This window comes from Fukomys damarensis, unplaced genomic scaffold, assembly GCF_012274545.1.
Source record: "Fukomys damarensis isolate Sample0158 unplaced genomic scaffold, DMR_v1.0_HiC HiC_scaffold_1, whole genome shotgun sequence".
Taxonomy (NCBI): Eukaryota; Metazoa; Chordata; class Mammalia; order Rodentia; family Bathyergidae; genus Fukomys; species Fukomys damarensis.
This window is the reverse complement of record NW_022900913.1, coordinates 63,216,020-63,288,108: the sequence shown is the minus strand read 5'-3', so window position 1 is coordinate 63,288,108 and position 72,089 is coordinate 63,216,020.

Below are 72,089 nucleotides of genomic sequence, written 5' to 3'. Positions count from 1 at the left end.
GACCAACCATTTCACTTTTTGATGAAACACCGCAAAACCCAATGTGAATCCTGGCTTCTTTAGCTGCTGTGGAAAGCTGCATAGTGCAACTCTGGTTTAACATATAAATAGGAGTCCTGTACAGATTTATCTGAGGGTTAGTTAGCTTCCTGTGTGTGAACCCCAACAGTGGGAAACACCAGATGGAAGGAAGTAGGTAGATAAACTTCTTTTCATTTTCTCCTTCACGGTCTGCTCCAAGAGGTGGTTGTTCTGTGGAAATGTTCTAACAAATTCCACAAAGGGAATAAAGAATAGGAAAGAATGCAGCATAAAGGAGAGCAGTGAGAAGAATAGCTGTAATCCCAATCTGTGTACTAGGAAAATACTACATTGAAACCCAATATTTTGCAAAATTAATAGGCACTAACAAAAACATATTATGAAAGAAGCCCCACATAGAGGTGTGAGCACTCTTCATAGGAGTCAGCTGTGACTTTGTGGCAGGTGTTGAGAATCTAGGTATTCAGGGTAGTGATCTGCAGCCTCATTTTGCTGCACACCTTTCCTGGCTTCATGCCTCTCTTTTTCCACAATCCTGATGCCCTGAGTTGTCACGTTCCAATAGAGTATATTTCAGTCACTTTTCTGTCACTGGGACAAAATATGTGACACCTATAAAGAAAGAGAGGTTTATTTGACTACCATTTCAGAGGGTTCAGTCACGATATACTGACTCTGAGACAGAAATGGCATAATGGAACAGGCTGGCAGAGGGAGGTTGCTTAACCCATGGCAACTAGAAAACACTGAGAGAGAAGGGGCCAGAGGAAGAGCCGTACTCTCCAAAGGAAAGCCGTTAGTGACCAACCTCCTTCAGCCAGGCCCCACCTCCTCACTGCTCCTTCACCTAGGAACTCGTCAATGATCAGTATAGCACCCCATGATCCAGTCACCTCCCAAAAGCCTTGAGGGGCATTTTACCACTAAACCATAGCAAAGTATTACACATTCATCTTTGACTAGACTGCTCTCTGAAGGGTCAGTGTTAATACATAACCAAGCTAAAGTCATTTTATTTCTACAGTGAGAGATTTCCAAATCACAATCATTATGCCCTCAACCTAACCCAAACATGTATATGTGGAGCAACCTTACTCAAAATTACAACTACTTCCCAGATCCGGGTGATGAGTTAATGTGGGGTAGAAAAGCCTGATATAGCAGCATCTCTAGGCAACCATACTAGTACTGGAAGGCTCAAGTTGAGCCAAACTATGCCTAACACTGGTACTCAAATGCACCCATGAGTGAAATCTTGCTCATACTCTATGGAAGATGTAAAAGAGATGAGTATCTCTGGTTTGAATGCTCTTTGTGTAGCGTACGTGGTGACAAATTCAACAAGCACGTTTTGAAGTAAAGGCTGTAGTGGACATTATTTTTGTGGCTTACCTGGCACTGACTAGACCAGAGTTTCTCAACCTCAGCACTATTGCCATTTGTGGCCAGATAATTCTTTCTTGTGGCAATTGTCCTGTGAATTATAGGACATTAGCAGAATCTCTGTCCTTTAATCACTACACGTCACAGCACCATCTATCCAGTTGTGACAAAATGCCTCTAGACATTCTACATATTCTCTAAGAGGTAAAGCATCCTTAAATGAAAATCACTGGGTTTGACTAACAATAATAAGTAAGACTAACTCCAGATTCTTGTTGCTGACAATAATACCTGTATTTTTGATGTTTCTGCTATTTAACTTTGCATAAATACATGCCACCATCTAGTGACAAGTGTAGACAGTTTTGTCCATTCCAGCTGCCACGTTTCCCAGGCTTGAACTTGGGAAACTAAGTCTGTCATTTGAATGATTTTTCCCCACTTGAAATGAGACAAGAGAAGTTAAACCTGTAGCTTTTGCTAGGAGCAGTAGTGTGCTGGTGCCATCTCACACCTACTCCTAAGAGCTAATGTTGGGCTCTCTTTCCAACTCCATGTTCAGAGTTGATTACTTGATACCACATTGATAGCTTGTAATCAGCTAGAGTGAGAGCATTTACTCCATGGAAATTGGCAAATTCTATTAATGAGGGATTGTTGTTGGTGTGTTTCATCTGGTATCCATCCTAGAGAGCCAGTTGTTAAACATTTACTAATGCATCACTGCCTAGGAGTGAAGCGTTACAGAGCCAGAAGATGAGAACTATGGAAAAGAGCAGCAGCTGGATACTAAGGAGATTTGCAAGCATGAAAGCCTGTAGGAAGAGTTCCTCAAGAAGGATGGCTATGTCACAGACTAATGATTACAGAGATGATATTAAATAAGTTTTAATCAATAGCTTTATAGCTGAGTCTCAAAAGCCCTATGTATCCCCTGTCATGGATAGGCAGAAAATATAAAGCAAAATTAGAATGGATGTGAATCATCCTAGGCAGATAATTATACCAAGGTAAATCAATATGCTACCACTGGAATGTAGGCCGCCTGGTGGTTTATGAAGGGAATCAATCATTTCAAAATTAGATGTAAGGACTGCATACCTTCAGACACTCATGCAAGGGGAGGAAGGGAAGATACTTGCCATAGGGTCAATCAAACAGGTCGCCTCAGGGTATGAATAGAGTTCCAGCACTTGGGAGGGGAGGAAGAGCAAAGAATCAGAATTTGTATTTAAATTGACAGTTCAAAAATAGTTTTCATGATATAAAAGAATATTTGAACAATGATTTTGAAAGAGTAACTAGAAACACCGATCCAGAGTGATAACTCTAGGATATACCAAAGTAGAATTATTTTAACCTTTTAAAATAAAGAGAATATTCTAGGATTAAGCCAAAGATTATCCTCCAAAATACAAAGTTTTCACTAAATTCATTAAAAGTCACAAGTACAGCATTATAATTCTTTTCTGAGGAAGACATAGCACCACCTGCCTTTTGATTAAAGAGGTTGGATTATATCTGTGAACTGATACAATGCTTAGAATACTTTCTGATCAGTGTCCCTCAGCTGGTACTCTCACCCCAAAATCCCTTTATATTACACATTCAGCAAGTCTATAAGACTTAAGGTAGCCACGGAAACTCTGAGGAGTTAAAAACTCATCTCATTGTCTCTTCAGAGCTTGTCAATTACCAAAACTTCAGGTTTTATTCAAAGCTGTAGTTCTTAGTAAATTAAATTATAAATATTTCTGAGGGACATGTATATGAAGTTCCCTTTTCAAGTGAGGACTGCTAGCATCTCTCATCTATGTGCTTATCACTAAATATTAAAGCAAAAAGCAAAACTGAGTATGAATATCACAGCATCCTTACCTGAAGCCATTGACAGGGTTGGAGACACTCTTCTGTGAGCCCAGCCTTGTATCACAAAGATAATGGTTTTGAATGAGTACCCTCACTTTCGAGGAAGTAAGCAGGTATTAGTCAAGATCGTCTACAGGAACAGAACCAATAGAATGTATTATAATTATTCAAGGAAATTTGTCAAATTAGCTTATACAATCCAAAGCTAGATTGTCCCACAATGACCATTTGCACACTGGAGAGCTGGGAACACCAGCAGCTGCTCAATCCAACATCATGGCAGCCTCAGTGCAAGAGGAACCAATGATACAGCCACAACTCCAAGCTGAAAGTCTGGATGCTCCCTGGTGAGTCACTGGTGTAAGTCCGTGAAAAGTGAAGAAGCTGGAGTCTGATGTCTGTAGTGATGGCAGCAGCAAAATACAAACCTGTTCAAGGAAAAATGAGCTTGTACCCAGTGAGCTTCTTCTCTCTTCCACTTTTGTTCTAGCCAAGCCCCCAGTCTATTGCACAATGCCACCCCCACTTAGGTTCGGTTTCCCCACTCAGCCCACTAACCCACACACCAATCAACTCTAGAAACACAACCTTAGACACACCCAGGATTGTGCTTTATCAACTTTCTAGCCATCTCTCAGTCCTATCAGATTGATAGCCAAGATTAGTCATCACAAGAGGTGACGGTTTTCTCTTCAATACTTCATTTTGACCTTCTTGAATGTGACTCAAAGAAAATAAACAACTCATATTCAAAGTCAAGTGAACTTATAAAACAATTTTAGAGTATCTCTCAAGTTTATGTTTTCAAATTTGAAATGATGATTTTGAAATATGTAGAGTCTAGAAATGAAGTTTCACTCAATTAAATTACCTAATCCGTAACTATGCAAAGCAACGTTTATGAGAATTAACTTGATTGTGGTAATCATTTCACAATGTATAGCAAATCATCATGTTGCACACTTTAAATGTATACAATTTTCATTTGTCAATAATATTTCAAGAAAGCTAGACAAAGTAAAAGATAATTATCCAATCAAATGAACAGTAATCTCTTTTCCAAATATACTTAGATACATATATAATAAACATGTACACACAATACACACACACATATATATAACACATGTATTTCAAGGGTTATAAATATGTCATAACATCTCATTACAGGGCCAGGGATTTAGCACAGCGGCATTGCTGCCGGCCTCACAAGCGCAAGGCCCTTAGTTTGATTCCTGATACCACAAAAATAAATAAATGAAATTAAAATAAAACAAAAAAGGTCTGGGGACATAATTCAGTAGGAAGGCCCTGGGCTCAATCCCCAGTAAAAAACAAAACAAAACAACAACAACAACAACAACAACAAAAATCTCATTACAGAGACTGCATGCCCATAAAGTAAAACTTTGTAAGTTTTTGGTATTAAAACACATTAAATAAAAAAACTGCTATTTTTCTGCTATTTAAAAAAACAGTAGACCCAATACCAAATAACTCAAAAATCGATTTTCCCCAGGTGCCCTTCATAATGAACTAACAACTCCTTTTGTATTTCACACTGGGAGATTCTCTGCTACATGCCATTAGCTAAGCTACTTATTCTCCTTTGAGGTTCGACATAAACATTAGTATAGTTATTATTGCAACCATGATACATACGTGATTTATCTGCTTTTTATCTTTCAAAAAGAACTACACTCTCTTGACTAACATGATATTTGGATGTGTTTTGAATTTTAATCATATATATCTGGAGAGGAGCCATATTTAAATAATCTGTGATGCAGAAACTGGATCTGTGAGTTTAGCATGGGAAATCAGAGCTAAATTCCATCCACATGACTCTGCAAAGTGGAAGCAGACGGCACATCTATCTCTTCAGGAGGCTCCCAAGACAGCACAGCTGTGGCTCTCCAGTTTCCTTTGCAGACAGCACCTGGGAAGAGACAAGCAAAACCTTTTCTCTGTGATAAAGGTCAAGAATTATGTGCAAGTTCATCCTCATCAGCAGGACTGAGAAGGGCTATGCCTAAAGAAGAAAGAGTTCCAAAGGGCAGAATAACAGACTTGAAAGAGAAGAGATGATAATGCAGAATCCACTCAGTAATAGCTCACCCATTGGCTATTACTGGTAGGTAACTATATTTAGGGCAGAATTTAATTGCAGAATGCAGTAAAGCAGAAATTATGAAAACTATTCATTTGTAGAAGAAAAATATCATTGTTCAGAGACCGGGTATGCTGGGCCAAAGACTGCAATAGCTGATGCTTCCCTGCATGGCTTTGTCCTATCCTCCCTACTCTGCGGCACCCACTGACATCCCTCAGACAGCTATATCCTTGATCCATGCCCTGCATTCCTCACCTTGGTAGGCACTGAGAGAATGCTAGTTCTACCTAGATTATATCTCAGTCTCTGGTTGTTGAAAATTATTCTTGTTCTTACACCGATTACATAAAGTCCCCTTGGAAGGGTGAAACTACACAGTCCTATCTAGTGTAACTTCCTTTTGCTCTTTCCCACCATGACTAAAGCACCTGCTTTATTCTTACCATGGTTTCCAGACATGATTCTGATGTTCCTGAATGCCACCCCTTGTCTGGGCTCTGCCTCCCCCTACCAAACTTCTCCATCATTGAACAACAATCACAAAACCACTGACCTCCTGCCCTGGGCTCTCCATCATGTTAGTTCTCAACTTTTCCACTGCAGTTGGGTCTTCCCTACCTCATCCCCTTACAAATTACCTTTTATAGCATGGTGGACATGCTTAATATTGGGGTTACAGAATCAACTCAGCTCTTTGCTCCAATACCAGGTAATCCTTGACCCAAGCATTGTGCCCCAAATGTATACATAACATCTCACATAACTCTCTGCAGGACTTAGTAAGATGTATGTATTACTCCAGTTTCAAGTATTGGAAAGTGGGGCTTATTGACTGTAACATGCTCAAAGTCTTATTGCCAACCTTGGCCAGCTCACTAAACCTAACCACTATTCCACACTGCAGGCAAAAGGACAAACTTGGGTCCTCTCCAGACAAAACCATATTGTCCAGACACCAATCTTCTGCTATGATTTCTTCTTCTCAACCAACATGGTGTTTTCAGATGGGGGAATTCCTCCTTTGTGTCTGCATTATAAAATCTTGTTCAAAATATCTATAACAAAATGTTAGAAGCAAGGTGAGTGGCAAAGCTGACAGCTGGAAAGTGTCAGAAGTATGTGCCTTTTATAATGCCTTGGGGTTTTGCTTGAGGGCTGCAGTTTTGAATTGGCAGCTGTTTCATCTTAATGTGGAAATATCAATTATAAACAGGAGACCCATATCTCAACATGTACCAATGGTATTCTGGTATTCAGAGCAGATCTTTTCCTTGGGCAAATATAGATTTGCAAGTAGTCACTGACCCAGGGAAAAATGATAAGTCACTAAGATAAAAAAAAATGAGAAGCTTCATAGTTTAGTTAAAGACAATGCACTAGATAATTTTTTTCCTGTCTCTCTTCAAAATAAAATATTCAGTCTCCTGCAAGCTTCAGTTCATCACTTATAAAATGAATGATGTATTTCCTCCTGCCAAGTGTTTATAGGAAACAAAGGCAGAAATGGTTGTAGATTCTAAAACAAACTGTATAATAAAGAAAATTGCTGTACAAAAATGCACAATCATATCTTCTGTGTAAGGTTGTTGTGTTTCAGCAACAAATATCCAATAGGGGAAGATATTAATAGAGTCCCATTGGGTAGAAAACCATCCTTTCTTCACTGTGAGCTTTACTTACAGCAAAGATGAGAGGTACAAGTTACCAACCTCCTCCTGTGTGCAGTTTACCATGCTAGGTTGATTTTTTAAGGAACCCCAAGGCCTTCACCATGTTAGGAAAGCAGAATTCCTCTCATTATGTCTCTGAAATGCCATGCACTGAATGGTCATCTGAAACCTCCATTTAATAGAACAAATGATTCCCAGATATCAGGAAATAATACTAAGGTAAATGTATTTTTAAAAGAATGTAAATTAATGAAACTATTTTCAATTCCTAGATCCCAAGCCAACATTCAGGGAGGTCCCCTTATTCTTTCTGCCATACTCTTGTTTCCCATTGGGTTTCAATTTGAATCATTTTTCTTATCCTGTCTACAAAGTTCTATGGGACAGAGTAGAGTGCAGGGAGATGTAGAGATTAAGTCATCTTGGTTATTAATTGAGCAGAATTGGGCTTTCTGGTTACTAGGCTATCATCAGTGCTTCACAGATGCCAATTTCTCTGGACACAGGGTGGTGGTGCTGCTGCTGCTGCTGCTGCACAATTAGGGGTTTGCTGTCAGGGCTCCCAATTCCTCTGCTGGTTGAAGGTGCTGGTATCTCCTGAACCCTTACTATGCCAGGGGTATTTCTTTGTGCTCCTGCTCACCCTGACCTACTTGTGTGCTGTGCAGATCCAGTCTTCCTTTCTGTCCCTGCCATGGTAGCCCACACCTGCTGGTTACCTGAGGCTGGGATGTTGATGGGGACTGGATGTTTGACCTGGTCCAGCCTCAGACTCAGGCTGATTCTGTACCTCAACCTCACAGTGGGGTGCTGTCCTCCTCTCTAGAGGGAGCATCAGACTCTTGCTTCCTGGGAGAGAAGTGGGAAGACATGAAGATTGTAAGCTCCTGCCTAGCACTATCTTTCCATGAACAGAGCTGCTCAGTGACAGCTGAAATCCCTGTGACTAAGATTCCCAGAATTTCTAAACAGCCACACTGGTACATATGTCATTTTAAAGCTTCATGTTTAAGTATTTTCTTTTCATGCAGTTTAGTGGTTACAGCCTCTTCCTACCATATGCTTCTCAAATTCAAAGAGTTCATGTCCATCTTTGCTCAGAAGTAATTGTCTCTTTCATTTGGGTCCACCTGGCTGTCGTGGACCCTCAACAACTGGATGGCTCAGGAATAGCTAGAACCTTAAGGGTGAGATGTATATGATCTTGCTAATTTCTACATTCTATTGGTAAATATAACTCCTGTCTTGTTTCACACAGATCTTAAGTAACTGTTTTTCCAATACATTAAAAATACTTTTCTTTCAGAATCGGGTCTTTATATTGGGGGGACTGATTGTTTTGAGTTCTTTATATATTCTAGATAATAGTCCTTTGTCTGAGGAGCAGCTGGTAAAAATTTTTTCCTACATTTTAGGTTGTCTCTTGGTTCTCTTGATGGTTTCTTTTGCAGTGCAGAAGCTTTTCAATAATATTAGATCCCAGTTGTTGATTCTTTCTGCTAGTTCCCATTCTACTGAGGTTTGATCATAAAGTCTTTTCCTATGCCAATGTTTTCAAGAGCTCTGCCTAGCTTATCTTCCAGCAAGTTTAGTGTTTCTGTTTTAATATTTAGATCTTTCATCCACTTGTATTTTAGTTTAGTGCATGGTGAAAGATAAGGGTCCAGTTTTAATCTTTGGCAGGTTGAGATCCAGTTTTTCCAACACCATTTATTAAATAAGCTATCTTTCCTCCACTGAGGATGGTTTGCTTCTTTCTCAAAGATGACATAGCTGAGTACATCTGGAATTGTTTTTGTGTCTTTCAATCTGTTTCACTGATCCTCAGATCTGTTTCTTTGCCAATACCGTGCTGTTTTTATCACAGTGGCTTTGTAGTGTAGTTTCAAATTGGGAATTGTTATACCTGCTACCATGTCTCTGTTGCCTAGGATGCCTTTTGCTATTCTAGGTCTCATGGTTTCAAATAAATTTTTGGATGCTTTTTTCTAGTCCTGTGAAATATAGTGTTGGGATTTCAATTGGCATTGCATTGAATGTGTTTAGCAGTTTTGGTAGTATGGCCATTTTCACTAAGGTGATTCTTCCTACCCAGGAGCAGGGGATATTTTTCCATTTTCTTATACCCTCTTTGCTCTCTTTCTACAGAGTTCTGTAGTTTTCAGTGTAAAGGTCTTTTGCTTCTTTGGTTAGATTGATTTCTAGATATTTCATTTTTTTTGGATGCTATTGTGAAAGGAAGTGTTTCCCTGATTTCTCTCTCAGTGACTCTGTTATTTGTATACAAGTAGGCTATTGATTTTTGGGTGTTTACCTTGTATCCAGCTACTCTGATAAAAGGGTCAATTAAGACAAGAAGTCTTTTGGTGGAGTTTTTTGGGTCTTCAATGTAGAGTATCGTATAATCAGCAAATAATGACAGTTTAACTTCTTCCTTTACTATCTTTATTGCTTTAATTTCTTTCTCTTGTATAATTGCTGTGGCTAATGTTTCCAGAACTATATCAAAGAGGAGTGGTGATAGTGGGCATCCTTGTTTTATTCCTGATTTAACGTGAAAGTTTTCAGTTTTTGGCCATTGTTATGATAAATGGCTGTTGGTTTTTCATAGATAGACTTTATTCAGTTCAGATAGAGACCATCCATTCCAGTTTTTTGCATGGCTTTTGTCATGAATGGGTGTTGAATTTTGTCAAATGCTTTTTTTGCATCTATTGAAAGGATCATGTGGTTTTAGTCATTGACTTTGTTAATATAGTGTATTACATTTATTGAGTTACATATGTTGAACCATCCTTACATCCCTGGAATAAATCTGACTTGGTCAGGGCGTATGATCTTCTTGGTGATCCTCTGTATTCTGTTTTCTAGTATCTTATTAAGGATTTTTGCATCTATATTCATTAAGGAGATTGGCCTGTACTTCTTATTCTCAGACAATGATGTAAAAGCAGCAAGTATATATATGAAAAAATCTTCCACATCACTGGTCATTTGAGAGATGCAGATAAAAACAACACTGAGATTCCACCTCACCCCACAAATAATGACTGATATCAAGAAATCAAACAATAACAAATGTTGGCAGGGTTTTGGGGAGAAAGGAACCCTTCTCCATTGTTGGTGGGAGTGCAGACTGGTGCAACCACTATGGAAATCAATATGGAGATACCTCAAAGAGTTGGGACTAGAGGTTCAATTTGACCCAGCCATCCCTCTTCTGGGTATCTTTCCTAAAGAATTAAAAGAATCATGTCACAGAGATACATGCACCCCTATCTTTATAGTGGCATAGTTTGTAATAGACAAAACTTGGAAACAGCCCATTTGCCCATCAGTTGTAAACTGGATAAAGAAGATGTGGTTTTTCTATAAAATGGAATATTAGCCTTAAAGAATGAGAAATTAGATTCATTCATAGGAAAATGCATAAATATTGAGGATATACTCCTAAGAGAAGTAAATAAGTCATACATGTGTAAATTCTGAATAGTTTCTTTGGTGTGAATAAACTATAATAGTACATAAGATCTGAATGATATAATGGACAATATGAAATAGGAAGAAAGGGACTAAAGGTGTAGGGAAAGTGGAAAGGTTAGGGAAAAGCTAACAAGGGAAAAGAAAAAATATGAGAAAATGAAAAAATAGAAATGAAGTGCTTGTAAATGGGGAGGGGAGGAGGGGGTGAAGGGAGGGCAAGCATAAGGGGAAAAAATGAGAACCTGTCCTGTAAAGGTACAAGATCCCAATAATGAATGTAACTGTACTGTATACCTAAAATGTACCAATAAGCTCAATGAGGAAAAGAAGTAAAACTATTTAAAAAATACTTTTCTTCTTCCAAGAGCAGAACTTCCTCTAGATAGGAAGATCCATGAGTTTGTTCCATAAGCCAGAGTCGTATGGTCTTTGAGTACTTTCCTTTGTATAATTTTCAAAGCCACAACTGTAGGTAATGGTTGAAAATTTGTTAAAAGAGAAGCATTTTCCATAGTGTGCTGTACAGAATTTTGCTTCTTATAGATTGTTATGGGTTTTATTTTTTATAGGGAATGCAGTGATAATTCAATACATGAATGCAACTTGTAATGTCCAAATCAGAGTAATTAGCATTTTCATATCCTTATAACTTCTTTATGCTTAGAACCTTTGAACTCCTCTCCTCTAGTTCTTCATAAAACACACACTAAGTTGGGAACTATAGTCATTTTACTGTGCTGTAGATCCCTAGAAAACTCTTCCTAACTAATTGGATTTTGAATTCATGTTACTCTTAAAGCAGAATTTAATGGCCATGTTTAATAAATGCTAGTTTTTTTTGTTTTAAGTGTAAAAAGTTTCATTACTCATATTCTGCATCTAGGTCTTTGTAGGTAAAAACTGCAGCAGCATTTTGTGTAGAACTTTATGCTTGTACCTAGCACATCAGTACATCAAGAGAGTCCTGATGAGATCTTGAACATTAATAGCATGCACCTTTTCAAATTTTTAGTTTACAATAACCCTTTGCATTCCAATAAAAATCATACCAGTTTATCTCTATAAATAGTGCATTAAAATTCTTATTTTCTCATAAATTGTCAATAACCCTGCATATTAACTAATATTCTTTTAATATTTTCCTGTCTTATAGCAAAATGATATTGTTTCATGATTTTCATTTGAAAACTGGAAATTCCTATATGATTTTGTTTCAGAAGCATTAAGTCCTTACTTGTTTTTCTATTGGTTTAATCTATTTGGAAAATTTGTTTATATTTTTAAAAAGTTGAATATTCTATGAACAACAATTTTCTGACTTTTTTGCCATTGGTGTTCTAACATTATTCATGAGGTTTTTTCTTGTTTATAGACTTTAATATGAATGTAGTCAAACTTAGCAATCATTCTTTTATGCTTTGCTAAGTCTTAGGCTATGCTTTAAAATATCGTATTCCATGCTAAATTACATTTCAAATTCACTAAACTGGTATATGTTGTAGAAGTAAATTCTATGCAACTGTCAAAAACAGTAAGATAAATTTATGCACACTGTCAAAGAAGTAAATTGCTAATATGTTAAGTTGAAGAAATTCTTACTTGTTATATCTCATTAAATTCTCACAATACATCACAAGGTGGACATTATCATTTTCCTGATTTTTGCTTATAGGGAAACTGAGATACACAGAAGTTAAATATCTTTGAACTTACCTGAATCTAGCACCTAGGAGAAGCACAAGGGTTTGCTTCAGTCTGGCTGATTCCAAAGCCTATGCTATTAACCGAGGTACATGATTTTACATTCATTTATTTTTTCATTGTTATAACAAAATGCCTGAGGGCCAGAATTTAGCTCAGTGGTTCCACTGACTGCCTCACAAGCACAAGGTCCTGAGTTCAATCCCAGGTACCAAAACAAACAAAACAAAAAACAAAATGCCTGAGTCAGGCTAACTTTAAAAAGAAAAGATATTTATTTAAGCACAGCTTTGGAGGCTGAGAGTCAAGCAGCACATCACTGATTCTGGTGAGGGACCAGGACAGATGGTGGGCTGTGGGAAGATGAAATCATATCTTGAACAGGAAGTCAGAGAACTACGTAGGGCCAGACTTGGGTTTTTATAACAACCCTGACTTCAAAGAGACTATTTAGGCCCATGAAAATGACCTTAAACCTTCTAGGGCAGTGCCCTCACCTGACCTGAGGACCTTCCAGCATACCCTGCTCCTCAATGGTTCCACATCAATGCCTAAGACCATCACCCTGGATACCAAGCCTGCAACATGCCACCTTCAGAGAGGAAAAACACCATCAAAGAATCTCAGGATATCTATGTGGAAAACAAAGAATCTGTCATGGGTCTTCTCAGTTGTTTTCTATTCTTACACAGAATTTGGTGACTGGGGAGAAATTGAGGCCTTAAAAAGATGTCTTTGGAAGACACTCCCTTGTCAGTTGATTTGTTGGCATCTTTTGTACCCCAGAGTTAGGTCTTAGAGGAATATTCATGTGTTTCTCTGAGAGGTAGTTTAGTAGTAAATAGTCTCCAAACTTATTTGAGCTTGATAGTTTTGGAGAACATTTTGAAGAACTGGTGTTCTTTAAAGAATAATTCGGGGGCCATAGTAAGGGGTGAGGAAGAGTTTGGAAAGGTTGATCAAACTACTAAGTTATAGTTAGAAAAGAGAAATAAATTCTGATGTTCTATTGCATAGTAAGATAACTGCACATAATGATAATGTACTATTTTTAAAGAAAAAAAAGCTAACTGGATTTTGAATTTTTTCACCCCAAAGAATGATAAAGGTATGAAAAGATAGAAATATTTACTGACTTCAACATAATATATATGGAAAAATCATCATACTCCAAAAATAAGTACAATTTTTATGCATTGATTATTTTAAGGTAAATAAAAAGAATTTGGGGAAAAGGTCTATAACAATAGTTTTCTTTCCCAGTTTCTTTCTATTTTCTAGCTTCTGTAGTGCCAGCCCCATTTCCTCAGTAAATAAAGCTGACTTTATTATTCAGTGAGGATAGAATGTATGTTTTAATTAGTATTTTAACCTTGCCCCTTTTCAGTTCCTTGCACAAAGCAAAAGGCTCTGTTATTGATGTAATTTAGCTTTGTAAAATGAATTAAATGATTATCTGGCTATTCCTAAAATTTCTAATTAAGCAGATAAAACTGCCCACATTTCATTACCAAGCCCTGAGTTAGGTGAGTTGCACAGGGGCCCGTCTCCCCTTTCCTGTCATTCTGCATCTGTTGTTAATGTACTTCACTGTAGGGGGGGACTTTCTCTTCTCCCACATATCCCTGATCAGCACCCCCTTCCCCCAAAAAAATATCATATAAATTAACTGCTATGGAAGTGAAAATCCAGAGCACCAATTAATTATTGGAGGAAGTCCCTTTCCCTGAGCAATCTGATCATCATTTGTTAAAAATCCTTATGACAGTTCATGGGAGCACTGGGTTTTTATATTTTATAAAATGCTTATCCATCTTCACTGATTAAACACCACATAATTAGACACAGTTCAAAGTCACTATGTACAACGATATGTTTCTGCAGAAACATTCTCATATCTTAATCTACCATCCATTTTATTGCTTTTTTTCTTTCCCTTTTTTAATATTTCAAATGCACAATTGTTGCATGCTCACTGGATTAGGGACAATTCATAGCAGTGTCAGTGATCCCAAGAATAAGCACTGTTTAAGAATCCACAACAACTCATTCCTTCATCAAATAATTATTAAGAACCTAACATGTCTTAAAAATTTTGCAAAATAATAACTCATAATCTCCACCCAAAACAGGTTTTAAAGCCACAAGGGGACCCAAAGGCCCTAAAACACATTGCAGGTTGTTTCCCTTATCCAGAATGCTTATGTATAGAAGTTTTCCAGATGTTGGACTTAGTTGGTTTGGGAAATATTTACATACATAATGAGATATCTTGGGCATAGGACCCAAGTTTAAGCACAAAGTTCATTTATTTTTTTATTATACCTTATACACATAGCTGGAAGGCAATTTATAAAATATTTTTACTGCATCTGGGTTTTGACTGCAGCTTGTCACATGACATTAGGCATGGCAATTTCTACTTGTTGTGTTATGTCAGTACTGAAAATGTTTTGGATTTTGGAGCAAGTAATTATGGATTTTTGGATTAAGGATGCTTCTGTATTGCAATGTTGGGCAACTGTGGCTCTGATGGAAGTGTAACCCGAAATCCATGGAACCCCAAGAATGTAAGGGAGTCTGGGTAACTGTTTTCACATGAACTCCTTACTCCATGATCAGGAACTTACAAAAACATCTTTGCCTCCACAGGCAAGCTTGTATACAAGGGTGTCCCCCTCCACAATTTCAGTTTTCTCTATTCTCTCAGATTCAGAGTCAGTTTTCACTGTGTTTGAGTGGCAAGTCCTGCTCTGAATACACAGAACTGCATATTTCACATTGTTTAAACCTTAGAACTTTGCAGTAAGTTCCATTCTAATTTCATATATGAAATTTCATACTTACAGGATTAGTTTCCTCAACCCCATGTAGTTGGCAAGAAGTGAGATTACAACTTACAGTTAATAGTTTGACCATGATTGTGCCTACAGTGCTACTTTAGCATCTTTTATAGGAGCAACCCTAACTGTCAGCCTGGAAAGCGTAGAAGTCATAGCCCAAAGCCACAAGGCCTGGTTTCCTCTTTATCCCAGACTCCCAATACACATGTAACTCCATATTTCCTTTTACTTATTTGTAGATAAGATTCTTTGACTGTTTGCTTATAAGCCAATTTCCAAAATGATAATAAAAGTGCAATTACTTGTTGAAATATAAATCAATGGGTGCTTCATGGTCAAAATTGCAGTTTTTCGTGTACCACTTTCAAATACGACCTCTTTGGGGGGAACTAAACCTCAGAACATATAACAAGAGACAACGAGAAAACCTAAACTTTGCATTAAATGTTCTTCTGCTTTCTATTGCATTCATCATATTTTTTTAACTTTAAAACTGACAACCTTATTTGTCTTGCTTATTAAGTGGTGTAGCCAGGAATTTAGCTCAGCGGTTCGGTGGCCTGCCTTGCAAGTGCAAGGACCCAAGTTCAATCCCCTGTACCAAACAAACAAACATAAGTGGTGTAGCCAGTATTCCAATAACTATATTAATGTGCCACAAGATAAAGGAAGCTAATGAAAATCACTTCTGCATACTGAAAAACAAATTAGCCACTTAGGAAAATGGCCCACACTAAAATAGCTTAATAGGTACCCCTGATTATCTTGGCACTTCCCTCATATCAAAACAAGGCAAAAAGAAATTAGAATTTAATATAATTGATTAGACAGCAAAAACAATAATTTCCATGACTTATTGCAAACCTTTATATACTGTATTAGTTGTCTATTGCCACATAACAGATTATGGCACTATGTGGCAGCTTTGAACAGCAAAGAGCTGTTACCAGTTTACACAGTTTCTGTAGATAAGAAGTTTGGGTACAGTTTAGCTGGGTTGTTCTGACTCAGGGTCTCTCAGGAGGTTGATCAGGGCCACAGTCACCAGAAAGCTTAATTGGCATGGGCAGCACCATTCTCAGATAAGGCGCAGACATGGATCTTGATGGGAGACTTCTGGGCTCTCCACAAGGGTTTTTGAGTGACCTCTACCTTTCTCCCAAGAGATTCAAGAAAAAAAGATAGAAGACACAGTGCCTTTCATGATGGAACCTCAAGAAATCATACCCTGCCAAATTTACAGAACCACAGTTTAACCCTATCAGCTGTACTGATCATGTGAGAGCACACAGAAGGACAAGAACACCAGCAGGTGTGTCTCCTTGGACAGCCCAGCACACACATACTTAGCACCTCACAGGAACTATTTTGTCAACTCTATCATAGCCCCATGCAATAACAATTACTACTATCATATCCAGTTATGGATGTGGAAATTAAGACTTACAAAGGTTATGACAAACCCAAAGCCAGAAGACAGCATGTGTTGGAATAGATTAATCAAGTGTCCTTGTCTGAGCACTTATCTATGGACTTTTAACCTCATAGAACACAAACCTAGAAAGACATTAATGGTTTCACTGATTAAAAGCTGCAAGCTATTCTTTGGGCTTGCAGAATGATTGTGGGATCAGTACATAACTGAAAGTGGATGAGAAAGAGCTGCTAGGGAAGTTGAATGATGAATCTTCTATGCAGGTGGGAAGGAGGACACAAACTCCCTGTCAGGGGAAGAGGATCCTCTGGCTTTCCCTATTTCCTGCAAGAGTGACCCCGTCCTTTCACTTGGAATCCAGTTCATCAGCCTCTACGTACTACCCCTTCCCTAGGTGAAGATACATTCCAGAACAATGAGGGAAACTGTTCTAGAATCCACAGAGAGAATCCCACTGAAAGTTAATTTATCAAGACCAGTTTACAGATCCCTCTCCTACCCCTTTCCTTTCCTCCTCCCCTTCCCTTCCCTCCTTCTTCTCCTTTCCTCTCCTCTCTCTCTCTCTCTCTCTCTCTCTCTCTCTTTCTCTCTCTACTACTCTCCTCTCTCTCTCCTTCTCTGACCTCTTCCTCTCTCCTCTCTCAGAGTGGACAACCCTGAAAGGTACAATTCTAAGGACAATCTTGATTATAGTCCTCTACTCTAACTCAGCCAGCCAGATTTTAAAAGTCCCACTTCAACTTTAATAAAAACAGACAGCTGTAGAAACTTAGTCATTTGGTAACTATACCTTCAAAGTGATTCTTCTGACTTCACCAAGCAATAATATCCAAAGACAGGAGAATAACACTGTCATCAGGGACTGAGCAATAAGAATGTGCTGTCCTCAGACCAGTCAGCATCCTCCAAAGAGCAATTCCTATTTATATGGGATTATTAAAGAAATTATATTTTGAAAAGTAGTTATAACATCCAGCAACAAGTCCAACTAGAATCTGAAACCTAATCTCTGCCATTTTATAAACAATAACCAAATGAGTGATATAAATGCAAATGAGCCTGCAGGGAGAGACTGGTGGCTGGAAGGAGGAAGTCCTTAGAGAACTGATTTGTCTCCTCAGTAATGAAGATGACAGACTGGTGTGCAGATTAGCCTGTTCTCGCCTAAGCTACAGGGAAGAACACAATGAGGAGCCAGAGTGCAGCTGTGGAATGCATACTGAACCCCATCCAGTTGAGCTTCCAAGGTTGTCCCCAAGCTTTCTCACAATAATGTTTGATTACTCCAGTAACTGATGACTGCCTTTGTTTGTATTTCCCACAATGTGCTGCAGAGTGCTTCCTCAGCTTGGACTGCTGAAAATCTTAAATGTGTAACTGTTATTTTCCATAAGAATGAAGCTAAAGTTCCAGGGGTCCAGGGCTAGAAATGAAGGTTTTCAAAAGCAATCCGATATTTTCACAAGTGGCCTCCCTGTGCAGTTTTTTTTTTTTAACACCATAGGAAAATAGTTCTGAAGTTCATCATATGGAATTAGAGCATAAGCTATTCTGTGTGTGTCACAAAGGTCACAGAAGCAGCCAGGATGCAGGTGCATTCTCACATACACATAATTTGATAGAGAGAGAACACAAGCCCTCTGGACATGTCAAAGTCCTAGTCATGGCCAAACTGAGCTTCCTGTATGTCCATAAGCTCAGATACGCAAAGGTCAGTAATAAAATTGTATACTTAACACTCTCTGCTCCCTTACAAAAGAAATTTTCTTAAGTAAGGAGTATACAGTAGATCATTTTCTCAGGATATCAGAAAGAAAACAATTAACATTAATGGAGGTCAACTACATGTGACAGAAACTACTGCCCGTGGAAAGGAAAGTGCCTAGACCATTCCCACTCGCCTGCACCTGAGTCCTCACTCTGATTGTTTTGATTTGGAATGGTCAGGGATGAAAGGGTGTCCATTCCCTCTTCCCTTTCCCCAATCTAGGTGACCTTTTAGAGAATATTTGCAAATCAAAATTCCTGAGGTCTTGAGTATCCCAAAATTATCATGTTTGCTCACTCTGATTATTTAACAGCATGTACAACACTGATGTTTTTCCTCAGCAGCTATTCTTTTGTTTCTAATATCACTGGCAAGAAATCGGATGTCCTACAGGGCTCAACAGATTAATTAGGTGGGTGCTCAGAACCTCCCTTCTCTCTCTGCTTCCTGGCTGCCCTAGGTTGAGCACTTCTTTGTCTAATATGTCCTTCTGCCATCCTATTCTTACCTTGGAGCTGGCCAACCATGGACTGAAACCATGAGCCAAAACAAACTTCTCTTCCTTTGAGTTGTGGGTGTATTTTTGTCCCAGGGACTGAGCAATCATTAAGATAATTACAAAAAAAATGAAGCAAAAAATTTAATGGGAATATTGCTATTGTTTTATATTTTTATAATTTTCTGAAATGTTTTGCCTCATAAAAATAAAAAAACAGCTATTTCTGCACTATCTAGCAAAATCACTTGTCATGTACCCCTGTGAGAAATCCCACTGAACACTCACTAAATAAATGACAGTGAAAAGGCAAATACTACTTCAGGTTAATAATCATGAAAATATTTTTGACTCTACACACTCCCTGAATAGTCCTGAGGAACTCAGGGCTCCCTGGATTATATTTTGACAACTACTGGTATATAGGTTCTAAAACTAGAGAAGAAATGGTATCTTTAATTACAACAATGAAATTAACAGATTCTTCGCAGAAAAAGAAAAGCGCTCATTGATGTATAAATTGATACTCAAACTGGTTTATGTTAAACAAAACACAAATTAAAATTATTCCAAAACAATATTATTAAAAAAACTCTCAAAAATTTGACTATCATTTTTATTAGCAAAATTGTGGGGAAACCCAGTAAATAGAAAATCTTAGCACTCAGGGATGGGGATTTAGCTCAGAGGTTCTCCCACTTGCCTTACAAGTGCAAGGTCCCAAGTTCAATCTCTGGTACAAAAAAAAAAAAAATCTTGGAACTCAGTTTATGGATTCCAAGCACCATTTCCCTCTGAAGGAAACCAAGAATCCTCAAAAAATAGCTGATTTCTAGTCTGCAGCAAAAATGCACAGGATGAGCCCAGGATATGTTGTCGTATTTGACCATAAGGACTATCAAAGTCTGCTAGAATCACACACACAGGTTTCCAGATCCAAGTTAATGAACCTTCCACTTACCAAATATGGTGCAATTTCAACATAAAGAAGAATAATTACTATAGTAGATTAAAATACTATAGGAATGCTGAAGAAGTACTCTAATCATATGTAATGTTTCATATTATAATAGTAATAATAAAAGGTCAGCATTGAATGGTAATAGCAAGACAACTCATGAATTGACAGTTAACACAGAGTCAACTAGAGCATTTATCCTGCTTTTCCTTTAAGAGATATACCAATGGGTCACCAAGTATCAGATGTATAGAAACTTCTCTTTATGGAGGAATTACAGCTGAAGAAAGAAGAAATGATAGAATACCAAAACTGTGCAATGCTGAACATATTAGTCAATCGAGGTATTAATTATCAAAAATTGCTAATAAAAATTTGTTAATAACAAAAACAAAAAAGAGACAGATACTATGTTTTAGAGAAGATGACAAGCTTACCTATTAAATACAGTGGATCCTCAAGTTTTATGATTGGCCTGACATATGAACAAATTGGGTTACAACCAGAATTTTAATTTTAACTTACTAAAAATTATGACCCAGTGCTTGTGCTTCCAGATGGTCTCAGATATAGATTTAACCCTTAAAGAGTTCTGGAAGGAATATTACAATGTCCTTTTCTGTGTTAGTTGAAAACTCCGTGGCCAATGTCTCTCGAAGGACACTGAGATCTGCCTGTTTACAGAAGAGAGACTTTGAAGGCTATGTAGAGGAGTCTGAGCCTTCAATCAACTAACCTGACTTACAACCAGCCCTTATGAATGAATTGAGTTTGTAAATCAAGGGTCCACTCTATTCTTGAAAGAAAAACAAATAAACTGAATCAGAGAAAGCTTCTAAATTTGATTACCTATTTATCAAGTTGTCTGGAAATGCTTGTTTAACTCATAGAGTCTGAGATTGACATAGCTCTGTGACATTTTCCCAGGAGTTATACCCCATAAATCCATAAATCTCAGTTTTGCTTACCATAAACAATCCTAGACAGCCAAGCGTCCTGATAAATTCTCTCACTAAAAATTACTTTTAGTTGTTTATCAGGAGATCTGTTACCCACATACTTGCAAGATGTGACTGAGTTGTCTGTCTGCTTTTTCCCTTTAGAAGAGACAGGATTATAGACCTGGTGCTTCACCATTTACTCTCTCCATGTCCTTCAAGACAAGAAGGTATAACAAAAGGCCATGAATAAGTGGTGATATATTGAAAGGTCACAAATATGAAAGATACAAATGGAACAAAATGAAAAAGCCAGATATTACCTACAAGTAATGATCAAAAAATGCCATGAATGTTTGTTAAAATTTTTTATTATAGTAAAAGACATGCCACCATTAACCCCCCTAAAAATATTCCCACTCACTTCAAACATACTTATCTTATCCTCTTTCCACTTACGAAAGCAGTTCTGCAAGTTCTCTTTTGTGAGTGTCTTCATAAGATATGATCAAAAATATGATAAATGCTTCTGGCCAAGTGCCATCCAATGGAAAGGCAACCTCATAAAAACATGACAATGTTTTCTCATCCACTTTGTTCACCAGATCTGGCACTGTGTAACTTCTGGCTCTTTTCCAAAGGCAAAATGGTCATGAGAGGTAAGTGTTTTAAATCAGTTATAGACACCAAGGGCAGCCAGGATTACGCAATCTGAGTAACAAAAGAGAACTTCCAGAATTATTTCAGAAAGTGCAAGAATGATGGAGTAAGAGTGTTCAAAGTGAAGAAAATTATTTTGAGGAGAATTAATAGCAAAATGTCTTTCACTGTAATAATTTTTTAAATTTAACATTCACTGTTTTGTGTGTGTGTGTGTGTGTGTAACAAGGATTGAATTTAGGACCTTGTGCTTATGAGGCAGGCAGTGGAAACACTGAGCTAAATCCCTGGCCCTTTTCACTGTATTTGGGGGGGTCCCAGAATTTTATTTTTACAGATGAGGCATCTTTGTTACAGAAATGTGAAGTGCAATGTATGATCTAGTTCCTGTCTCAGATTTTACATACCCTCTTCCAGTGTCTCATCTGTCAGGTATCTTTTCCTTACTTCCAGTTTGCTCATCATACCCTTTAGGACTCTGGTTAATATTTAATAAGGTCTCTGGCTGACATGGTTTCTGACCAATTTTTATTAATATTTTACCTTCTCTATTGCTCATACAGTTTCTGAAATTTTTGTTTTCTTCTTTGTTACCTTCTTTCACTAGAAGATAAGCAAGGAAATATCTTAATCATTGCTGTACCCCTAGAATTTTTTTATTTTTTATTTTTTTGGAGACAAGGTCTCACTATGTAGCCCAGGCTGATTTCAAACTTGTAGTGATCATTCTGCCTCAGTCTCCCAAGTATCACTGTATTTTTATCATACCATATGCACAAGTTTTTCATGTATTTGGGGAATAACTAAATATTCAATGGAAAAGCAACAATTTATTAATAGTGTTGAGAAAATACTCATTGTGTTAGCTACACTTGCAACTTTGTGAGAAACTCTGAGACAGAATTCTCTAGATAAACTGCTTTCCAATTCCTGTCCTAATAATGCAAGACATTAATTGTTTGTCTTAACCAACTAAAATTTGCGATAATTTTTTTCTGCAACAGTAAAAAACAGGTAGTTTGGTACCAAAATGGCATATGCTATAACTAAAACCTAAAATGTAGACAAGGAACTAGGCAGAGACCAGATGGATGAAGGATTTTATTTATTTATTTACTTAATTACTTTTGGCAGTACCAGGGATCAAACTCAGAACCTTGAACTTGCCAGGCAGGTGGCAGCACCAATGAGCTAAATCCCTAGCCCTGATGAAGGACTTTAAAGAGAACATGAGGGGGGACTAAATTTCCCTGATCAGATAATTTATAGAATTTTATACTTTAAGGAGGCTGTCAAGGGGGACTGAAAAGAAAATGAAACAAATCTTATTGATTTTTTCTCATTGATTATTGAATCAGTCACCAAAAGCAATGTTGAAGGTAGAAAATATACCTAGTGACCTAGGGGATGACCTAACTGAAGAGATTTCTAGCCATATTATTGAAAATGCTATATAAATACTATTTATAGTGAAATACAAGAACAAAGTGCTTGGATAAGAAAAAAACGTTAAACAAAAGAATCAGAACTTCTAAGTTTTGAAAATTTCCATTCTCTTCAAGTACTAAGCAATACTCAAAAAAAGTTATGAACAAAGATCAAATCTAAAACATTCCAAAGAAAGTATGGTTTAAATATGAAACAGTGTGACCATAAAATTCTCTATTAAAACCTCAGAAAAAAAACAAAAGTTGTCATTATTGTTTATATCTAAAATGTCACCTCAAAGTCTCACTTTTTTATATGTGCTACTGAAGTGAGCACAAAGTCCCATGTTTGGAGCATAATAGATCATAGCTGGGCTACAATCATCAGTGGATAAATACATCAATGAGTTTGGTAGCTAAAGGTGTTTCTAAAGATCTAGCTGGTTGGATGTGGGACACTAGGGGATGACCTGGAGGAAGGTCTTATTGTTCTTGGCTTCTCTTGTGTGTCTCTCTCTCTGCTTCCTCACTGCCATGAGATGAGCAGTTTTCCTCCGCCATACCTTTCCACCATTCCTTTTCTACCTTGGAGCCAAGTATGAAATGAATCCTCTGAAAATTGAGCCAAAATAAATCTCTCCTCCTTTAACTTGTGCATGTTGGGTACTGCATGGGAAAGCTAATTCAGTGGTATCTTAGGGTATCATTCAGTCAGTTTTTTTATAGAAGCTCTTTTAGTGTTTTAAGAGAGTGACTCTCAGAACCTTCAAATCAAGTAGTAGAACTTATAAGATTAAGAGTGTGGTCCATCAATAGGAGCCCAAAGTAGATGAGAGACTCTCACACCTATGCATTTGTCTAATGGAGTGAACTGTACAAATGCATAGGAAAACCACCATGTTGGGTTTTTGTTGTTGTTTTGTTTTGTTTTTGTTTTTTATGGTGCATTTCTTTGGGTGGTTTTTTTGTTTGTTTGTTTTTATTTTTATACTGGGGATTGAACTCAGGACCTTGAGCTTAATGAGTCAGGTGGCAGAACCACTGAACTAATTTTCCAGTCCCACAACCATGTTTTTAAGAAAATTAAGTGTGCAGAAATATTACCAAGTTGTACTAAAGCAGACATAAATGGTGCAAAATGTAAAGGATATTTAGGATTTCAAAAATCTACAAACAAGAAAAAAACTGAGAAAATTATTCTGCTGTAAGTTTTCTGTCACTATAAAAAAATACCAGTTACAGACAACTTACAAAAAGAAAAGCATTACTTTGGCCTACAGTTTTGAAGATTCCAATCCATGGTCTATTGGCCTGTTGCACATCAGGACAGGAGCAGTTGTTGGAGCAAATCCACTGACTTCATGGCCAGGGAACAAAAGAAAGGAAGGGGGAAAAGAGCAGGGTCTCACAATTCCTCATATTAGAAGATATGTTTCTGATAACCTTATGGCCTCCTACTAGTCCTCACCACCTAAAGGTTCCACTATCTCCCAGTAGCACCATGGGCTTTTGGGAGAAATTTGAAATTCAGAATTATAGGACCTGCAAATGTTTATAGTATAATAAAAATACAGTAAATGTTTATCACTTTAAAATTTTATTTGGGGAAAAAATACAGTGTAATTAACTCACCCCCTTGTGACTTCAAACACACTTACCCCATCTCACTTACACTTTCTAAAGCAGTTCTGGAAGTTCTCCTTTGTAAGTGTCTTTAGTTACACTGTTGTGGCTGCCTTAACATCCTGAACTGATTCTAAACATTTTCCTTTTGTGGTCATTTTGACTTTGGGGAAGAGCCCGAAGTCACCCAGGTCCAGAACCAGTGAAGAAAGTGGATGAGGATGCACTGCAATATTTTTATGAATCTTCTCTTTTTTTGGAAGCAGTTGGCAGCAGCTGTCACTGTATTTTTTATCATGGCTCATAAAGACACTCATGAGAGAGGACTTCCAAACTGCCTCAGGAGAAAGTAGAAAGAATAATGGGACAAGTGCATTCAAAGAAACTGGGGCCAGAGATTCAGCTCAATAGTTTTGCCTCCTGCCTCAGAAGGACCCGAGTTTGATCCCTGGTACCAAAAAAAATGTGGGTTATTGGGGTTTTGGGGGTGGTAATGTGCCTTTTCCTACAATAAAGGGGTTTTTTGTTTGTTTGTTTGTTAGTTACCAGGGATCAGACTCAGGACCTTGGGCTTGCGAGACAGGCAGCAGAACCACTGAGCAAAATACCTGGCCAAAAAGTTTTTTAATTTAAGCTTAAACTACATATTTGTAGTGAAAGCTTTTTTGTATAGGGGACCTTTTATAAAAAGTGAAAGGTTACTCAAAGAGTGAAACCAAGTACTCAGAAAATGTTTCCAGGAGGCATGGAAATTAAACTGGCAGAAGCAAGGGTGAGTCCTAATGAAAAAGCTTCCAACATTTGCTCACTTGCATTTCACAATTCCTGTGTTCCACCGACTCTTGATGCCTTCCATTTCCCCTTTTGTGAACAAAAATGTCTGCAAGTGTCATCCTATGTCCCCCTGACTGCTGCATATGTGAGAGATGAATAGCCTGTGTCTTCAATTTCACAGATCAAGTGGAATTGTACTCCAGAGCATTACTGAAAGAACTACACTCAAGGAGCCTCATACTTTTATGGGCGTGACTCACATGGTAAGATTTCTGAACTTTCAACTGATGATCAGCCATAGCAAGAATGTAGATTAAGAACCTTCTATACTTGTGCTGAAGGAGATAATTTTGAGTGCAAAATGCCAAAATTTGGTAAAATTTAAGGTGGTGATACCCTACAACTATAAGCAGTCCACTCCATCATAGAGAAGTTCTTACATAGGAACATAAAAAGTCATGCATAAGGATGTTCATGAAAATAATGGTTATGATACTAACATTACAATTTATATAACATCTCCAGCATAATGAATAATTGAAATGTAGCATACACAACTGATAGGACAAGATGGAATTTAAGTGTCAGAAAAAGCTAGATTTACAAGGAACATCATTAAATCTTTTTTTTTAATGAGACAAAAGGACTCCTGTAATAGTTGTTAATTTATACAAATTAAAAAGACACATTTGCCAGTTAGACCTTTGCTTTTCACTGACAGTGGTGAGATTATAGAAATTAAATATTCTATATTAGGTGCCTATAATAGATAATAAAATGGGACTAGAGATTTGGTGCTTCCATGCTTGCCTAGAATGTTCAAGGCCTTGGTTTGATCCTTAACACTGAAAATGTTTGAGTCCTTGAGTTTGAGTACCAGAACTGTATTTAAATATAGGTAACAAAGAAGGAAAAGATAAAATAATGCATGCAAATGAATGATAAATTGAGGAAGGCAATCACCTTAACTGCCATGTCTGAAATCCACAAAAAAGGAAAATAGGTGAAATAGAAAGGAAAAAAAAAGTGAACCAAAAGGAGGACAGAAAGAGGAAGAAAAAAGACAGAAAAGACAAAGAGAAAGGAAACTGGTTAAGAAATATGTGATTACTCTCCAGCTGCCTGCTAGGGCCCACCTGGCAGGTGTGCGACCTCCCCGACTGCACACCACCAGATCCAGTAAGGAAGCAAGGACCCTGGAGGAGGTCTCTCTAGCCACCTGCTCGGGCCCACCCAGTGGGTCCCCGACCTCCCCGACTGCATGCCACCAGATCCAGTAAGGAAGGTAGCTGCAAGGGTGCCCTTGAAACACCCCCAAGACCTCCCTCCCCCACCCCCCATTCTCAAACCTCCTGGTAGGGACAGTCCTTGAATCCACTCTACAGAGGCATAGTTGTTCATGAAGGGTAGATTTCTGAGCTCCCAACTTTGAACATCTTTAAAGAAAGGGCAGGGGAAACCTGCAATAGAACTGAATGGAGTTCAACGCTGCAGGTTGGGAAACTCAATTTAGGCCTTGTGGACTGAGGTCAGTCTGAGTCGTAGGGACCTGCCATTGGCTAGCTGAGATCAGGGGATTCGGTTCTACACATGGCTGTACACATGGTATAATATGACAGCAGAGACATAGTCTGAAAGAGGCCCTTCAAATTCTTTTTTTTTCTTTTCATCATTCCACCCTAAAATTTCTTTCTTTTTTCTGTCCTCTCTCTCCAACTCAGTATCTTGCTCCAGTATATTATTCCTAATCTCCCTTTTTATTCCTGTTCCTGCCCTAACTCAGATTTCTTCTTTTCTTCTTTTTCCTTTTCTTCTTTATGTTCTTTTCTAATGTCATTTAACCTCACTAATGGCTCCATAGCTTCAAGGGAAAGTGAGCCCCTGTTACTGTTAAGGGGTTTTTTTCTTGTCCTTATTCCTGCACTCTGTTTATCCCCTTTGAAGTGAATAGTTTCGTAAAGATAGTATGGTCAATCTACATCCCCTGGCTTCACTTCAAACCTTCTCCAATTCTTTCACTTATCTACTCCTCTCATCCTAACTCAGTCTAACCCCCCCCATCCTAAATGGTAAAGATGCTATATTGAAAAGTGTATTCACTGCAAACATATTTTGGGCCACTTCTTTATATTGATTTAATTCATATGGTTTAAAGGTGATAGTTTAATGACTGCCACAAGTGCTCAATTTGCAAGCTGTGCTTGATCCTATTGGGCTACTGAATGTATCAATTGGGATAAAGGATTGTGATTGATTTAATGAGTTGTTTTCTCTGATATTATGAAAATAAGGATATCTATGAGTCATTAGAGACTCAAAAGATAAAATGCAACTATATCAGGGAGATTTAAGTAATAACCCAGAAATTAAATCAAGGACAACCCAACAACAAAAATAAAAATGAGAAAACACTTAAGCAAGACACAAAGACAGACTTCCAGTTCACCAATGGCAAAAAATAGGGCAAATGAGGATGAAAAGTCTGATAGTGAACCAGCAGGACACCCTGGACACATAGCACAGGAGGTAACAAAACAGATCAATCGGGCTCTAGAAAAATTCAAATCAGAAATAATTTCCCAGTTAACCATAGAGATGATGAGTAAAATGGAAGTCATGATTTGAAACTCTAGAACAGAAACTGACAAAAAAAATAGATGAGCTCAAGACCATGATAGAAGCAATGAAGATTCAGCACAAGAAAGAAAAGGAAAGACCGAATGCCCAACATAGGAAGGAAATGGAATCCATAAAACAGATTCAAACAGATATCCAGGAAATTAAAATCTCTATTGAAAGTGTATGCAACAGAAAAAAAGATTGCAAAGATAGAATCTCAGATATAGAAGATAGGATCACAATCAGTGACTGTAAAAAAAGAGGTCTCTCAAAAAGAGTAAGGGATCATGAAAAATCGATCCAACAACTCCTAGAAGATGCAAAGAAGAATAACATAAGACTAATAGGAATCCATGAAATAGCAGGAGAAAACACAAATGACTGAAAAAAGCTCTTCACAGAATTAATTACAGAAAACTTCCCAAACAGAAGGGAAAAATTAGACATATAGATAAGTGAGGCATATAGAACTCCAACTAGCCATGATCAAAAAAAATCTACACCTAGACATACAATAATCAAGATCCCAGAAATCCAACAGAAGAGCAAAATACTACAAGCAGCAAGAGAAAAGAAACAAATCACATGCAAAGTGAAGCCCATCTGAATCACAGCAGACTTTTCAACACAAACCCTCAGGTCAAGGAGAGCCTGGAGTGAGGTATTTCAAGTCCTAAAAGAAAACAACCTCCAACCCAGACTGATGTATCCTGCAAAACTCTCTTTCAAAATAGATGGGGAAATAAGATACTTCCACAAAAAAGAACACTTGAGAAACTTTATGAACACCAAACCATCACTACAATGAATTCTAAACAATATCCTAGAAAAGGACAGTGAAGGTCACAATACCATGAGGCCCAACAGACCAAATCAAATAGGCAATGCAAGAATCTAAAAGGAGAGGGGAGAAAAAATAAAAAGACTCAACAAAAGGACAATAACATGGCAATAATAAGTCAGAACATATCAGTTATAACCATCAATGTTAATGGCCTCAATTCACCTGATGGACTCACTGCTGAATTTTACAAGACATTTAGACAAGAACTACTGCCATAACTCTTCAAGCTTTTCAATTAAATTGAAAGGGAAGTTATACTTCCAAATTCATTCCTGGAAGCAAGTATCACTTTGATTCCTAAACCAGGGAAAGATGCAACTAAAAAAGAAAACTACAGACCGATCTCCTTAATGAATATAGATGCAAAAATCCTTAATAAGATACTAGCAAACAGAATACAGAAGATTATCATGAAGATCATACATCCTGACCAAGTTGGATTTATCCCAGGGATGCAACCATGGTTCAACATGCATAAGTAAATAAATATAATACATTATATTTACAAAGTCAAGGACAAAAACCATATGATCCTCTCAGTACATGCAGAAAAAGCATTTAATAAAATTCGACTCCCTTTCATGATAAAAACCCTGCAAAAAATTAGAATAGATGGTCTATAGCTCAATTTAATAAAGGCTATCTATGAAAAAATCAACATCCAACATCATAAATAGATGTCCAAAAACTGAAAACCTTCATGTTAAAATCAGGAACAAGACAAGGATGCCCACTATCAACACTCCTCTTTGATATAGTTCTGGAAACATTAGCCATAGCAATTGGACAAGAGAAAGAAATTAAAGCAATAAAGATAGGAAAGGAAGAAGTTAATCTGTCATTATTTGCTGATGATATGATACTCTACATGGAAGACTCAAAAATCTCCACCAAAAGGCTTCTAGACTTAATTGACAGATTTAGTAGAGTAGCTAGATACAAGGTGAACACCCAAAAATCAATAGACTTCTTATACACAAATAACAGACTCACTGAGAGAGATATAAAGGAAAAAATACCTTTTACAATAGTATCCAAAAAAATGAAGTATCTAGGAATAAATCTAACAAAAGAAGCAAAAGACCTCTACACTGAAAACTATAGCATCCTGAAAAAAGAATTGAAGAGGATATACAAAAATGGAAAGATATCCCCTGCTCCTGTGTAGGAAGAATCAACATAGTGAAAATGGCCATACTCCCAAAACTGCTATACACATTCAATGCAATGACAATTGAAATTCCAACACTATATTTCACAGAACTAGAAAAAAGAATCCAAAAATTCATTTGGAACCAGAAGAGACCTAGAATAGCAAAATCCATCCTAGGCCACAGACACATGGCAGCGGGTATAACAATTCCCAATTTGAAACTATACTATAGAGCCACTGTTATAAAAACAGCATGTACTGGCAAAGAAACAGGCCTGAGGATCAGTGGAACAGACTGGAAGACACAAAAACAACTCCAGATGTACTCAGCTACCTCATCTTTGACAAAGGAGCTGACCATCCTCAGTGGAGGAAAGACAGCCTCTTTAATAAATGGTGTTGGAAAAACTGGATTTCAACCTGCCACAGATTAAAACTGGACCCTTATCTTTCACCATGCACTACATTAAAATTCAAGTGGTTTAAAAATCTAAATATTAAAACATAAACATTAAACTTGCTGGAAGGTAAGTTAGGCAGAACTCTAGAAGACATTGGCATAGGAAAATATTTTATGAACAAACCCTCAGTAGCATGGGAACTAGCAGAAAGTATCAACAACTTGGATCTCGTCTTATTAAAAAGCTTCTGTACTGCAAAAGAAACCATTAAGAGAACTAAGAGACAACCTACAATGTGGGAAAAAAATTTTACCAGCTTCTCCTCAGGCAAAGGACTATTATCTAGACTATATAAAGAACTCAAAACAATCAACCCCACCAAATATAAAGACCTGATTCAGAAATGGGCATCTGAAATGAACAGACATTTATCAGACAAAGAAGTAAAAGCAGCAAATAAATATATGAAGAAATGTTTCACATCATTGGTCATTCGAGAGATGCAGATGAAAACAATGCTGAGATTCCACCTCACCCCACAAGGAATGGCTACTATCAAGAAATCACGTAATAACAAATGTTGGTGGGGTTGTGGGGAGAAAGGAACCCTTCTCCATTGTTGGTGGGAGTGCAGACTAGTGGAACCACTGTGGAAATCAATATGGAGATACCTCAAAGAGCTTGGACTGGAGGTTCCATTTGACCCAGCTATCCCTCTGCTGAGTATCTTTACAAAAGAATTAAAAGAAACATATCACAATGATGTATGCACACCCATGTTTATAGCGACACAGTTAGTAATTGCTAAAACTTGGAAACAGCCCATTTGCCTATCCATTGGAAACTGGATAACGAAGATGTGGTTTTTCTATAAAATGGAATATTACTCAGCCATAAAGAATGAGAAAAGAGATTCATTCGTAGGAAAATGGATACATATTGAAAATATACTCCTAAGTGAAATAAATAAGTCACAAATGTGTAAATACCGAATAGTTTCTCTGGCGTGAATAAACTGCAATAATACATAAGATCCTAATAAGATTACTGAGAATGTGAAATGGGAAGAAAAGGGCTAAAGGTGTAGGGAAGGTGGGATGGATAGGGGAAGGGCAATAAGGGAAAAGAAAGAAATGTGAGATAAAGAAAAGATGGAAATAAAGTGTTTGTAGATGCGGAGGTGAGGAGGGGGTGAAGGGAGGGAAGAAGGGACAAGGGAAAAAAATGAGAACCAAGACCTGACATGAAGAGGTGCAAGATCCTAACAATGAATGTAACTGTGCTATATGCCTAAGATGTACCAATAAACTCAATTAAAGCTGAAAAAATTTTTAAACAAGAAGTATGTGATTCATTTTTGGTAAATAACTTGAGGATCCTTTGGAGAACCTGCAGACTCTAGCAAATGTCTCCCCTTTGTAACGCAGTACATTGACTCTTTTTCCTACTTTATGATTTGCTATAGCAGGAGGAAAGTGTCTAGAATGATTATGCTCTCAGGCTGAAGAAAGGGTCTAACATGGTGGTGTTTTTTGGTTCCATGGTGGAGCATGGGTGGAAGAGAATGGTGATAAGGAGTCTAAGCTGCTACTCTAATTGGGGGAAAATCTTTGAAATGTTTCATGTTCTATCAAATTTCCTGGAGTAGGAGTGTCTTGAACCTCCTGGGAAATTGAGCAATTTGGGGTCTCTAGCTTCTGATCCCAATGTCTGGGGCATCCAATTCCCTTTGAAAACAGATCTGAGGGCATTTCAAAAGCTACTAATTAGGTAAGATTCATGTCATATTCTGAAATTGCGTTTCATTGATGCAATATAAAAATGCTGCTATTAGCCACACTTATGTCTCATTAACAGTATAAAAGCATTAAGGTGATCTGCTTGGGCAGACCACAGTACTGCTAGCTTCGTTGGCCATATTAATTATGAAGCTATCCTTGAAAGGGCAGCTTGATAAGGTTGGCTGAAGATGAATGGAAATGTGAGACTAGGTTTTTCTTTTTCTCTCAGTCCATTCTCTGCTTAAACCTCAATGGTGCTGTGTAAATGATATTCAAGAGTCACCATTTCTAAGACCCTTAATGAAACCACTGAAACCAGGTAGAGAGAAACCGTTGTGTGTTACAAAAAGCAGACCAGAAAACATGGCTCATATCCTGTGAAAATTCACATACCACTTGCTTGCTCATGAACCCAGAGGTGAGGAAGGAACTCAGTGTCCATCTGGATACATGAACCCTAAAATAATATGAAGGGTGAAATCTATAGAATGGAAATGAAAAGGACAGCAATAGATACTAAGCTGGGGAGAGAAGGAGGATCTGACTGACTGTCCCAGTCTATGAATAATAGAAAAGTCATCTAGTGGAAATGTCAGAAGAGACTGAAGGCAGTCACTCAGGGCTGCACTGTCTCATGAGCTAATTGGGCTGATTTTTATTGTTCATGAAACTTTTCCATTAGTGCATACCAGAAATAGAAGGTTTGGGGTATTGACCATTTAGGGATTGCACTTTTAGGTATAAAAAGGGACAGATCACACATTTTGAAGGAATGCTCACAAAACTGAGCAGAGATTATCTTGATAAGTTTTCTAAGAAGGAAAGCATCTATTTGCAGAGTAGATAATAAGGCACATTCATCTAAGTTCTATTATTCAAAGTGAAAGTCGATCATCATAAAAAGCCAACTCTTTGGTTGAAGATACAATTACGTCTTTCTAATTTATCTATTCATCCAAAAATGCTGAGCTTCTTAGAGGCTAGAGGGAGGACCAGAGTGAGATTTCTTACCTGCACTTTTTTGGACTGGAATTTAAATGTCTGTGCCTTTTTATGATAAGTAAATTCAAAGAAACATGATATCACAAAAAGCACAAATAATAAAACTGTTCTTTAAAAAACCAAAGTTGCATTATAGTGGAAAACACAGCTTTAGTCCTTCCTGCAAGAATTGCAATTTCACAGCCATCTATGTAAAGGAGAATCAGAAATCGTGAGAGAAAATGAGATGGGTAAAAGTAGAAGCATCAGTCCAGGAAACTGAATGTAAAGAGGTCACTGAAGGATACTCCATGATCATGGACAGATGGCAGACTTTCCTCACTGCCAGAAGAGGCAGACGTCATTAAAAATCCTCCGGTGAATTCACTGCCTCAGAGTTTACCAAGAGCAAGAGGGTGGACAGATGCTGTAACAATATGCCTTCCCTATGGGTGCCAGAGACAAAATACTCAAGGAGTCAGAATTATGCCACCAGAGGTGATTAAGATGTTTATATAAGGAAGTGGATGAAAAAAGATGGTAAAGGGTTAGGAAGCAGATTTCATAGATATAAGGAAGAAGACTACCATGTTGATACCTTGATCCCACATGCACCTAGTTGCTCAAAGGAGGTGTATTTAGTCCTTAATGACCTATGAGACCTTTAGGAGACAGTCACTAGCACAGTGCGAGGTATGAGCTTTGGGTGCTTAAACCTAAATTATTTGAATTATTTTTATGCAGTTTCCTTAATTTATGAAAACTTCAGCTTTCTCCTCTGCAGAGTAAGAATAATGAAATGATAAATGTTTGAGGTGCTAAACGGTAAAGTAGAACAAACTTAATCCAGAACCTAATACATAATGCGACCGGCATGAACTGTGTCTAATTTTATTGCTATTATTTTCATTATCAGTCATTGGTACTCACGTATTGATATTTCTATACATGCTGGACAGAGCTTTCAGAAGTCACTGTTCGGGATCAATGGTCACATTTCTGGGACTTCTGATTTGAATACTATCCTCTTTTTCAGAGAAAATTTCATAATATGTGGAAAAGACTATTTATATTTGGGAATAATATCACTAGTATTTGAGATGACCTTAACAAGAGAAGAGATAATATCAAAATCCGGTAAAAGGGAAAAGAACATCTGAAAAATATATTTAGAGAAAGAAGAATGAGCTGTGACAATAACTGACATAGCCCAAATTTCCAAAATTAACCTATGGTCTAGTGAGTAACTACAGAATAAAAAGTGTATGAAGTCCCTCTAAGCACATGTCTCTTATTGTGTATGTACATGTATGATGTATGTCATCCAGCAAGTGAGCTATTCTTATTTCCATTTCCAGGTGAGAGAATAGTCATAATAAATGGTCATAGTGGAAACTGAGAATCAGCCTGCTGGAATAATTGCTCCAAAGTAAGAGACAGGATTTGAAACTGGGACTTTCTGATCAGCTGCCTCTACTATCCCATGCTCTCTGCTTCCAGAAACCCACTGAATCTCTTTCTCCTGGGAATTCCAAGAATAGGTTTTAAGATTCTGCTTTTGTCTCCTCTTCCTTTTCTTGCTCTGAACCTAAGCTACTGGTTGACCTACTTTGGAAGCTGAAGCAAAAGCCCCCATGAGAAAAGGAGTTAGGCCTAGATTTTCATCAGTATGTATGGCTTTTAATTAGGTGAATAGAAATCCAAAGTTCTGAATATGGTGGCAATATTATACCACAATGCCTAAGGGGTTATAAAATATGTAGACTGATTGACATACTGTCAAAAACAAACTTAAAAATAGAAAGATATCCCTATATATCAATAACAGCTTTTAAATAAGCTAGATCTTGGTGCACATAACCAGCCTATGTAATGATTTGACCCATATAAATCTTTCTCCAATGTCTTCGGGAACAAAACAACTACACACAAAGCAGAATTTTCTGGAACATCTGTTCATGATATTTGTCCTTCATATTTTCCTTGGTTCAAATCAAGACTCTGTTTTTTTCTTCAATGCATTGTTCCCTAGTTCCTTCATCTATAAAATAATAATAGTAAAGTCTATCTCATGAGATATATTCAGAAATAAATAAAATACTGAAAATACAGTGCTCAAATGGTATATAGAATTATCAGGAAGTGTCAACTATTAGTTTTTCTCATGGGTGTCTTTCCTGGGGCTTTGCTCAACCCAAACCCTTGAAAATTTCCTCTCTTCACAGCTTAATTACTTCAACCTCCACCTACCAGATCAATCAAATTCTCAGTTCCAAATCAAATTTGGCCCTGGGCACCACTGCCCTCCACCCTTGAAATTGGTATCACTTGCTGCCAGTTCACTTGTAACCTTTGCCACCAGCTCTATTTTCCAGGGCTGCTCTAATAAAGTATTATAAACTGGGTGGCTTTAGCTAACAATAATTCACTCTCTTACAACTCTGGAAGATGGAAATTGGAAGTCAAGGTATCAGCAGAGCCACATTCCTTCTATTCAGAATAGAACTTTTGCTTTGCTCTCCCTGTCTTCTGGTCATGGTCATAGTCCCTGGTAGTTTTTGGCTTGAATGATGCCACACTCCAATCACTGTCATAACATAGTTCTCACTTTCCTCTTATAAAAACACCAGTTATATTGGATTAAGGCCCACCCAACAGACTTCATTGTAACTCGATCATATCTGTGAAGACCATATTTTCAAATAAAGTGACATTCACAGTTAGTGACAGGTGGTTTTGTGAGAGAATATAACCAAGAGCCCTAATCTCACCTTTGTGGAAGGGAAGGATTTTTTTCCTGCAGAGCTGGAAATGATCAAAGAACTACGTAACAGGATAGGGCACAGCTAGGCAGAAATGCAGGCATAGGCACACAGTGTGCAGAGGTCCTAACAGCAGGAAATAAATACTTGGACTATATATTTTTTATCATTGAGTTTATTGGTACATTTTAGGTATATAGTACAGTTGCATTCATCATTGGGATCTTGTACCTTTACAAGGTCTTTGTTCTCATTTTCCCCCACACCCCTGCCCTCCCTTCACCCCCTTCTCCCTTCCCTATTTATAAAAATTTTACTTCCATTTTTTTCATTTTCTCAGATTTTTTTCCTTTCCCTTATTTCCTTTCCCCTCCCCTTCCCACTTCCCCTACACCTTTAGCCCTTTTCTTCCTATTTCACATTGTTAATTATACCATTAGGATTTCATTTATGATTATAGTTTTTCACACCAGAGAAACTATTCAGTATTTACACATGTGACTTTTTTATTTCACTTAAGAGTATAACCCCAATATGCATCCATTTTCCTATGAGTGATTCTCATTTCTCATTCTTTGTGGCTGAGTAGTATTCCATTTTAAAAGAAAGTCAGGGCTGGGGGTATGGCTCAGACATAGTGTGTTTTCCTGACATATGTAAGACCTTGAGCTGATTCCCAGCATCATAAACCAAAACAAAGTCAACGTAGCTGAAGCAGAAAAAGCAAGTGGCCACACCATAGCTAGTAGCCTAATTTCCAAGCCTGGAAAATAGCTATTAGGAACTAGATCCTAAGAACAGTGGCATCTGTAGAGGGACTTTAGGTAAAAAAAAAAAATGTTGCTGCCAGTTACTCTTTCTGCTGAATCAAGACATTAATTTTTGTAGCTTCAAAACCACCACATAGAAGCAGGTTCTGGATCTTTTGACTAAAGTTCTCCCAGATTCTGTCCTTGTTTTCTTTTCTATTTTATCATCATCTTTGGTGTCTTCTCAGTCTCCTCATCTTTTTCACCTCTCTGTGGACTTCTCACCCTTATCAGCCAGATTCCAATCACCAGGACCTCGGGTAAGAAGGCACAGGGCACTGCAACCTAAAGTTTTCCCTTTGCAAGTGATTGGCCTCACTGAACAATTCAAATGAAAAAAATCAAGCTAAATGAACTTGGAGAAAAAATATATATCATATATCATATAATAACATATGGTACATATTACCTATAATGTACATAGTTATCTCATTTATCTATAGATTTCAGCCAACAACAGATCAAAGGTATTTGAGCTAACAATAAAATTGCATATTCTGAACATGCAGATTTTTTTGTGGCATTATTCCTGAAATAATACAAAGTAATGCTACTACATATCTTTTACAATGTATTATAGGTAATCCAGAGATTATTTAAACTATGTAAATTATATGCAAATACTACTACATAAGTTTACATAAAGGACCTGAGCACACACAGATTTTTGAGCACATCCACACCAAATAACTCAGAGTTAGCCCTTTAGCAAAGTGCTAATAAGAAATGTAAAGAATCAGAGAAATTATGTTAAACCTCATGGTTGAGCAAGATAAATTCTCCTCACCTAGTTAGAAATAATTATAGAATTCTCCTTATAAATTCTACCAAACTGATTTTTTAAGCTTTTCTAATGTGAGGCTCATTTTTTTAGAATGTTTATTTTTTTGGCTTGGAGACCTAACAAAGTGAAATATTTGTAATTGGCAGGCTAATGAAAGAGAAATTGCAGTGGTTTATCCAAACATTTGGTACATTCTGAGATTTGTAAAATGTTTCAAGTGCAATGGGATTATACTAAACTCCAGTACTAAATACTAAAGGAAAAAACTATAATATTGTTTTATTCCCCTCTGCAGTCTAATGCATAGTATTTCTTATTTAATCAAGAATTATAAATACCAGGGTTTAGTTTGAGTTTGAGCCCACCCAATGCCTCCAGGATTAATACCTCCTGGCATTAAGCAGAAATATTAAATTAAGGAAAATGCCAGTCGTGTAGCTTTGCTTTTAAATGTAATTTATAGTTTAACCATCATATTAATCCTTTAATTGAAATTTGTAAAACAAATGGCAATATTAGTAATTCCTTTATCAACTTTCAATTCTCTGCTACTTACCACCAGTCTCTAACCCAAGGGAAATACAGCTCCCAAATGCAATCCTTGAACTTGGGGAAATGTCATTGAATCTCCACATAGCCTAACCTTCATGTTCACTATTCCTGCAAGATAACACATTTTCATTTATCGTACTAATATGCTCATTTCCTTTTGGTGGTATACATGCATATTAATCAGGGATTTCCAGCCTAATGTTATCTGGACTTCCGGCTTATTCTGTAATTATACATCAGAAAGAACAATAGTTCAAACAGAACAAGGAACAGAAAAACAGAATAAAAATGGCAACTAATGTGGTGGAAAGTTAAAAGGCAAATTCAAAACAAATGGCAAAGCTACAAAGTAAAAGAAAAGTGCCCAAATGACAAAGATAATTAGAAAATGCTAAAATTCATACAATATCATAATTCTTTTCCCCAATATATTGCTCTCTGCAACCTGAGCTTTTTGTTTTTCATGATTGGTGCTTTCCTGATATGATTTTGGTAGCTGGACTTTGTCAGCTACCTCATGCCTATATGTTTGACAGTGTCTCCCTATCTAATGCAGAGACAACTTTATGTAGGACAAACCTATGTGTATACATATTTGAAGGAGAGCGCATCATACATCTTTTGGCCATGAACCACAATTTCTGTTATGTGTTAGGTAGAACCTAGGCAGACCGAGATTGAGAGAAGGGCTAGATAGTTCATGATACTTCCTGGGAGATAGTAAGAGGTTCCCAGAAGAATCAACTATGACCCTTGCTTGAAGGAGCTTGGCCGAGAGGATAGCAGTAGCAGTGGGAGAAGTCAAGTCAAGACATGAAAGGAGGTAGATTTCATCTTGACCCCTAGGTGTTCAGTACTCACACCAAGGACCAGCACTCACTCAGAAGACAGAGTGCAGTCCAATACAAGCATAGACTTTCCTCCCTGGATACAGGTAGAAGCCCAGGAGCTTTGCTATCAGTTTGTTATGTGCTAGTCCTCCCACTGAATCAAGCTTATGCCAAATTTTCATAGTTTTATAACCCCATGTAGAAGCAGAGTCTGGGATCTCTGAGCTGAAGTTCTCTCAGATACTGACCTGGTTTTCTTTGCTGTTTCATTGTCACCAACATCATGATTGGTGTGTCCTCGGTCTCTTCGTCTTGGCTAGATTTCCTCTCTATGGCATTCTTGCCCATGTTAGCCAGATCTCAGTCACCAGGACACTATCTGGGTGTCAGATAAAAAGGTATGAGATATCTGAAACAAGTGTATTAAGAAATCCACACTTCTTGCTAGAAAGCTAGAGAATGCTTTTTGAAATCCTGCTGAAACCAGAGGGATGCCTCCCCCAGAAGAAGCAGTCATGGGCATCCCTGTCCCTAGCAATCTCTGAGCCTTTTGGGGTGCACTGATTTATCTAGGAAGGACCCATCCAGAGATGATAAGGTGAGACCTTTCCCAAGTCAATTGTTCCTGCCAGTGTCCCCACCCTTCCACTGCGTGCTGTGCTTGGGCCTCCCTGAGCAGCACCTCAATTCTTCTTAACCTCCGCCTGGACTTTACATAAAAAACATGGCCGTACATCTGTTCAATGCCAAGGAAGAGGCTCAGGCTAAAAAAACCCCATGTCATTGCTACCATCTACTATCCATCTGCTACCGAATCAGTCCCCAGCTCCTGGTTCAGAGCCTTTTACTTTCTCAGGCTACCTTCTCAAGCTACTACCCCTTCCACAGAGGAAAGGCCTTGAATCTATAAAAAGACTAGCACAGCTGCTATTTCCACCTTAAGTGTTGTTTCTGGCTTCTAATGAGAGGGGCTCACCCCCTCCAGGGTTCAGAGCCTGGCTGTACCTTGGGTCTCCTTCTTCTTGGGAAGTCTGAGCTCCGCTGATTGCTGTGAGTCTCCTCCTTCTTCTTCTCATTCTTCTCCTTCCCCTTCCCCTGCCCCTTCCCCTTCCCCTTCCCCTCCTCCTCCTCCTCCTCCTTCATTGTGTTTACTGGTACTTTTTAGGTAATAGATCCCAATGAGTACTGTAACTGTACTGTGTAACTAAAACATCTGCCACCTTTTTAAAAGAGGGTTCAGAGTAAGTGCTCAGGGTCCTTTCCATCATTCACCTCCACCGGCTGCCCAGGCAGCGACAGAGGCTACGGCCTCTGGTCTACCTGAGGACAGAGTTCTGCTTCCTTGGTGAATACAGGCTGGGTCAGAGAAGTAGGGAGAAGAAGATGTATCTTTGTTTATGCTGCCTCATTTGCCATTTTTTAACTTTACTTATATTAGTATATATTTGTCATATTTATTGATCATACTCATCATAGGGAAATTGTACCTGTATATAATATGTCTTAATTCTTTTTTTGCCATTTCCCTTGCCTTCCTTCAACTCTTCTTTCCCTCTCATTTGCAAAAACTATATTTCCATTTTTCCTTCTATTCCTTTTCTCCCTTTTGCCTTTCTTCCCTTCCCCATCCCTGCTCCCTGTTCCCCTTCCCATTTGAACATGTTCTTCCTACTTCTCAATATTTGTCCTCCATTATGCTCCTTATTCACACTTTGGGTTTCTTATACAAAAGAAACAGTATGAAATTTAAACATGTGAATTAAAAGTATTTCACATTAAGATTATGATCTCCAGGTGCATCTGTTTTCCTACAAATGACTCATTTATCCCTGTTTATGGCAGGGTAATGCTCCATTGTGTATAAATACCACATTTTTCTTCATTTATTCATCTTTAGATGGACATATGGGCTGTTTCTAAGGTTCAGCTATTATAAATCATGCTGCTATAAATGGATATAGATATATCACTGTGATATGATGCTCTTTTGGGAAGATACTGACAAGGGAATAGCTGGGTCACATGGAACTTCTAGTTTTACTTTTCTGAAGAATAGCCACACTGATTTCCATAGTGGTTGTACCAATTTCCACTCCCACCAACAGTGGAGAATGGTTTCTTTTTCCCCACAGCCCAACCAGAATTTGTTCTTAGTTGATTTCTTGATGGCAGCCATTCTTTCTGGAGTGAGATGTAATCTCAGTGTTGTTTTAATTTACATCTCTTGAATGACCGGTGATGTTAAGCATTTTTTCATATATTTATTTGCTGTTTGTGTTTCTTTATCTGAGAAGCATCTATTCATTTCAGATAGCAACTTTTTGATTGAGTCTTTACATTTGAAAAGGCTGATTTTTTTTAGTCCTTTCTGAGGAGCAGCTGGTAAAATTGTTTATCCATTTTGTGAGTAGTCTCTTCCCTCTTTTGGTGGTTTCTTTTGCTGTGCAAAGGCTTTTTAATTTGATGTGGTCCCAGTTGTTAATTCTTTGTAATATTTCCTGTGCAATTTAGGTTTTGTTCATAAAGTCTTTGCCTACTCCTATGTCTTCTAGAATTTTACCTATTCTATATTTGAGCAGATTAAGTGTTTTTGTTTTAATATTTAGACCTTTGGTGCATTTCAACTTTAGTTTAGTACATGATGAAATAGGTCTAGGTCCAATTTATGGCATGAGAAAAATCCAGTTTTGCCAGTACTATTTATTAAACAGGACATCTTTCTTCCAGTGAATGTCTTTGCCCCTTTGTCAAGATAAGGTAACTGAGTGTGCTTGGAGTTGTTTGGGTGTCTTATATTCTGTTCCATGGATGTTCTGGTCTGTTTTTTGCCAGTACCACGCTATTTTTAACACAGTAGCTTTATAGTATAACTTCAAACCAGGGATTGTGATGTCTCCTGCATTGCCCTTGCTGCCCATTATTGCTTTTGCTATTCTAGTTCTCTTCTGGTTACATATGAATTTTAGGATTGCTTTCTCTAGTTCTATGAGGTACGATATTGGGATTTTGATTGGTATTGTATTCAACCTGTAAAATAGTTTTGAAAGTGTGTCCATTTTCACTATATTTGATCTGCCTATTTAAGAACATAGGATATCGTCCCTTTTCTAATATCCTATTTGATCTCATTTTACAGAGTACTATAGTTTTCAATGTGCAGGTCTTTCACTTCATTTGTTAGACTGACTCCTAAGGATTTCATTTATTTTTTGATGCTATTGTGAAAGGTGTTGTTTCCCTATCTCTCTTAGTGAGTTTGTTGTTCATGTACAGGAAGGGTATTCACTTTTGAGTGTTGACATTTTATCCTGCTATGCTGTCAAATTTGCTTATTCATTCTTGGAGTCTTTTGGTGGAGTTTTTGGGTATTCTAGGTAGTGTATCATCTCATCACCAGATAATGAGAATTTAATTTCTTCCTTTCCTATCCATATTATTTTCATTTCTTTTTCTTGTCTAATTGCACTGGCTAATGTATCCAGAACTACATTAAACAGGAGCGGTGGTAGTGGGCATCCTTGTCTATAGAGTTTTTAAAATCATAAATAGATATTGAACTTTTTCAAATGTTTTTTTCTGCATCTATTGAGATAATCATGTGGCTTTTGTCTTTGGTTCTATTCATGTGGTATACTACACTTATGTTTTCATTAAGTTTATTGGTACTTTTTAGGTATACAGTACAGTTACATTCCTCAATGGGATATTGATTTGTGCATGTTGAGCCATCCCTGCATCCCTGGGATGAATCTTACTTATTCATGGCATATAATCTTCTTGATATTTTGCTACATTCTGTTGGTCAGTATCTTATTCAGGATTTTTACATCTATATTCTTTAGGGAAATTGGTCTATAGTTTACTTTTCTGGTTGGATCCTTCTCTTGTTTGGGGTATCAGGGTGATGTTTGCTTCTAAGAATGACTTGGGGAGTATTGTTCCCTTTCCATTTTATTTGTTTTTGGTACCAGGGATAGAAATAGGGACCTTGTGCTTCTGAGGCAAGTGGCAGAATCACTGAGCTAAATCCCTGGCCCCACTTTTCCATGTTATTAAAGAGTTTGAGGGGAAAGAATTAGATCTTCTCTAAAGTTTTTACAGAATTCAGCAGTTAATCCATCAGGACAAGCTAAAAGTATCTTTGTTCATTTTCTTTTACTAATATTGGGTTATTTAGAATTTTTTATTTATTTATGACAGATTTTTTTTCTCATTGAGTTTATTGGTACACTGTAGGTATACAGTATAGTTACATTCATCATTGGACATTGTACCTTTGCATGACAGGTCCTTGTTTTCATTTTTTCCCCTTATGCCTGCCCTACCTCCCGCCTCCCTTCCCTAATTACAAATACTTTATTTCCATTTTTTCATTTTTTCATATTTTCTTCTTTTCCCTTATTTCCTTTCCCCTACCTTTCCCACTTCCCTTATGCCCTTAGCCCTTTTCTTCCTATTTCACATTGTTAATTATACCATTAGGGTCTTATGTACAATTATAGTTTTCACACCAGATAAATTATTCTGTAGTTACACGTGTGATTTATTTATTTCAATTAAGAGTATATCCTCAATATGCATCCATTTTCCTAAGAATGACTCTAATTCCTCATTCTTTATGGTTAAGTAGCATTCTGTTTTGTAGAAAAGCCACATCTTCATTATCCAGTCACCCATTGATGGGCAAATGGACTGTTTCCAACTTTTAGCTATTACAAACTATGCCACTATAAACATAGGAGTGCATATATCACTATATGATTCCTTTAATTCTTTTGGAAAGATACCCAGCAGAAGGATGGCTGGGTCAAATGGAACCTCTAGTCCCAGCTGTCTGAGGTATCTCCATATTGATTTCCATAGTGGTTGCACCAGTCTGCACTCCCACCAACAATGGAGAAGGGTTCCTTTCTCTCCACAACCCTGCCAACATGTGTTATTGTTTGATTTCTTGATAGCAGCCATTGTTTGTGGGGTAAGGTGGAATCTCAGTGTTGTCTTCATCTGCATCTCTCAAATGACCAATGATGTGGATCATTTTTTTCATATATTTACCTGCTGCTTTTATTACTTTGTCTGAGAAATATCTGTTTATTTCAGATGCCCATTTTTGAATCAGGTCTTTATATTTGGGGAGCTGATTTTTTGGAGTTCCTTATATGTTCTAGATAATAGTCCTTTTCTGAAGAACAGCTGGCAACAATTTTTTCCCACAGTGTGGATTGTCTCTCAGCTCTGTTGATGGTTTCTTTTGCAGTACAGAAGCTTCTTAATAAGATGAGATCCCAGTTGTTGATTCTTTCTGCTAGGTCCTGTGCTCCTGAGGATTTATTCTTAAAGTCTCTTCCTATGCCAGTGTGTTGAAGAGTTCTACCTAACTTATCTTCCAGCAAGTTCAGTGTTTCTTTTTTAATATTTAGATCTTTAATCCACTTGAAATATAGTTTAGTGCATGGTGAAAGATAAGAGTCTGGTTTAAATCTTTGGAAGGTTGAGATCCAATTTTTCCAACACTATTTGTTAAAGAGGCTATCTTGCGTTGATTTCTGCTCTAATGTTTATAATTTCCTCTCTTGTTCAAGCTTTGGGTTTTTCTTGCTCTTGTTTTTCTAGGAGTCTAAGAGTCATTGTTAGTTTGTTTACTTCAGTTTGCTCTATTTTCCTAATGTGGGAATTCAATGCTATTAATTTTCCATGTAGAACTCATTCATTGTGTCCCATAGATTCCTGTATGTTGTATTGGCATTATCACTTATTTGTAAAAACTGTTTAATTTCTTCTTCAATTTCCTCTGTGACCCATTGATAGTTCAGAAAAGTTTTGTTCAATTTCAATTAAAAGTTGACCAACAGGGTGAGTTTTACCTCATCACCCAGGCTTGGACTCAGAGCCCTCTCTCTTGCATGTCCTCCTCTGGAGTGGCGCCGTTTCCAGAGGTCACCACTGATTGGCTCAGACACAGTGGCAGAAGGGTAGCTGCACAGGGACCACTGAGCACCATTGCCCCTCCCCCCTGCTATTTGATCTGGTGACTGAGCCAGTCCTAGGATGCACTCTGCAGAGGAATGGCAGGCTATAAAGGGTGGTGATTGATCCTATTATGTGTGTGATTGTGTCAATAGGGATAAAGGATAGGGATTGATTTGATGAGTTGTTTTCTCAATTATGAAAATGAGAATGTCTATAAGTCATTAGAGAATCAAAGGCTGGGACACATGGATATCAGGAAGATTTAATGACCCAGAGATTGAATCAAGGGCAACCCAACAGCAAAAATAAAGATGAGAAAACACATCAGCAAGACACAAAGACAGACTTCCAGCCCACCAATGGCAAACAGTAGGGCAAAAAAGGATGAAAAATAGGATAGTGAACCTCCAGGACACTCAGAACTCACAGCACAGGAAGTAACAAAACAGATCAATCAAGCTCTAGAAAAATTCAAAACAGAAATTATTTCCCAGATAACCATAGAGATAGTGAGCAAAATGAAAGACATGATTCGAGAATCCAGAACAGAAACTGACAAAAAAAAAAAAAAAACAAAAAAAAAAAAAAAAAAACAAAAACAAAAAAAACATGAGCTTGGCAACATAATAGAAACCATGAAGGCCCAGGATAAGAAAGAAATGGAAACAATGAACACCCAACATAGGAAAGAAATGGAATCCATTAAACAGATTCAAACAGATATCCAGGAGATCAAAAACTCTATTGAAAGCATATGCAACAGAATAAAAGATTGCGAAGATAGAATCTCAGATATAGAAGAAAGGATCACAGACAGTGACCATGAAAAGAGATGTCTCTTAAAAACAGTCAGGGAGCATAAGAAATCTATCTAACAACTCCTAGATGAGGCAAAGAAGAATAACATAAGACTGATAGGAATCCAAGAAGTACCAGGAGAAAATGCAAATTACTTAAAAAAGCTGTTCAAAGAACTAATGACAGAAAACTTCCCAAACAGAGGGGAAGAATTAGACATACAGATGAGCAAGGGATAAAGGACACCAACTAGCCATAATCAAAAAAAAAAAACCTTCACCTAGATATAATAATCAAGATCCCAGAAACCCAACAGAAGAACAAAATACTAAAATCAGTAAGAGAAAAGAAACAAATCACATGCAGAGGAAAGCACAACAGAATCACAGCAGACTTTTCAACACAAACACTCAAGTGAAGAAGAGCATGGAGTGAGGCAATTCAAGTGATAAAAGAAAACAACCTACAACCAAGACTGATGTATTCTACAAAACTCTCTTTCAAAATGGATGGGGAAATAAGATACTTCCATGACAAAGAACACTTGAGAAACTTCATGAATACTAAACCAGCACTACTAAGAATTTTAAATAATATCCTAGAAAAAGGCAATGAAGATCACAACACCAGGAGGCCCAACAGAGCAAATCAAATAGCCAAAGCAAGAAACTAAAAGGAGAGGACAAAAAATAAAAATAGTCAACAAAAGGACAATAACATGACAATAGTAAGTCAGAATATATCAGTTATAACCATCAATGTCAATGGCCTCAATTCACCAATCAAGAGAAATAGATTGGCAGAATGGATTAAGAAGAAAAACCCAACAATATGTTGTATACAATAAACACACCTAGTGCAAAAAGAAGCCCATAGACTGAAAGTGAAAGGATGGAAAACAATTCTCCTTGTGGCAAGAGCCCAGAAAAAAACAGGGATAGCAATCTTATTCTCAGACAAAGCAAATTTCAAACCAAAACTGATTAAGAGAGAGGAAGAAGGCCACTACATCCTTGTAAAGGGAACAATCAAAGAGGAAGAAATGACAATCATAAACATATGTGCACCAAATATAAATGCCCCCAACTATATAAAACAAATATTAAGTAACATGAAAAACCAAACAAGCACTAATACATTTGTAGTGGGGGAACTCAATACCCCACTCTCAAAAATAGACAGATCATCTAGGCAAAAAATCAACAATGAAATACTAGAACTGAACCAAGCTTTTGAATGCATGGACTTATTAGACGTCTATAGAGTGTTCCACCCCACAAAATCAGAATATACATTCTTTTCAGCTGCAGATGTGTCATTCTCCAAGATAGATCACATACTAGCTCACAAAACAGATTTGAGTAAATTCAAAAGAATTGAAGTTATTCCTTGTATATTATCAGATCACAGTGCAATAAAACTGGAAATCAATAGCATAAGAAATTTTAGGAACTTCAAAAACACATGGAAATTGAACAACACTCTCCTGAACAATCAATGGATCACCAAGGAAATCAAAGAAGAAATCAGACAGTTTTTACACATAAATGAAAATGCCAATACAACATACAGGAATCTATGGGACACAATGAAAGCAGTTCTATGGGGAAAATTCACAGGACTGAATGCCCACATTAGGAAAACAGAGCAAGGTCAAATAAACAACCTAACAATGACTCTTAGACTCCTACAAAAACAAGCTTGAACAAGAGAGGATATTATAAAGATTAGAGCAGAAAGTGCAATGGAAACTAAGAAAATCATACAAAAAATAAATGAATCCAAGAGTTGGTTTCTTGAAAGAATAAATAAAATTGATAATCCCTTAGTAAACCTTATCAAAAAAAGGAAAGAAAACTCTCAGATCTATGCAATCAGGAATGAAAAAGGCAAAGTCACAACAGATCCCACAGAAATCCAGAAGATCATTAGTACATACTATGAGAATCTGTACTCTAATAAAATTGAAAACACAGAAGAAATGGACAGATTTCTAGTTACTTATGAATTACCAAAGTTGAATGAAGAAGATAAAAACATTTTAAATACCCCAATCACAATCAGTGAAATTGAAAATGTAATTAAAAACTTACAAACAAAGAAAAGACCAGGTCCTGATGAATTCACTGCTGAATTTTACAAGACATTTAGAAAAGATCTACTGCCATTACTCTTCAGACTTTTCAATGGAATTGAAAGAGAAGCAATTCTTCTGAATTCATTCCTGGAAGAAAATATCACTTTGATTCCCAAACCTGGGAAAGATGTAACTAAAAAAAGAGAACTACAGGCCAATCTCCTTATTGAATATAGATGCAAAAATCCTCAATATGACACTAGCAAACAGAATACAGAGGATCATCAAGAAGATCATTCATTCCAACCAAGTCGGATATATTCCAGGGATGCAAGGATGATTCAACATATGTAAATCAATTAATGTAATACACTATATCAACAAAGTCAAGGACAAGAACCACATGATCCTCTTGATAGGTTCAGAAAAAGCATTTGACAAAATTCAACACCCATTCATGATAAAAACTCTGCAAAAAATTGTAATAGATGGTCTACGTCTCAACTTAATAAAGGCTATCTATGAAAAACCAACAGCCAACATCATATTAAATGGCCAAAAACTAAAAATTTCATGTTAAAATCATGAACAAGACAAGTATGCCCACTCTCCCCACTCCTCTTTGATATAGCTCTGGAAACATTACCCATAGCAATTAGACAGGAGAAAGAAATTAAAGCAATAAAGATAGGAAATGAAGAAGTTAAACTGTCATTATTTGCTAATGATATGATATTCTACATGGAAGACCCAAAAAACTCCACCAAAAGACTGCTCGACTTAACTGACACTTTTGGAAGAGTAGCTGGATACAAGGTCAACACCCAAAAATCAATAGCCTTCTTGTACATAAATAACAGACTCACTGAGCAAGAAATTAGGGAAACAATTCCTTTCACAATAGCACCCAAAAATGAAGCATCTGGGAATCAACCTAACAAAAGAAGCAAAAGACCTTTACACTGAAAACAAAGCACTCTGAAAAAAGAGATCAAGGAGGTTTTAAGAAAATGGAAAGATGTCCCCTGCTCCTGGGTAGGAAGAATCAATATAGTGAAAATGGCCATACTACCAAAACTGCTATACACATTCAATGCAATGACAATTGAAATCCCAACGCTATACTTCACAGAACTAGAAAGAAGAATCCAAAAATTCATTTGGAACCATAAGAGACCTAGAATATCAAAAGTCATCCTAGGCAACAGACAAATGACAACGGTATAACATTTCCCATTCTGAAACTATACTACAAAGCTACTGTGATAAAAACAGCATGGTACTGGCAATGAAACAAACCTGAGGATCAGTGGAACAGATAGAAGACACAAAAACAACTCCAGATGTACTCAGCTACCTCATATTTGACAAAGGAGCTGACCATCCCCACTGGAGGAAAGATAGCCTCTTTAGTAAATGGTGTTGGAAAAACTGGATCTCAACCTGCCACAGATTAAAACTAGACCCTTATCTTTCACCATGCACTACATTAAAATCAAATTGGATTAAAGATCTAAACATAAAAACAGAAACACTGGACTTGCTGGAAGATAAATTAGGCAGAACACTTGAAGACATTGCATAGGAAAAGACTATTAACAAATCCTCAGTAGTGCAGGAACTAACAGAAAGAATCAACAGCTGGGATCTCATCTTATTGAAAAGCTTCTGCACTGCAAAAGAAACCATCAAGAGACCTAAGAGACAACCTACAGTGTAGGAAAAAATTGTTACCAGCTGATGCTCAGACAAAGGACTATCATCTGGAATATATAAAGAACTCAAAACAATCAGTCCCCCTCCAAATATAAAGATGCAATTCAAAAATGGGCATCTGAAATGAACAGACATTTATCAAAGAAGTAAAAGCAGCAAGTAAATATACGAAAAAAAATTCTCCACATCACTGGTCATTCAAGAGCTTCAGATGAAAACAACCCTGAGATTCCACCTCACCCCACAAAGAATGGCTGCTATCAAGAAATCACACAATAACAAATGTTGGCGGGGTTGTGGGGAGAAAGGAACCCTTCTCCATTGTTGGTGGGAGTGCAGACTGGTGCAACCAGTATGGAAATCAATATGGAGATACCTCAAAGAGCTGGGGCTAGAAGTTCCATTTGACCCAGCTATCCCTCTGTTGGGTATCTTTCCAAAAGAATTAAAATATACCACAGTGATACATGTGCACCAATGTTTATAGCAGCACAGTTTGTAATAGCTAAAACTTGGAAACAGCCCATTTGCCCATCTGTTGGAGACTCGATAATTAAAATGTGGTTTTTCTATAAAAAGGAATACTACTCAGGCATAAAGAATGAGAAATTAGATTCATTCATAAGAAAATGGATACATATTGAGGATATACTCTTAAGTGAAACAAATAAATTACACATGTGTAAATACTGAATAGTCTCTCTGGTGTGAAAAACTATAATAGTACACAAGATCCTAATGGGATAATTAATAGTGTGAAATAAGAAGAAAATGGCTAAAGGTATAGGGAAAGTGGGAAGGGTAGGGGAAATGGAACAAGGGAAAAGAAAAAATATGAGAAAATGGAAATAAAGTGTTTGTAAATGGGGAGGGAGGGACGGGGTGAAGGGATTGAAGGGACAAGGGGAAAAAATGAGAACGAAGACCTGTCTTGTGAAGGTACAGGAGCCCAGTAATGAATGTAACTGCATTGTATACCTAGATTGTACCAATGAACTCAATAAAAAGGAAAAAAAAAAAGAAGTCAAAGACAGAAACTATCTGGATCCTGTGTTGGCACTTTCCTGGATTTTTGTTGTTGTTTCTGTTGCTGCTTAGCTCTCCCAGAATCCCTTGCGCATAAGTATTTCAAGTGATTACACTGAAGCTGTTAAGATATGTACCTTAAACCATGTTACAGGAGGCAGATTCAAAATTCAGCTTCAGGTGTCTAATTCCACAATCAATGCCCATTCCTCCATACCATACCATCTCTTAAAAGCTTCATTCCAATGAGGTTCCTCGATTAATACATGGATTATTGCATGGTCAAATTTTAAAAGTAGCATGCTACAGTGAATCCATTGTACCAACCCCAGTTTAAGTAGCCAAGGTTTTTCTTGTCCCTTCCACTAACCAGCTGCGTGATCTTGGTCTGCTCATGTAGGTGTCTACCCCTTTCATTACAACTATAAAATTTACTTCACCACCTGCATTATTTCTAATGTTCTTTTAAATCTGATGTCCTATGATTTCTCCATAGAAGAAGATGAAGTTTTTTGAATAAGTTAGTATATTGGAAATCAAGACACAATTCTTTCTAATTCTTTCCATGCTATCCCTCCTTTGGAGAATTCAATTCCCAGGCACTAGTATTCTCATCACCTGAGACATTACTGCTCTGACAATGCCATTTCATTCACCTTTAGAATTTAAAAATCATCTACCATGAGTGCATTACAAAAACTCACTCACAGACAGAGGTTAAAAAGTGACTGCTGTATATAATGAATTTCTGAAGAGTATTCAGTCCCTGCTCCTTCTGATACAGGAATTGCTTTTCAACAATAAAGGCATAAGAATAATTGGAAGCAGAGTCCTTAAAACACACACCTCATATCCATCCTTAGTCCTTGCAGCAATCTTATAGAAATTGAACAAGAGCCTTTTCATGCTTAAAAGAAACTCATTTAGCTTCTTCATTAAGCTTTGATCTTACAGAGACAAAATGATTAATAGACATTTGATGCCACTCAGAACCCCAACCTATACTCTTTGTTTGCTGCTGAGATGTGTGTGTGCCCAGGCAAGGATAGAGAAAATTTGGGGCCGTTGCTTTTCTTTGACCTGCCATACAGTCAGGTCCCACTATAAATTCAGCTGTTTCTAATTTTCTTAGTCCTGATTTCCCTGGCATTAGCATCCTCCATCTCCATGTTCATTACCATCCCTGACAAACATTTCCACAGGAAAATATTTCACAGTAGTTCTAGGAGAATTTTCTCTGAAGACACCCTTTGAGGTAGTTGACATTTCAGAAGACAGAGAAAATGTAGCTTGAATATGATAGAATTAATAGTAAGCATATAAAAACATTATTTTTTTTTACAGCCATGTATACAAATTATCTGAAACATATGTGATAGGAAGTATAACAAACTAATAAGAGTGAATTCATGGGCATTGAGATGTGTACAGTTGCATCAGAAGGAAATATTAGCTTAGGCAAATATCAAATTATTAGAATTAGAGTTAAACAGATATTAATTCACCAAAACTCCATTGCATTTTTATACAGCATTGAAAAGATGATTATAATTATTAAAGCACATTTTTCATTAGGATCTGAAACTATAAAGCACTTAGAAAAAAATTAACAAAAATTTATAGGACCAAAAAAATGGACAAACAGAATATATAGAAATCTATTAGTTTAAGTCATGAAAAGGGCAGGTACCAATATTATATGTCTAAAAAATAAACTTCAGAAGTGATTAGAATGGTAATCTTTTAAAAAATAATAACAGTGAAATAGTATTCTTCAAATAACACAAACATGGTGGAAATCATCTGCCTGATAAATGTGATGCCTTGGGTTGCACAAGCAGCTACAAAATCCCAAATGGAAAAAAGTATAATATATTTCAAATAGTTGTGAATGATTAATAAAAATAATGAAAACATATACAAAAGGAAGTGCTAAATTAAATAATAAGCTAAACAACAAGTGCTATTATAACATTGCAAATTTTCTTCATACAGGACATGCACTAAGTTGGGAATTATGTAAACTCTAAGTACAAACAGCACAAAAAAATGAAAGGAAGGCAACAAAGACTCTGAGCATGGTTTCTAACTTTCTTATCAACTGAAAACTTTCTATGGCTGTTCATTCAACAACTTTAAACAAGCTCTATAGCAACACAACATGGTCACACAGACACAGGATCACTCAGGAACAGGGTGGAAACATTTTAGCATATTCAGTAGCCTTCCTTTCTCTTTGTCCTATGTACACAGTTCCTGAAATCATTCACTCTTTTGGAATACTGCCACAGTGACACATTTTCTTTTCAAGTTTTTCTTTCTTGGAGTGTTTTAAATATACATGCTAATGTGGAATTTTCTTTAAAGAGGTAAGAATTACAATGAGATGACTTGCCCATTGTAAAACTGTTCAAATTTGCAAAAGGAAGAGAGTGACATTTTAAGGATTCAAACATAGATTATCAAAGATTCAGAAAAATGAGGTGCAAAATATCTATTCAAAAAATCAAGTCCAAATATGCCACTTTAACTGAAATTTAGAAAAACATGTTGGACTATTTCAATAAAATGAGTGGTAGAGTATGGACTCTTGAATTAGATGGATATAATAATGCCTACACCTTGTCAGTTTTACTCTAAATAAACTAAAAGGAAATGTTTATCCAAATTAATGGGATATACAAATCTGGTGATAGAGATGAACAATGGAAAACAAAAATTATTCTGACATCAAGAAAAGCAAATAGTAGTAAAAAAAAATTTAGACAATACCAAGAACATCAAATGACTAATAGGAGATAAATGTAAATTACAGATAAAGTAAGGAAAGGACTCTTGGACAGCTTGAACATGTAATAATGAACAAGTCCAATTAAAAAAAAAGGATTTAAATTTCTTGCCAATTTGACTCAAAATACTGACTTCAGCTAAGGTGATAAAGAACTAATTAGATGCCACTACTACCTGAACATCAACAGCAAACTGGCTAATGGCATCATTAAATTAAAGAGTAATTAAAATTAGTCATTTTCCAAGAAAACTTGATATGCTTTGAAATTTTATAGTTCATATATGGAAGTATTAATAAAAAATGTAGAAGTGAATTTTCCAAACTTAATAATAATCCTAAAATGTGCATAACATCAACAGTAAGGAGTTATGAATTTTAAAAGAACTTTTCTAAGGCATCAATGAGGAAGTAAATTTCTATCAGCCCTCTAAAGTACAGATGAAATCATTTTTATGTTCTTTATATACAAAGCAACACTACAAAGTCATATAAAGAAGCCATCAAATAAGCCAAGAATAAATTTAAAAAAAATGGGAAAAGGATTCTGTTGCAATTGAGTTGTGTTATTTTTCTGAATTTTATATTTATGACATTTTTCAGCTTTTCAAATTTAGAATAGTTTGTGATTTCTCTTCAAAATTAATATCCACATTTATACCAAACTAGTATGTGAATTGAAAGATTTTTTTCTTTAATGTGATCCCAAATTGTGTAAATGACAATCACCGTAAAACTTAGGTCCATTCTGCACCCAGGTAAGGTGAAAGTTGGGACAATGGATCCCAGTTACACCTCTTCCTTGCTGAAATCAAGACATCTCTTTGTGGTCCCCTGGTGCAGGGATGACATTCTTGGTCGTGTGGAATCTGGAGTCCTGGCTTTTCAAAGAATGTTCTCCTAATAACTCCAGTATGTCTGGTACTGGGCTTTGCTCTCCAGCTCCCAGTAGGTGTCCTGCTCAGTTTGGTAAACTTCCCAAAACTGGCAGGGCAAGAGCAAGACTTTCTTATCTGTTGACCTCTGAATGTGACTTCACTGAGATTTGACCTGGCAGTGGTTTACTATCTTAGCTGGGTGCTTTTAGATAATTTTAATACTTATTTTAACATTTTTAGGCAAGATTTCTAGTTTTAAGTGAGACAATTAGTCTAAATTATTAGCCATATCCCTGGACATAAATCCTTACTGATCCATTTTAGACCAGATTTAAAGAAACCCTACATCCTGTCAAATTTTTTTTGCTTTTAAAAAAATATATTCAGATTACATAGAAGTCATTTTAATTAAAAGCTCTTAACCCTTTTGAACAAAATAATAGTTTTATTTCACACAATCCCCATTTTATGACATTTTTCACATTATGTAAGGGACAGGATAGATAACATTCTAAACCATGCTTTTCTTTTTTGCTTTTGTTCTCAATATTTTATCATAAGCATTTGGTCACATCATTAAAATTGCTTAATGAAAATTTTACTTGGTTGTGCAATAAAATGTCTATGTGTTGCTCTAAATTATATAGTAATAATATGTGTGATTCAGTTCATTAAAGAATAAGCATCTGAGAATAATAAAATATACATATGCCGCACCTAGACTTTACATGTCTTGTCATTCAACTCTGCACACTGGCTGCTGGAATGAAAGTCTTAGGGAACCTGACTGGAGATGGCTTCTTCTCTCCCCATTCCTGCTGTCTTTTCTTCCTCCTCATAGAATTAGCTTTGGAATTTCAAAATGAGTTTACATTTCCTGAATCCTGGGTTCAGCACATTCTGAGGATACATCTAAACAAGAGGCAACAAAGGGACTCCAAGAAAGCCAGAACTCAGTATTTCCTCACTTACACAATTTCTTCATGGTCCTTTCATTTGAAGAAATCATGAGTGTTTTTTAATGTAGGAATATGTGGTGGGTTTAAGAGGAGGAATGAAACACCTGTGTTCCCTCACCCACCCACCTCCACACCCAAATTTCTTGAAAATGACAGCAACCACAAAAACAAAGGAGGAATCCTTTTACTTCTATGACCATACAACCGAAACCCTTGAGTAGATGTATATTTTCATGAACATGTATGGACAAGAAAGAGGTGGGATGAATCGGAGAATGCACAAGACTGCAGGGGAGTGTGGCTCAGAGCACACCAGACAGGCTGAGGGGACTCTGCTGCTGTACCACCAGCACCTCAGAGCTCCCTGTCAAGTGATCAAGATGAACAGAATAACGCTAGTGGCACACCTGGGGTGGATCTCCTACCAATCACATATGCAGATAAATAGGTAGCAGTTAACTCCTGGCTCCACACTGAATTCTAAACTCTCTTCCCTCGTGACATGGCATGATATTTCTGAAGGGGCCAGTCCTCACCTGTGGGTTCTGTCACAGGATAAAGCCCTATTATTGTGACACAGAGTGAGGAAGAAGCTTGTCTGTCTGCTCCTTGCATACATCCCCTGAAATAAAACCTGCCAGTTGGCACACACACACACACACACACACACACACACACACACACAAGCGCCACATACCATTTCTGTCTGGTTAACTAATGCTGCTGGACAATTTACTTTTAAATATTGTGTTTTACAACATCAACCATCTTAATGTACCTCCTGATTATCAACTCAGGAACTCAGTTTCTGTGCTCCATGTGGCTGTGGTATAGGTCAGCTGGTGGTGTTCAGATGGAAGGTGGCTGTTAGAGAGGGTTCAATATGCCTTTGTTCTTATGTCTGGCATCTTGGCAGACAACACTAGATGGCCTGATGCTGCAGGGATGGTCATTGGAGCAAGTACACATTCCAGAAGTAGCACAGTCACTCAGGAATTCCAAAGGGCATTTTCTAAGGGACAGGAAATAGAAACCTCCAGGATCTCTAGGCTTGTCTCAGGCAAATGGTTACAGGCTTACCTCCATCATCAGTCTGTGCGTGTGAGTCCATTTAGATTCAAAAGAAAGAACATAAACCACACCTTACTCTCTAGTGGGGAAGGGAAAGAGAAAAATAAATAAAATGAGCTATTAAATATATAACATATAAAGTGATTGAAGTTATATGGGAAATACAGAAATCAAAGGTAGTAGGGAGTGTCAGGATAGTTAGAGAGAAAATGGAACACCATATGCCCTGGGTGGTCACAGGGGTCCTCAATGCTTTTGGCCAGCAGCTTTACCTTGTACCCCAGTAAAAGGAGGAAGCTTTGGAGGGTTTCTGCAGAGGTTGATATGCTCTGCCTTAACCTTTAAAGGGACGATCTTGGTGCTACATGGGTAACACACTGAAGAGGAGCTAAAGGGTGAAGTCAAGATGCTGACCAGGAAGCTATTTCTGTCATTCCAGGAAGAAATCATGGTACACAGAGTGAAGAGTGGCCATTCTAAGATGCCTGGTTAGCATAATGAGTCAATTTTTTATTTTACCACAACAAATCTACAGACTATAAATTATTCATATAAACCAATAATAGTTCTTTTTTATTGAACTGTAACTCAGAGACATTGTCTGGCAAGTCTTACATGAATCCCTTGGTTAATTTTGACACTCATGTGCCCTAAGGAAGCCAAGTGGAAGACTCCCTGTCTTGTCATAATTCTTCTTTATAGTAATTCTCTGCAGAGACCACCCCTATTCTGATCTCTATCACTAAGGATGTGTATTATTTGTTTATGCAATCCATATAAACAAAATAATGTAGTACAGGTACACTTTCATGCCTTGTCTATTTCACTCAATGTTATGACTGTGAAATTCACCCAGGGAGTTCTTGTATGCTGTGAGTTCATTGCTTTTTGTTGATATGTACTATTTCATTTATACATATATCATGATTTTTTTGTATGTTCAAGATGTAGGTAATAGAATTTGCTGATGGTTTGTAAATAGAAACTGAGAAAAAGATGGGAACTATTTTTAGCCTGAGCTTCCAGGAGACTTGGAATTACTCTGAGGAAGAATGCAAGAGGAGCAGTTGTAGGCGAGTGGGGTAGGAAGTAGATCAATTCTGGTAGGATGCTGCCTAGCAGATGGCTACTAAATACAAGTGAGAGGTTGAGAAGGCAACTAGATAGGCAGATTTGATGTTGGGAGGGAGCACAGAGCTGACATCCTTAGGTTATATGTGGAGATGCATCCAGACCTTGGGTATGATTAGACCAGGTCTGTCACAGAGTAAAGGTCAGTAAAGAATGGATAAGGCTGTGGACTGAACTCCTAACAGCAATGAGCACTCAGGGAGAAGGGTGGAAACATGAAGTGGATAAAAAAGTAGAATAAAAGAAAGATGAGTTAACTGAAGTAAAATAAGAGTGCATTTCAAGGGGTGGACTGTTGGCAGTAATGAGTGGGTCTTGCATGACAAGAGTTGCTTCTCAGGAACACTAGAGGAAAGCCTGAGTGAACTTGTGTGACACCCACCAGCCATATGCTGTCCTTCCTTAGTCAAAAGAACTCTGCTTTATTTGGGAAAAAAATGCATCCAGTTCTATTTCCCAGTCTCTCTTTCATCCAGATGTGACTGCATGACCAATGAGCAAATGTGGGGTAAGAGTTCTGGTTGTTTCCGGTGTGAGGCGAGAGAAAAATTGGCTGCTTCTGTGGCTGGGTGAAAAGCTCCAATAGGCATATGGAAACTTTCTGAGACTCCTGATGCTTTGGCTTAGCGCTGCATCATCATTTCTACCCATTGCTCAAAAACTTTTGTATCTGAACCTAAAAGAGTTTTGTATTTGAACCTAAAAGGGTTATATCACTCTCTACCCATTGGAAGCCACAGTAGGGGAATTAAGAGTCATGCACAAATAGTAAAACCTATCACATCTCCCCTTGTTTGTAACCTCTGTGCACTAAAAAAAAAAAAAATAGTCATGTTGGTTGGAGCAGCTGCAGCCTTTGTAGCCCATATAGCTTTAGCAGTGAGCTGAGGTGATTTAGAAGAAAACTGTATGTTATACATTCATGGACTCACCATACCATTTCCAACCAAACCACATCTGGTCTCATGTTATAAAAAACAGAAATTTATTCTGTCCACTTCTTTTTATATTTTCTACCATATGAAGCCAAACCTAATTCTAATGGACACAAATGAATTTGGGTAAGAGGGGAATACCCTCAAGGGTTTATTTTATACAAATGAGTGGAGAAATTGGATAGTGACAAGAAGGGCTGAAAGGTAAAGAGGGTTTTGTTTTCCACCTCAAGTTAAAAAATTTTTTCAGTATGTTATACAATTCTGAGAGAAATCCAGTAAGGAAGAAAAGAAGCAATTTATATGGAGAAAAGAAACAAGATGAGATATATCCTGTGCCCATGTGGCACTTAAAGGGGCATTTGTTTTGACTTAAAGAGCTATTTGTACTTATAATATGCATCTAAATAATTTTCCCAAGGGTTTTCAGGTAACTCCCACATATTGAAATTTCTATTGGCCTTTCTTGACTGAATAATAATTGAATCTTTCAGAGACCCTAACTCCATGACTTTCTACATTATTTTTCATTTTCAACAAGGAAAGAATGTAGGAAGATTTTTCAATCTGCTTGGGATTACATGAATAATCAAAAGAAATCACTCATTAAATCATGAGAGATAAATCATTTTTCAAATAATGCAAGACACAGAAAGCTAATAAAGCAGTGAAGCAAAATCCTGTTTCTTCTAAGTCTCCTGCTAAAATGGAGTTTTTTAACATGTACATGTTTGAAGGGGGTGAAAATATATTTCCTTGTTTGATGGAATTGCTTTAATTCCAAATATATAAATCCACCCACAGCACTAATTAAACTGCATAGTGCTTTTACCTGAATTTTCTTCTGTGTTCTGTCATGTAAAATCAACAACTCTTTTATGTCCATATTTTTCCTACAAGAAAAATGTTGAGGGAGGAATATGAGGAGTTATATTTGAAACCATTCGTGTTGAAATCCCATTAATCATCCCAGAGGAGATGGTAAGTAAGGAGCTATATATGCAGGTCTGGAGTTCAGGAACTATCCAAGAAGGACATACTATTTTTGGAATCAGTTTTTAGTACATTTAAAGCTATGGTACAGTTAAGATCTTCTAGAGATGTAGGGTAATAAATAACAATAAGAGCAGTCCATGGACTTGACCCCAGGGCATCATATGTAGAGGTTAGAAAAATAAAGGCAAAAATCAACAAAAAAGAATAAAAAGGGAACAGCTGGTAAAGAGGAAGAAAAATGGTATCCTGATGACTAAGAGAAATGATGCTAAGCAAACTTTTTTTTGGGGTGGTACCAGGGACAGAACTCAGGCCCTTGGCTTGTGAAGCAGGCACCAGAACCACTGAGCTAAATCCCTGGCCCAAGAGGATATTTCTCTGTTTTGATTCATCAGGCAAAAAAAAAGGAAACATGGCATTAGGTTGTGCACTGGGGAAGTTACTAGTAGGCTCTTTATAAGAGCTCTGGGAGTGGGAAGGGGGTTCAAATATGTGTTTGGAATGGGTTCAAGAGAGAATTGAAATTAGAAACATAGACATTGACAGTTCTTTCTGGAGTTTTTCTACAAATATAAAGAGAAATAAGTTGATGAGGTCAAGGAAGTTTGGCTGTTTGATTTTGAATTGGGAGAAATAAGAGCATGTTGCTGCACAGGGAATGACCCAGAAGAATGTGGAAAACTGATGGTGCAGAACAGAGATAGGAAATTATTGGAGGAACATCAGGGGTATTTGCTGCACAGGAAGACAACCCAGTATCTGCTGGGAGAATGGACAGTCCCAGAATTTCACACACACACACACACACACACACACACACACACACACACGCAAGCATGCACACACACTCTCTAGAATATAAAATATAAAGACACAAATGCAAATAAGGATTTAGATAAAGGGGTGGGAATTGGTGAAAACTCTTTGATTTATTCATGGTTTTTGTTATCATCAGCTAAATTAAGGTGGGAGGCTGAGGGGCAAAAGAAAAAGTAAGAAGTCTTCACCTCAGACAGTAGAAATGAAAATAAACTTGGCAAATATGATGGGATCACCTGGTAGCTTTAACGGCATGTGAGGCTCCTGACCATCACTGTAGGATGAGATCAATCAGGTAGGAATGTGGTTTACTCCAGCTCCCACAGAGCTGTGGTCCAGGCCTAGAAGGATGCCTCGGGAGCTTCACCAAGCAATATCACAGAGGGCACGGAGTCATGGAGTAGGGAAAGATAACGGAAAGTGAATGAAAATGAAGAAATAATAGTATCAATGGATCCAAGTGCTGGGTAGAGACTGAAATTGCTGAAGTCAGATATTGAAGGATGAGCAGAAAAGGTGGTGGGAGAGTTGCAGAGTACTATTTTTAAGGAGATAGAGTTTGGAGCCAAGATGAAAGTTTATCATGAAAGCGAATGACAAGGTAAATAAAAGGGCCAAGATCTCTAATAATTGGCAAACCCTGGTACTCTGGGGGCTGAGGCCAGAGGTCAGCCAAATTTGGGTCAAGCCAAAGATGAATGAAGAGGAGGAGGAGAAGGGGGAGGAGGAGGAAAGGTAAAGGGCAGAGAAAGGGGAAGATGAAGGGAAAGAGGAAAGGGGGAAAATGGGAGGAGGAGGAAAGAAGAGGAGGAAAAGGAGATGGAGATGAAAGGAGGAGAAGGAGGAGGAAGACGAAGAGGTGGTGGTGATGGTGGTGAAAAAGAAGCAAAGAAGCCATGGAAATTGCTGGTCATGGTGTGATGAGGGAAGATGCAGAGCTCAGGGTTATACCAGAGAGGAAGCGGGGATGAGGAGCAGGAAAGACTGCTCCCCACCTCAGAGATGCAGAGGCACAGGGACTGGGGGACAGCAGGGAACCAGCTTAGGAAGAACATTGGAGAAGCAAGGTTCTGAGGTGAATGCCAGGCTTCAGTTTTGACAGGAGCACTCTCGTCTGGGCTTAGAATGCATTAAAGCACTAGGGGTAGAAATAGAATGACAAGCTAGGGGAATTTTGTAATAATTAAGGCAGAAGAGATGGAAATCTATCCCAGGAAGATGGTAGGAAAGGAGTAAAGAAATGGTAAGAGTGTATTTTTAATATATCCTACTTCATTGCACTGCTGGCTTTAAGCAGTTCTACAGTGTCATTTATTTTATGTAGCACTATGAAAGGAAGCAATCATATAATTCTGATATCATTTCCTTTTTAACATACATCCAAATTTCAAAGGTAGGAAAACATGCATTTTGCAGTGTATGAAATATGATATACTGGCTGAACATATTATTGTGGTGAGAAAGAATCTCTTTTTCCAAAAATATTGAGAAATAAGTAAACTGAAAATTCAGCATTTTTGAGGATTTGTTAGAAAAATTCGCTAACAGGTGCTTGAGGAGAAGCATAAATTTGTTGCTACCTGAACCCCACTGAACACATCTACAACCTACTTACTAATTGGCTCCTGTCTGGGAATAACTCTGTGTGACTTGCTATGTCTAATGAATAGCCACAGATCAATTTACTTATTATTTGTGTCACCATATAGCATGTGTTATTTGCAGTTACTGGTTCATCTCTGATAATTGTGAGAAATGGCTCAAAATCATCCATATTTCCAATTTAACCCTGTCACTAATGAATAGGGCCACAGAAATCAAAACTTCCAAACAGCAGTCTGAGCTAAGTAGACCTTTTATACTTGTAAGCCCTTTCCTCCCAAGCTGTGTCAAACTGGTATGTATCCTTGGCAGTTCATAATCCTGGCACATATTTGAAACACTTTCAGGTGCTTTTCAAAAATACTTTATATTTCTAGACTCTATACCAGTTCAATTAGACCAGATCCCCTGGAGGTGAGTTCCAGGCTTCAGAAATTTTGAAAACTTCCCAGGTAATTTAAATATACAGCAACATTGAAAACCATGGGTACCTGGTAGTTTCCTCATTAATAAGTAATAAACTTGGATGTGTCCAGATCAATTTATCTTAGAAATATTGCTTTATGAGTACATGCTAGGAAATAAAATACAGCAGGCATCAGAAATGAATGTCAAGTGATATTGGAACGCACTCACAATGGATTGCTAAATGAAAAATAAAACTGCATAGATTGTTATCTTATTTAAAATAAGTTAGATCAATGTATTTGTGTGTATATATACCTAATTGATAGTCACAGATCAATTAACCTACAATTTTCTTTTCTATGTATTGCTTTTAATTTTCCAGTTAATGGTTCACATCTGACCACTGTAAAAAGGTTCCAAATTATCTTCAATGCAAGCTTAACACTATCACTGATAAATAAGACACACATATGCATTTATACACACATTTCTATATATCTATCTCTATTCACATATATATGTATCTGTACACACATATATACACACATACACAAATCTATGTACACACATGTATCTATACACACATATACAACTCTACACACATGGGTCTATAAAGACAACACACATGGATCTCCACATACATATGGCATATATTCATATGCACATGGTAAAGGGATATAGAGAAAATGTTTACAATTTTAAGTGCTGAAAGTTACAGGAGGCTTTAATTTTTTCTTCATTTCTCTATAATTTACATGTAGTTACTTTGTAATAATATTTTTATTTAGAAACAATAGCAATTTTCTATTTATTGGAGAAAATTTGGACAATTCAGGAAAATGTAAATAAGAAAACTGAAGTGGTTCATGAGTTCATCACTTGGAAATAACTGCTCTGAACATTTTGGTTCATCCTCTCCAATTCTTTTATGGTATATGACAGAATATGTATTATACAGAAAATGTGTGAATATACAGAACTATACTCATAGGAAATTTTTAATTGTCTTTTATCCTATTTTCTCTTCACAAAAGTTTTATCATATCATCATTATTTTTAAATATATATTATTGGTACATTTTTAGATATACAATACACTTAAATTCATCACTGAGATCTTGTACCTTTACATGACATATCTTGGTTCTTATTTCTTAACCATTCCCATAGCCTCCCTTCCCACCTCCACCCTGCCCTACTTACAAAGACTTTGTTTCCATTTTTTTCCTTTTCTCTTATTTTTCTCTTCCCTTTTTACCTTTCCCATACCCCTCTTATTTGCCCAACACCTTTAGACCTTTTGTTTCTATTACAAAATGTCAATTGTATATTTTGACTCTTATTTAGTTTATCACACCAGAGAAACTATATAGTATTTACACACGTGTGTCCTATTAACATCACATAAGTGTATGTCCTCAATGTGCATCCACTTAGCTATAAATGTCTCTAGTTTCTCATTCTTTATTACTGAGTCCTACTCCATTTTATAAAACCCCACATCTTCTTTATCCAGACTCCAGTTAATGATCAATTGGGCTGTTTCCAAGTTTTAGCTATTACAAACTGTGCCACTATAAACATGGATGAGCATGTATTAGTGTAGTATGATTGTTTTAATTCTTTGGGAAAATACCCAGCAGGGAAATAGCTTGCTCAAATGGGACTTCCAATCCTAGTTGTTTGAGGTATCTCCATATTGATTTCCACAGTGGTCCCACCAGTCTGCACTCCCACCAACAATGTAGAAGGGTTTCTTTTTTCCCCACACCCCTGCCAGCATTTGTTATTGGCTGATTTCTTCATAGCAGCCATTCTGTCTGGGTTGAGGTGGCATCTCAGTGCTGTTTTCATCTGCATCTCTAGAATAACCAGTGACACTGAACATTTTTGCATATATTTATTAGTTGTTTTTACTTCTTTTTCTGCAAAAGGTCTGTTCATTTCAGATGCCCATTTTTGAATCGGATCTTTATATTTTGGGGGCCTGATTTTTTTTTTGAATTCTTTATATATTCTAGATAGCAGACCTTTATCTGAGGAACAGCTGAAAAAAAATTTTTTAGCACATTGTAGGTTGCCTCTTAGCTCTGTTGGTGGTTTCTTTTGCAGTGCAGAAGCTTGTTAAAAAGATGAGATCCCAGTTGTTGATTCTTTGTGCTAGTTCCTATGCTACTGAGAATTTGAACATAGTCTTTTCCTATGTCAGTGTCTTCAAGAGTTCCACATAGGTCATCATCCAACAAGTTTAGTGTTTCTGCCTTAATATTTAGATCTCTAATCCACTAAATTTTAGTTTAGTGCATGGTGAAAGATAAGGGTCCAGTGTTAATCTTTGGCAGGTTGAGATCCAGTTTTCCCCACACCATTATTATCTTTCCTCCCACGAGGATGGTTGGCTCCTTTTTCAGAGATGAGGGAGCTGAATATGCCTGGAGTTGTTTCTGCATCTTCTAACCTATTCCACTGATCCTTAGGACTGTTTCTTTGTGAATACCATGCTGTTTTTGACACAATGGCTTTGCAGTATAGTTTCAAGTTGGGGATTGTGGTACCCCCTGCCATGTCTCTGTTGCCTAGAATGGCTTTTGCTATTCTAGGTCTCTTCTGGTTCCAAATGAATTTTTGGATTGTTTTCTCAAGTTCTGTAAGAGATACTATTGGCATTTCCATAGGGATTGTATTGAATCTATATAGAAGATTTGGAATTTTGGCCACTTTCACAATATTTGTTTTTTCTACTTGGGAACAAGGCATATCTTTCCTTTATTTGTTTGTTTGTTTGTTTGTTTGTTTTTTGAGACAGGGTCTCACTATGTAGTTGAGACTGATCTGGAACTCAGTATGTAGCCCAGGCTGGTCTCAAATTTCTAGTGATCCTCATGCCTGAGCCTCCTGAGTCCTGGGATTATAGGCATGCACCACCAGGCCCAGCTCTTTTCATTTTCTTATATCTTCTTCAATAACTTTTTTAAGAGTGTTATAATTCTCAGTGTGGAGGTCTTTTGCTTCCTATGTTAGATTGATTCCTACATATTTCATTTTTGGGGGATGCTATTGTGAAAGGGATTGTTTTTTTAATTTCTCTCTCAATGAGTCAGTTACTTGTGTACAAGGATTTTTGCAGCTGTATTCATTAGGTAGATTGGCCTGTAGTTCTCTTTTTTGGTTGGGTCCTTCCCTGGTTTTGGAATCAATGCAACAGTTGCTTCCAGGAATTAATTTGCAAATTTTGCTTCCCTTTCAATTTTATTGAAAAGTTTAAAAAATGGCAGTAGTTCTTCTCTAAACATTTTGTAGAACTTAGCAGTGAATCCATCAGGACTTGGGCTTTTCTTTATGGGTAAATTTTTAATTCCTTCTGAATTTCACTGATTGTAATTGGGGTGTTTAGAAATATTTATATCTTCTTCAATCAATTTTGATAATTAATATGTATCTAGAAATCTGTACATTTCTTCTGTGTTTTCCATCTTATTGGCATATAGGTTCTCGAAATAGGTATTGATGATCCTCTGGATTTCTGCTGGATCTGTTGTAATGTCAACTTTGTCATTAATAATTGCATGGAATTAGGCCTTTTATTTCCTTTTTGATAAGGTTGGCTAAGAGTTTATTGATTTTATTTATTCTTTTGAAAAACCAACTCTTCCATTCACTGATTTTTTTTGTATAGTTCTTGTAGTCTCCAGTGCACTGATTTCTGCTCTGATCTTTATAATTTCCTCCTTTATATGACCTTTGCAATTGTCTTGCTCTCTTTTTTTTCTAGAAGCTTAAGATTCAGCATTAGGTTGTTCATTTGTGCTCTCTCTGTTTTCCTAGTAAGGGCATTTACTGCTATAAATTTCCCTCATAGAACTGCATTCACTGTGTCCCATAGATTCCTATATGTCATATTGGTATTATCATTTATTTGTAAAAACCATCTAATTTCTTCTTTAATTTCCTCTGTTATATATTGGTTGCTCAGGACAATGTTATTCAATTTCCATGTGTTTGTGAAGTTCTTGCAGTTTCTTTTGCTATTGATCTCCAGTTCAATTGCATTACAGTCTGATAATATACATGGGATAATTTCAAATTCCTTGCATTTGCTTAACCATGTTCTGTGAGCTAATATGTGATCTATTTTGGAGAATGACCCATGTGCAGCTGAAAAGAATATATGTCCTGATTTTGTGGGGTGGAACACTCAGTAAACATCTGTTAATTCCATTTGTTCAAAAGCTAAGTTCAGTTCTTGTGTTTTATTTTCAATTTTTTTTTAAATCAGCATGACTTGTCTATTTGTGATTTGGTGTATTTAGGTGCCCCACTACAATTCTATTAATGCATATTTGGTTTTTCATGTCCCTTAATATTTTTTTTGTATAGTTGGGGGATTAGCATTTGGTGAATATATATTTATGATTGTTCTATCTTTCTCTTGGATTGTTGTCTTTACAAAGATGTGGTGGCCTTCTTTGTCTCTTTTAATTACTTTTGGCTTGAAATTTACTTTGCCTGCAAAAAGATAGCTAACCCAGCTTTTTTCCAGGTTCCTGTCACATGGAGAATTGTTTTCAATACTTTGACTTTCAGTCTAAGAGTTTCTTTTTGAATTAGGTGCATTCCTTGTATACAGCATATGGTTAGATTCTGCTTCTTAATCCATTCTGCCATTCTATTTCTTTTGATTCGTCAATTGAGGCCTTTAACATTGATGGTTATAACTGATATGTATTGACATAATCATTGTTATTATCCTGTTGTTGGCTCTTTTTAATTTTTTTCCCTCTCCCTTTAATTTCTTGCCTTGCCTGCTTAATTTGCTCTGCAGGGCATCATGGAGTTGTGATCTTCATTGTCTTTTTCTAGGATATTGTTTAGAAATTTTTGGAGTGCTGGTTTGGTATTCATGAAGTTTCTTAGGTGTTCTTTGTCATGGAAATATCTTAGTTCCCAATCAATTTTGAAAGATATCTGTGCAGGATACATCAGTCTAGGTTGGAGGTTGTTTTCTTTTAGGGCTTGAAATACCACACCCTGGCTTTCCTTGACTTGAGGGTTTGGGTTGAAAAGTCTGCTGTGATTCTGATGGGCTTTCCTTTGCATGTGATTTGTTTCTTTTCTGTAACTGTTTGTAGTATTTTTTTTTCTGTTGGGTTTCCAGGATCTTGATTATTTTATGTCTGTGTGTAGATTTTTTTGATCATGGCTAATTGAAATCCTATATGCCTCATTTATGTGTATATCACATAAATGGAAGTTTTCTGTCATTAGTTATATGAACAGTTTATATCATTTGTACTTTCTCCTGCTTTTTTATGGACTCCTACCAGCCTTATATTATTCTTCTTTGTGTCATCTAGGAGCTGTTGGATTGATTTCTCGTGTTCCCATACTGTTTTTAAGAGATCCTTCTTTTCACTGTCACTGATTTCCATCCTGTCTCCTATAGATGATATCCTGTCTTCAGATTGGCTCATTCTGTTATTTATACTTTCAATAGAGTTTTTAATTTCCTGGATATCTGTTTGAATCTGTTTCATGGATTCCATTTCTTTCCTATGCTGGGCATTCATGGCTTCTATAATGGTCCTGAGCTCATGTACTTTTCTATCTGTTTCTGTTTTACAGTCTCTAATCATGTCATTCATTCTGCTCACCATCTCTGTAGTTATCTGGGAAATTATTTCTGTTTTGAATTTTTCTAGAGCCCCATTCATTTGTTTTGTTACTTCCTGTGCTATCAGTTCAAGGTGTCCATGTGGTTGATTGTCAGACTTTTCCACCTCATTTCCCAAAGCATATGCCTTTGCTAAACTGGAAGTCTGTATTTGTGCTTGAGACTTATTTGAATGTCTTTTCATTTCTGTTTGTTTTTGGTAGTGTCCTTTCTTTGATATCTTAGTTAATATTTTGATCTTCCAGATATAGCTGGTCTTTAGGTTTTGAGTCTCTAATGACTCGAGGCAATCTCTTTTTCATTATTCCAGGAAGGTCACCTGAATAGATCAATCACAATATCTTAGCCCAAGTGATACAATCAGCAGCACAAAAGTATCAAGCACAGCTTAGAAAATGACAATTTGTGGTAGTTATCAGTCTATCACCTTTAGCCATGTGAATTAAAAAAATTGAGGCTATAACTCAAGACAATGGCCTTTATAATCACCTATGTTTCTGTTGTGTGAATCCAGGTACCAGCTCAGACAGGAGGCAGGGGGTGGGGGTTGCTACAGGGTGGATGCAGTGGCTCTGCCTCTTACCAGTCTACTGCTGAGGTTGGGGAGCTGGGGTGAGAGCTCTAGGCTATCTCCATTCAGTTCTGCCTCTTACTGGTCTGCTGCCAAGATGGGGATGGGGCTGGGGTGAGAGCTGTCCTTGTCATTACTTTTTTTAAACCAATTCTTCTTAAGCAAAGTAAACAGGACCAATTGTGTAAATAATTTATTCAACCAAATTTTTCATTATTTAGTTTTTAAGTTATATTCAATATTGTGCCTTATTATACATATATCCCTGCATTCAGTTCTTTTCTGTTACTATAACATATTACCCAAGGCTGGGTAATGCATAAAGACAAGAGATTTTGTAGCTCAGTCTTGGAGACTGACCATCCAGGATCAGGCATCCCCATTAGCTCCACCTCTGGTGTGGGCTTCTGAATACATTGCAGCACAATGGATGGAATCATGGTAAGAACAAGAGTGAGTGGGAGACAGCATTTCTGTGCCAGTGGAGCCAGCAGGAGAGATTCAAAGGCCAGGTTTGCTCTTTTGATAGCAACTTACACTCATGGGAGTTGACTAGAGTCTGTCAGTACATTAATTCCTTTGATGGTGGTACCGCTGATTAGCTAACAATAGGCTCCTTCTCTTTAAGGCTCCACCACCCAAACATGGGCACACTAAAGAGCAAGCCTCTTGTACACGAGCCTTTGAGAAGAGACACACTCAAACAATATCTAAACAGAGCATTCCCCATGCACATGGTGTGCATGTGTGTGTGCACCTGGACTTGGACTTATTGTACTAAATGTGCATGATTTAAAAAATGTTTGGATAGGTACTATAAGCCTAACTTTCTGAAATGTTTCAGAACTTTCACACCAACAGAGAAGAATGATTTTTACTGCATTCTTTATATTTGAGGCTGTATTTCTACCTACTTATGTAATTTTCAGTTAGATGAAATAATTCAAACAAATATTGAGAAATTGGAGTAGCTAAAAAATTGTCATAAGGCAAAAAACAAAATTTATCTATAATTCAAAGTGGTAGCTTGGTCTGCTGGTTGGTTTCATTTTTTAATATTAGTTATTCAGTGTCAGTCTTCTGAGTCTCTACACATTGATAGAAAAAGTAATATATTGATATTTAATTTCCTAAGGATAATATATAAAGTAAGGTAGGTGAATGCCCTTAGTCTTGAGAGACACATAGTAAAGAATTCTACAATGGGCCAGGGATTTAGCTCAGTGGTGCCACTGCCTGCTTGGCAAGTAGAAGGTACCAAGTTTGATCCCCAGTACAAAAAAAAAATCATTACTAATTATTGACTGGCTCTTCAGTTATTCATACATAAATAACTATTCATAAGCATACATGTCTATTTATTTAAAAAAGAAGGAAAATGTGGCAAAATATTGACAACTGGCAAAAGTTGTACAGACTTAATTGTACAGTTATATAGATGTTGATTATACATAGTTGAATTGTGCAGTGTTGGGGGTTGATATCTTTCCAAGTTAAAATTTAGGGAATGCTGGGGATGTAGCTCAGTTGTGTAACACCTGCCTAGCATACATGAGGACCAGAGTTTAATCCCCAATACAGACAGAAAGAGAGAAGGAAAGAAAGAAAAAAAAGGAGAGAAAGAGAGAGAGAGAGAGAGAGAGAGATTTAGCTATGACTCCTAGAGAGTGAGCAATCCTAATGAATGTGCTTTTCCATCTTTAGTGGCTTTCAAAGCTCCATTAAAAAATCTCACTCTCAACACTTCCAGACACTTCTTAGGGAAGCATCACATGTCATACTCTCTCCTACCTCAGGATATGTATTCCCCTTGTATCTGTAAGGATTGAATTTTGCTTAACACACCAAATCCCTCACATTTCACCTTAAGAATCTTTCTGCCACCAAAGCTGATTTTGGCCCATGAGATAAAATCATTATACATTTTCTTGGAGCATTTAGTCAGAGATAAACCACAGTGTGATAATCAGAATTAGCAGGGAACATGGCCTCTTCCAGAAACTAAAAACCAGCCCAGTAACACCAAAAAAGTGACTGAGGAGTCAAATGGTACTGAGTGCTGCTTGAGAGTTGGTTTTCAATATAATGATACACAGCCAGATATGTTTTTTATAATATCTCTGCAACTTCTGGGAGGCAGAAAATGGAAAGAGGGAAAAATAGGGCAAAAAAAAAAAACTGATGTCTAAATTAAAAAAAAAAGTCTTTCTTTGAACCAGTGGTGGTGAAGATAAAGAAAATGAATAAATTCCAAATATATTCAGTGATATATGGTTAAAGATGGCAGGTCCAGGGCAGCCCTCCCTCTCATCATGTCTTCAATGGCCAAGGAAGGAATGTACCATGAAGTCAGTGGGGTTTAAAGTGCAATGAAGACAGGAGGAGCAGTGCTTAACAGAGCAGAGAGGGGGTTATTGACATGTTGGACAATAGAAAGTGAGTGTGGTATATTTTACCCATTTTCTTCTATGTCATGTCCTCCAAAGTTGGCCAGCAGAATTGTAAAATTGAGCAGAAAGCCTCGTGAGGACAAGAAATTGTGTGTGGGAATTAGGCTGATTCTCAGGCCATAAGGGAAGAAATGTCTCTTTTTTCCTTTCCTCTCCTACTAACAACATATGGAATGCACCCTCCCCTTATCTCCCACCCTTAATCACAAGGACCAAGTGCATTATAATAGCTGGGAGTACAATGATATGTCCAAAAACAAGAATAACCACTGATCTATATCTTATACTAGGAGGAAATTCCTTAAACATTAGGAAGAAGTCACCAGAGCCACCATACTTATGAACCAATGGAAAGTAACCAGCCCCTAGTCTACCCCAGTGGTTCCATAAAAGCTAATCCCATTTTCTTATGAAAGGGCCAATCTGATCTTGTCCATCAGACCTAGGTCCTCTTCCACTGCTTAAGCTGAAGCCCCTTCTTGTTTTCTCTTCTTTCTGCATTATAGCATTTACCTATATAGTAGTGCTGTTGCTTCAGTTTTTATTTCAATATATAATGTATTAGTTATACATGCTTGCAAAAAATATTGAAGGGTATAAGCATGATCCAAATGGATCATAAGTGACTGAATTTTAAGAAAAATTGCTTGTAATGTACCTTAGTCTCCATATCATTCACACTTCACCATATTCCAAAGAATTGATAGTCCAAGACCTTCATATATTCTTTTTTGCTAGAAGTGTTTCCTTCTCCACTTTTTCACCACTTAACTCAAACTTGTTATTCATGCCCCAGCTGAAATATCCCTTCTTTAATGAATCTTTCTCTATCTTCTATATCCTGATTCAAGTTACCCTACTAAATCCACAAGCTGATCACAAACTCATCTTGTTTCAGAAATTCAGCACAATTTGTAATTATGCATCTGCTTATGTAATTTATATAATGTCTGTTTTAGAGAAACTTTGCCTGAGAATACAAAATGTCTATCTCCCTCCCTCCATCCTTCCCACCTTTGCTCCTCATCTGCCCTATCACATATGTCTTAGAACACTGAGAATCCCAGACAAAGCTTTACTATCTGCAACATATAAAGAACTCAGAAAAATCAGGCCCCCAAAATATAAAGATCCAATTCAAAAGTGGGCATCTGAAATGAACAGACTTTTCTTCGAAAAAGAAGTAAAAGCAACAAATAAATATATGATAAATTGCTCAATGTCACTGGTTATCCCACAGATGCAGATGAAAACAGCACTGAGATGCCACCTCAACCCAGAAAGAATGGCTGCTATGAAGAAATCAACCAATAACAAATGCTGGCAGGGGTGTGGGGAAAAAAGAAACCCTTCTTCATTGTTGGTGGGAGAGCAGACTGGTGGAACCACTGTGGAAATCAATATGGAGATACCTCAAACAACTAGGATTGGAAGTCCCATTTGAGCAAGCTATTTCCCTGCTGGGTATTTTCCCAAAGAATTAAAACAATCATACTACACTAATACATGCTCATCCATGTTTAT